Genomic DNA, 72,089 nt, shown 5'->3' on the forward strand with positions numbered 1-72,089 from the left:
TGCGGAAGGAGATGCATCAGTCCCATTCTGCACAAGGACACTGTGCGCTGGTGCAAAGCAGTGCAACAGGTTTACATCACGAGGTTCCTTTGTCTCACAGTGCTCCCCCAGCCACCCTACAAAGGCCAAGCAGAGCTCCCCAGGCCCGAAGCCAAGGAGGAGACAGGCCTGGCCCTCAGCAGTGCCTCTGGGGCTCGAGCTGCCTGCTTAGACTCCACCTCCCTGCTACAACACCCGGAGACAACGCCTGGTGTTGGAAGTAAAGGGAGTGCTCGTGGGTTTGAGAGCAACCATTGGCAGAAAGTGTTTTGTGCATTGCAGTATGGGCCACCACACAGAGGCTTTGCATCACTGACAGCGACAAAGCTGACAGGGACAAGGCTGGCTGAGCTGCATGGCTCTGAAGACATCCCACAAAAGCCCAAAGGAGCCAAGAGAACGGATAAGGCCGTCCTGCTGAGCACGCATCCACAGAGCTTGGATTCCCACACCAGACTTACGTGATTGAATAGAGGCAGGATCTTCTCAGCCAGCATCGGAGCAATGGAACTGGCCTCTCTCTTCACCAGATGTTTCACCATGTTTCTGAAGACATTCATCACCTCCACTGTGACATGTGTATTGCCAGTACTCATGGCCTTCATGATATTTGGCAGCAGGGCCCATATTTCTCTTGCCTGTCCAAAACACACAATTTCCTTATCATCAAAAGGGTACTGGCCTCCCTGGTTTAAAAGCTCAGGTTTCAGAGCACCTGCCACACGCCTTGCTTCCTGGCAGCAGCCACCGGAATGGCAGTAGCAGAATCCAAGCAGGTGATGGTCATGGGTGCACAGAGAGTGATGGGAAAGATAGGAGAATGATGGCAGGAGATCAAGGACTCTTTGTCCCCTGTACAGTTACCCCAGGTAACCCATCAGGAAAGCTCCAGGAAATCTCCCCAGGCCCCACCACCCCAACTCCTGAGTCTCAGGCAAGGCCACGGCACAACGATGCCCACCACCCCAGCACCACGCTGCCAACAGGGCTTCATTTGACTAGGTCCTGCTCACCGTCTCACGTCTCTCTGATAGCAGGAGAAGGCCTCTGAGCCCCAGCCACAGTATTGGCAGGCTTTCCATCTTCAGAATATTCTGGAGGAGTGCAGGCTTACATAAATCTCTGAGGGTCTTCTCGGTGGGAGGCATCACCTGAAACAAAGGCAGCGGTGAGAGCCGGACAGAGGCAGCAGGACTCCGTGCAGCCTGCATCTCCTGGCTCCTCTGGCAGCTCACTGGCAGGGCGCTGGGAGAACACAGCCTGGCCTGGGGCAGCAGTGTCCATGGAAATCGTGACGGTCCCCCTGTGCTCCAGGCCTAGCACTACACAGGCCTGCTTCTCCTGCCCTCTGACCAGTCACAGCTTTGCGGAGCATTTGGCCGGCAGAATCTACCACAGAAACGGCACCAGACTTGGGTGGCCAGGAGCACTTCCCCTCCCCGGCCCTTCAGCCTGCTCAGCCTGTGCAGATGCCATGGCTTCATCCCTGACCCTGCCATAGTCCTGACTGCCTCTGCCCAACCCTAGGTTTCCAGTCTGGGTGGGGTGGGCAAGGCAGGAGAATCTGGGTGCTGGGGCAGGAGAGCCCTGAAACAGAGCACAGTGCCTTGTCTGGTAACTCACAATTAGATGAAGAAGGCCCAGCTCCGCTGCGGTGATGTCAAAGATCTCCCAGAGCAGTGGGTCCTGGAGAACATTGTGTATTTCTTCCAAGATCCTCGCAGGAGTCTCAGGCAGGTGAAGCATCGACTTCCACATGTCCAGGGTAGTGCTGCAAAGCAAGAGCAATGCTATGTCAGCAGGGCTGCCTCAGCCACAGCACCATGGCTCCAGCATAACCCAGGCTGTGCTGCAGCCCTGGCCCTGCCACCCCACTGGCTCGCAGAGGCCTGGGGACCCGGCTGCTTGGGTGAGCAGGAGGGGCTGAGATGGCCTTCCCCGAGGGGCAGGGCAGGAGCCGGGTAGGAGGCTCTGGGCTGCCGTGGTCGGCGTTGGCTGCTGCAGCCCTGACTGGCCCACCAGCACTGAAAAGCACAGTGGGATGGAAGGCCTGCTCCTCAATGCTGTCCTGCAGCTTTCTTTGTCTCTGGCAGCCAGAGCATCCTTCAAGTCCTATTCTTCCCATGCAATCAATGTGTGGGACTGTCAGGGCTGGTACCTGTTATTCTGTGGAAGTCTCGTCAACACGCTCATCATCACGTTCGTAGGAAAGTGGTTGCTGAGCGCATCAAGCACCGAGAAAAGGATCTCCTGAAGCGATGTGCTGATGCTTCCCAGGTTGCTGTGGATGAACTCCACAATCGTTGGTACCTGGTTGGAAGAGACAGGGAGATCGCTGCTGCTGCTGGACTGCAGACATTTGCCCCATTGCCACTGATACTGCTGTCCATCCCACTGCTCTTTCCTGGCATAAAATGATTTTGGATGCTCACGAGCTGTGGAGGGCAGGGCAGGGCAGGGCTGGGCAGGACAGAGCGTAGGTTCATAGGTTCATAAGGTTGGAAAGGACCTACAAGATCATCTAGTCCAACCTTCCTCCTATCACTATCCCTACCCAACTACTAAATCAAATCCTTTAGCACCTCCTCTAAACACTTCTTGAACTGCATTAGGGATGGTGCCCCAACCACCTCCCTAGGCAGGCCAATCCAGTGCCTGACCACTCTTTCAGAAAAAAAATGGGCAGGGCAGGGCTGGGCAGGAATGAGCAGAGACAGTGCACTGCAGTACAGCCCCATACTGCTTACATCCATCAGCCAGATGCCAGGCTTTGTCAGAATCACATCCAGTATAATCTTGGCTCTGTTCTTCTCCTTAATCCTACTGTCTTTAATGGTGGTCTCAAGAGTCATGAGGACGAAATCAGTCCTCTGAGAAGGGAGAAGTCTTTCTGCAAGTAACTGTAGGAAGGAAAGAAGGAAGGGAGTAAAAACATGTCAAACTGAGAGAGAGTGAACATGGACTAGGGTGGAACGTTGGCCAAGGTGCAAGACTGGAGGAAAAGGAAAGGTGAAGACCCTCCTTTTAAGGAAGAAGCATGCTGAGGGCTCCCAACAGTAGCCAAGCTCATCTCGCAGTACCCCTGAGCTGTAGGCTGCTCTGGGATGCAGGGAGGGGGGAGACAGGCTGGCTGGAAAGGTCCTGGCTCCTTACCTTCCCCCAGTGACTGCTGGCCAGGAAACCACAAACCTTCCACATCCGCACCATTGCCCTGTCACGCACAACTTTGGTCTCCGAGCTGGTGAAAGGCAGCAGCACCTGTGAGGAGAAGAGCTTCTGGTTTGCCTGGGAGCTGCTGATGGCCACTCCAGCTGCTCCCAGTTCCATTCCCATGAAGAAGGCACAAATTATATCAAAGAGAGGTGTGGGGACAGAGCTCTGCAACAGACAGACCTCCAAGATGCCGTGCAGCTCCTTATTGACGCTGGGGGTGGGATAGTTCGCCACCAATATCTGCAGCATCTCATCCATAGCATGCAGGGTCTGCAAGGAGGATAGTAGGATATGGAAGTCTCTCAGAGGTCCCTCTCACCTCCAAAAGACTGCTGTGAACTCCTCTCACTATTGAGCAAAAACACCTGCAGATCTATGCACAGTCTGGGACAGGACCCAGGGCTGCAGAGCTGCAGTGTGCAGAGCCCGCTGCAAGCAGGGTGGGTTGCCTGGCCCACAGCAAACGTGAGAGAGAAGGGGTGAAGGGAAGCAAGATCCTGCCCCACAAGGATTGTCAGTAATCTCTGGACACAAGTAATCCAAGGGGGCAACCCAGAGACACCAGGTCTGCAGTTCACCCACTACGTACAGGGTTGTAGAGGCAAGTGTTCAAGTCCTCTTCTGGAGGAAGGTAGAAGATGACTTTGAAGCACATGTGTAGGAGATGTGATATTTCATCCTCTGTAATGGCCTTCATTTTGCTGCAAATAGAGAGACCTCGATGCTAGGAGCGGTGCCTCGATGCTGAGGCAGGGGTAGAAGAAGTCCTCCCCTGGGCAGGACTCCCTGGGAGAGATGGGTAGCCCTGCCAGGAGGTGCCTTCTCCTCCACGGGGCTGGAGTACGGGAGAGCTGAGGCCATCCCTGCCCAGATGGGGGATACCTCACTGATAGGGTCAGGGCCACCGGGATCATGGCCTGGGGATGTGCTGGCTACACCAGGGGCTGGGCAGGTACCTCAAGTCAGCAATGGCATTCATGCTCTGGTATGGCAGTGTTGTGCTCAGCGACCTTGTGGGCTCCTCGAGCAGTAGAACCTGCAAAGCACAACTGGGATGGCACCTGGCAGCCACCACGCCCAGCACCAGCAAGCCTAGCACTGCCTGGCAGGGCCTGAGAAGCTCCAGTGCCCCTTAACCAGCACTGGCACACACATGCTGTTGTACACCCCCACTGCTGGGTGTACTACACCCCACTCAGCTACACCTGGAATCCCGCCTGAGGAATCTTGGTGCCTGTGCATGATTTCCCTGCCTCCCCCTGCCCCAGCCCTGTCCTCCCAGGGTAGAGTTACACAGGGGCCATGTCCGCTCACCCTGATATTCTCTGCTATACTGTTTGTGGAGCAGAAGACATCCAGGCCCTGTGTCAAGCCCGTTCTGGCAGCAGTGCTGCAGAGTGTGCGGATGCTGTTCAGGAACTGCACCTTTTGTTCCAGATCCTGGTGGGCACACAGAGATGGAGTGTGAGTGGGGAGAGCTATGGCCGTAGGGACCAACCATCATGGGGTGCAAAGCAGTGCGGGATGCCTGGAGGGCAGCAGCTGTGCACAGCCAGCAGCCCTCCTGCAGCCTGGCAGCAGAGCCGGAGGGACAATCCGGAGATGCAGGCACAGCAGAGCTGGAGGCTCGTGCAGTTACCTTTTTCATGTGTACATCAGAAACGTAGGCCTTGATGAAAACTGCAGCCTCCTTTTCCCCTTCACACACAGGCACACAGTCAAAAGGGTACTGGCCTCCCTGGTTTAAAAGCTCAGGTTTCAGAGCACCTTCCACACGCCTTGCTTCCTGGCAGCAGCCACCGGAATGGCAGTAGCAGAATCAAAGCAGGTGATGGTCATGGGTGCACAGAGAGTGATGGGAAAGATAGGAGAATGATGGCAGGAGATCAAGGACTCTTTGTCCCCTGTACAGTTACCCCAGGTAACCCATCAGGAAAGCTCCAGGAAATCTCCCCAGGCCCCACCACCCCAACTCCTGAGTCTCAGGCAAGGCCACGGCACAACGATGCCCACCACCCCAGCACCACGCTGCCAACAGGGCTTCATTTGACTAGGTCCTGCTCACCGTCTCACGTCTCTCTGATAGCAGGAGAAGGCCTCTGAGCCCCAGCCACAGTATTGGCAGGCTTTCCATCTTCAGAATATTCTGGAGGAGTGCAGGCTTACATAAATCTCTGAGGGTCTTCTCGGTGGGAGGCATCACCTGAAACAAAGGCAGCGGTGAGAGCCGGACAGAGGCAGCAGGACTCCGTGCAGCCTGCATCTCCTGGCTCCTCTGGCAGCTCACTGGCAGGGCGCTGGGAGAACACAGCCTGGCCTGGGGCAGCAGTGTCCATGGAAATCGTGACGGTCCCCCTGTGCTCCAGGCCTAGCACTACACAGGCCTGCTTCTCCTGCCCTCTGACCAGTCACAGCTTTGCGGAGCATTTGGCCGGCAGAATCTACCACAGAAACGGCACCAGACTTGGGTGGCCAGGAGCACTTCCCCTCCCCGGCCCTTCAGCCTGCTCAGCCTGTGCAGATGCCATGGCTTCATCCCTGACCCTGCCATAGTCCTGACTGCCTCTGCCCAACCCTAGGTTTCCAGTCTGGGTGGGGTGGGCAAGGCAGGAGAATCTGGGTGCTGGGGCAGGAGAGCCCTGAAACAGAGCACAGTGCCTTGTCTGGTAACTCACAATTAGATGAAGAAGGCCCAGCTCCGCTGCGGTGATGTCAAAGATCTCCCAGAGCAGTGGGTCCTGGAGAACATTGTGTATTTCTTCCAAGATCCTCGCAGGAGTCTCAGGCAGGTGAAGCATCGACTTCCACATGTCCAGGGTAGTGCTGCAAAGCAAGAGCAATGCTATGTCAGCAGGGCTGCCTCAGCCACAGCACCATGGCTCCAGCATAACCCAGGCTGTGCTGCAGCCCTGGCCCTGCCACCCCACTGGCTCGCAGAGGCCTGGGGACCCGGCTGCTTGGGTGAGCAGGAGGGGCTGAGATGGCCTTCCCCGAGGGGCAGGGCAGGAGCCGGGTAGGAGGCTCTGGGCTGCCGTGGTCGGCGTTGGCTGCTGCAGCCCTGACTGGCCCACCAGCACTGAAAAGCACAGTGGGATGGAAGGCCTGCTCCTCAATGCTGTCCTGCAGCTTTCTTTGTCTCTGGCAGCCAGAGCATCCTTCAAGTCCTATTCTTCCCATGCAATCAATGTGTGGGACTGTCAGGGCTGGTACCTGTTATTCTGTGGAAGTCTCGTCAACACGCTCATCATCACGTTCGTAGGAAAGTGGTTGCTGAGCACATCAAGCACCGAGAAAAGGATCTCCTGAAGCGATGTGCTGATGCTTCCCAGGTTGCTGTGGATGAACTCCACAATCGTTGGTACCTGGTTGGAAGAGACAGGGAGATCGCTGCTGCTGCTGGACTGCAGACATTTGCCCCATTGCCACTGATACTGCTGTCCATCCCACTGCTCTTTCCTGGCATAAAATGATTTTGGATGCTCACGAGCTGTGGAGGGCAGGGCAGGGCAGGGCTGGGCAGGACAGAGCGTAGGTTCATAGGTTCATAAGGTTGGAAAGGACCTACAAGATCATCTAGTCCAACCTTCCTCCTATCACTATCCCTACCCAACTACTAAATCAAATCCTTTAGCACCTCCTCTAAACACTTCTTGAACTGCATTAGGGATGGTGCCCCAACCACCTCCCTAGGCAGGCCAATCCAGTGCCTGACCACTCTTTCAGAAAAAAAATGGGCAGGGCAGGGCTGGGCAGGAATGAGCAGAGACAGTGCACTGCAGTACAGCCCCATACTGCTTACATCCATCAGCCAGATGCCAGGCTTTGTCAGAATCACATCCAGTATAATCTTGGCTCTGTTCTTCTCCTTAATCCTACTGTCTTTAATGGTGGTCTCAAGAGTCATGAGGACGAAATCAGTCCTCTGAGAAGGGAGAAGTCTTTCTGCAAGTAACTGTAGGAAGGAAAGAAGGAAGGGAGTAAAAACATGTCAAACTGAGAGAGAGTGAACATGGACTAGGGTGGAACGTTGGCCAAGGTGCAAGACTGGAGGAAAAGGAAAGGTGAAGACCCTCCTTTTAAGGAAGAAGCATGCTGAGGGCTCCCAACAGTAGCCAAGCTCATCTCGCAGTACCCCTGAGCTGTAGGCTGCTCTGGGATGCAGGGAGGGGGGAGACAGGCTGGCTGGAAAGGTCCTGGCTCCTTACCTTCCCCCAGTGACTGCTGGCCAGGAAACCACAAACCTTCCACATCCGCACCATTGCCCTGTCACGCACAACTTTGGTCTCCGAGCTGGTGAAAGGCAGCAGCACCTGTGAGGAGAAGAGCTTCTGGTTTGCCTGGGAGCTGCTGATGGCCACTCCAGCTGCTCCCAGTTCCATTCCCATGAAGAAGGCACAAATTATATCAAAGAGAGGTGTGGGGACAGAGCTCTGCAACAGACAGACCTCCAAGATGCCGTGCAGCTCCTTATTGACGCTGGGGGTGGGATAGTTCACCACCAATATCTGCAGCATCTCATCCATAGCATGCAGGGTCTGCAAGGAGGATAGTAGGATATGGAAGTCTCTCAGAGGTCCCTCTCACCTCCAAAAGACTGCTGTGAACTCCTCTCACTATTGAGCAAAAACACCTGCAGATCTATGCACAGTCTGGGACAGGACCCAGGGCTGCAGAGCTGCAGTGTGCAGAGCCCGCTGCAAGCAGGGTGGGTTGCCTGGCCCACAGCAAACGTGAGAGAGAAGGGGTGAAGGGAAGCAAGATCCTGCCCCACAAGGATTGTCAGTAATCTCTGGACACAAGTAATCCAAGGGGGCAACCCAGAGACACCAGGTCTGCAGTTCACCCACTACGTACAGGGTTGTAGAGGCAAGTGTTCAAGTCCTCTTCTGGAGGAAGGTAGAAGATGACTTTGAAGCACATGTGTAGGAGATGTGATATTTCATCCTCTGTAATGGCCTTCATTTTGCTGCAAATAGAGAGACCTCGATGCTAGGAGCGGTGCCTCGATGCTGAGGCAGGGGTAGAAGAAGTCCTCCCCTGGGCAGGACTCCCTGGGAGAGATGGGTAGCCCTGCCAGGAGGTGCCTTCTCCTCCACGGGGCTGGAGTACGGGAGAGCTGAGGCCATCCCTGCCCAGATGGGGGATACCTCACTGATAGGGTCAGGGCCACCGGGATCATGGCCTGGGGATGTGCTGGCTACACCAGGGGCTGGGCAGGTACCTCAAGTCAGCAATGGCATTCATGCTCTGGTATGGCAGTGTTGTGCTCAGCGACCTTGTGGGCTCCTCGAGCAGTAGAACCTGCAAAGCACAACTGGGATGGCACCTGGCAGCCACCACGCCCAGCACCAGCAAGCCTAGCACTGCCTGGCAGGGCCTGAGAAGCTCCAGTGCCCCTTAACCAGCACTGGCACACACATGCTGTTGTACACCCCCACTGCTGGGTGTACTACACCCCACTCAGCTACACCTGGAATCCCGCCTGAGGAATCTTGGTGCCTGTGCATGATTTCCCTGCCTCCCCCTGCCCCAGCCCTGTCCTCACAGGGTAGAGTTACACAGGGGCCATGTCCGCTCACCCTGATATTCTCTGCTATACTGTTTGTGGAGCAGAAGACATCCAGGCCCTGTGTCAAGCCCGTTCTGGCAGCAGTGCTGCAGAGTGTGCGGATGCTGTTCAGGAACTGCACCTTTTGTTCCAGATCCTGGTGGGCACACAGAGATGGAGTGTGAGTGGGGAGAGCTATGGCCGTAGGGACCAACCATCATGGGGTGCAAAGCAGTGCGGGATGCCTGGAGGGCAGCAGCTGTGCACAGCCAGCAGCCCTCCTGCAGCCTGGCAGCAGAGCCGGAGGGACAATCCGGAGATGCAGGCACAGCAGAGCTGGAGGCTCGTGCAGTTACCTTTTTCATGTGTACATCAGAAACGTAGGCCTTGATGAAAACTGCAGCCTCCTTTTCCCCTTCACACACAGGCACACAGTCAAAAGGGTACTGGCCTCCCTGGTTTAAAAGCTCAGGTTTCAGAGCACCTTCCACACGCCTTGCTTCCTGGCAGCAGCCACCGGAATGGCAGTAGCAGAATCAAAGCAGGTGATGGTCATGGGTGCACAGAGAGTGATGGGAAAGATAGGAGAATGATGGCAGGAGATCAAGGACTCTTTGTCCCCTGTACAGTTACCCCAGGTAACCCATCAGGAAAGCTCCAGGAAATCTCCCCAGGCCCCACCACCCCAACTCCTGAGTCTCAGGCAAGGCCACGGCACAACGATGCCCACCACCCCAGCACCACGCTGCCAACAGGGCTTCATTTGACTAGGTCCTGCTCACCGTCTCACGTCTCTCTGATAGCAGGAGAAGGCCTCTGAGCCCCAGCCACAGTATTGGCAGGCTTTCCATCTTCAGAATATTCTGGAGGAGTGCAGGCTTACATAAATCTCTGAGGGTCTTCTCGGTGGGAGGCATCACCTGAAACAAAGGCAGCGGTGAGAGCCGGACAGAGGCAGCAGGACTCCGTGCAGCCTGCATCTCCTGGCTCCTCTGGCAGCTCACTGGCAGGGCGCTGGGAGAACACAGCCTGGCCTGGGGCAGCAGTGTCCATGGAAATCGTGACGGTCCCCCTGTGCTCCAGGCCTAGCACTACACAGGCCTGCTTCTCCTGCCCTCTGACCAGTCACAGCTTTGCGGAGCATTTGGCCGGCAGAATCTACCACAGAAACGGCACCAGACTTGGGTGGCCAGGAGCACTTCCCCTCCCCGGCCCTTCAGCCTGCTCAGCCTGTGCAGATGCCATGGCTTCATCCCTGACCCTGCCATAGTCCTGACTGCCTCTGCCCAACCCTAGGTTTCCAGTCTGGGTGGGGTGGGCAAGGCAGGAGAATCTGGGTGCTGGGGCAGGAGAGCCCTGAAACAGAGCACAGTGCCTTGTCTGGTAACTCACAATTAGATGAAGAAGGCCCAGCTCCGCTGCGGTGATGTCAAAGATCTCCCAGAGCAGTGGGTCCTGGAGAACATTGTGTATTTCTTCCAAGATCCTCGCAGGAGTCTCAGGCAGGTGAAGCATCGACTTCCACATGTTCAGGGTAGTGCTGCAAAGCAAGAGCAATGCTATGTCAGCAGGGCTGCCTCAGCCACAGCACCATGGCTCCAGCATAACCCAGGCTGTGCTGCAGCCCTGGCCCTGCCACCCCACTGGCTCGCAGAGGCCTGGGGACCCGGCTGCTTGGGTGAGCAGGAGGGGCTGAGATGGCCTTCCCCGAGGGGCAGGGCAGGAGCCGGGTAGGAGGCTCTGGGCTGCCGTGGTCGGCGTTGGCTGCTGCAGCCCTGACTGGCCCACCAGCACTGAAAAGCACAGTGGGATGGAAGGCCTGCTCCTCAATGCTGTCCTGCAGCTTTCTTTGTCTCTGGCAGCCAGAGCATCCTTCAAGTCCTATTCTTCCCATGCAATCAATGTGTGGGACTGTCAGGGCTGGTACCTGTTATTCTGTGGAAGTCTCGTCAACACGCTCATCATCACGTTCGTAGGAAAGTGGTTGCTGAGCACATCAAGCACCGAGAAAAGGATCTCCTGAAGCGATGTGCTGATGCTTCCCAGGTTGCTGTGGATGAACTCCACAATCGTTGGTACCTGGTTGGAAGAGACAGGGAGATCGCTGCTGCTGCTGGACTGCAGACATTTGCCCCATTGCCACTGATACTGCTGTCCATCCCACTGCTCTTTCCTGGCATAAAATGATTTTGGATGCTCACGAGCTGTGGAGGGCAGGGCAGGGCAGGGCTGGGCAGGACAGAGCGTAGGTTCATAGGTTCATAAGGTTGGAAAGGACCTACAAGATCATCTAGTCCAACCTTCCTCCTATCACTATCCCTACCCAACTACTAAATCAAATCCTTTAGCACCTCCTCTAAACACTTCTTGAACTGCATTAGGGATGGTGCCCCAACCACCTCCCTAGGCAGGCCAATCCAGTGCCTGACCACTCTTTCAGAAAAAAAATGGGCAGGGCAGGGCTGGGCAGGAATGAGCAGAGACAGTGCACTGCAGTACAGCCCCATACTGCTTACATCCATCAGCCAGATGCCAGGCTTTGTCAGAATCACATCCAGTATAATCTTGGCTCTGTTCTTCTCCTTAATCCTACTGTCTTTAATGGTGGTCTCAAGAGTCATGAGGACGAAATCAGTCCTCTGAGAAGGGAGAAGTCTTTCTGCAAGTAACTGTAGGAAGGAAAGAAGGAAGGGAGTAAAAACATGTCAAACTGAGAGAGAGTGAACATGGACTAGGGTGGAACGTTGGCCAAGGTGCAAGACTGGAGGAAAAGGAAAGGTGAAGACCCTCCTTTTAAGGAAGAAGCATGCTGAGGGCTCCCAACAGTAGCCAAGCTCATCTCGCAGTACCCCTGAGCTGTAGGCTGCTCTGGGATGCAGGGAGGGGGGAGACAGGCTGGCTGGAAAGGTCCTGGCTCCTTACCTTCCCCCAGTGACTGCTGGCCAGGAAACCACAAACCTTCCACATCCGCACCATTGCCCTGTCACGCACAACTTTGGTCTCCGAGCTGGTGAAAGGCAGCAGCACCTGTGAGGAGAAGAGCTTCTGGTTTGCCTGGGAGCTGCTGATGGCCACTCCAGCTGCTCCCAGTTCCATTCCCATGAAGAAGGCACAAATTATATCAAAGAGAGGTGTGGGGACAGAGCTCTGCAACAGACAGACCTCCAAGATGCCGTGCAGCTCCTTATTGACGCTGGGGGTGGGATAGTTCGCCACCAATATCTGCAGCATCTCATCCATAGCATGCAGGGTCTGCAAGGAGGATAGTAGGATATGGAAGTCTCTCAGAGGTCCCTCTCACCTCCAAAAGACTGCTGTGAACTCCTCTCACTATTGAGCAAAAACACCTGCAGATCTATGCACAGTCTGGGACAGGACCCAGGGCTGCAGAGCTGCAGTGTGCAGAGCCCGCTGCAAGCAGGGTGGGTTGCCTGGCCCACAGCAAACGTGAGAGAGAAGGGGTGAAGGGAAGCAAGATCCTGCCCCACAAGGATTGTCAGTAATCTCTGGACACAAGTAATCCAAGGGGGCAACCCAGAGACACCAGGTCTGCAGTTCACCCACTACGTACAGGGTTGTAGAGGCAAGTGTTCAAGTCCTCTTCTGGAGGAAGGTAGAAGATGACTTTGAAGCACATGTGTAGGAGATGTGATATTTCATCCTCTGTAATGGCCTTCATTTTGCTGCAAATAGAGAGACCTCGATGCTAGGAGCGGTGCCTCGATGCTGAGGCAGGGGTAGAAGAAGTCCTCCCCTGGGCAGGACTCCCTGGGAGAGATGGGTAGCCCTGCCAGGAGGTGCCTTCTCCTCCACGGGGCTGGAGTACGGGAGAGCTGAGGCCATCCCTGCCCAGATGGGGGATACCTCACTGATAGGGTCAGGGCCACCGGGATCATGGCCTGGGGATGTGCTGGCTACACCAGGGGCTGGGCAGGTACCTCAAGTCAGCAATGGCATTCATGCTCTGGTATGGCAGTGTTGTGCTCAGCGACCTTGTGGGCTCCTCGAGCAGTAGAACCTGCAAAGCACAACTGGGATGGCACCTGGCAGCCACCACGCCCAGCACCAGCAAGCCTAGCACTGCCTGGCAGGGCCTGAGAAGCTCCAGTGCCCCTTAACCAGCACTGGCACACACATGCTGTTGTACACCCCCACTGCTGGGTGTACTACACCCCACTCAGCTACACCTGGAATCCCGCCTGAGGAATCTTGGTGCCTGTGCATGATTTCCCTGCCTCCCCCTGCCCCAGCCCTGTCCTCACAGGGTAGAGTTACACAGGGGCCATGTCCGCTCACCCTGATATTCTCTGCTATACTGTTTGTGGAGCAGAAGACATCCAGGCCCTGTGTCAAGCCCGTTCTGGCAGCAGTGCTGCAGAGTGTGCGGATGCTGTTCAGGAACTGCACCTTTTGTTCCAGATCCTGGTGGGCACACAGAGATGGAGTGTGAGTGGGGAGAGCTATGGCCGTAGGGACCAACCATCATGGGGTGCAAAGCAGTGCGGGATGCCTGGAGGGCAGCAGCTGTGCACAGCCAGCAGCCCTCCTGCAGCCTGGCAGCAGAGCCGGAGGGACAATCCGGAGATGCAGGCACAGCAGAGCTGGAGGCTCGTGCAGTTACCTTTTTCATGTGTACATCAGAAACGTAGGCCTTGATGAAAACTGCAGCCTCCTTTTCCCCTTCACACACAGGCACACAGTCAGCATCTAAGCAGGGAGGAGAGTGAGCATTGCTATAGCCTGCAGAGGGGCCGAAGGCAGGCGCGAGCAGAGGAAGGAGCTCTGCCCTGTCCAGCCGTGTGCCCGCTCCCCTGGCACAGTGTGCCCGTGGCTGTGAGGATAAGGGGCCCTGGTGTCGAGCAGGGGGCACTCGCTGGCCCAGCCCTGCCCGCAGTGCTGGGTGGGGACCCTCACTCACCATTACTCAGCACCTGCACCTCAGTCTCCTCACAGGGCTCCGGTGGAGGTGTTCTCCTGTCAGAATCGCTTTTCCTCTCCCAGGCCACACTGGGGTTGCTTGGGGGTTTGTTCTCCATCCTGCTGGATGAGCACTGCTAGTGTGAGGGGGCAGCCACTGAGCTGCTGAGGCTGGAGGTGGGTTGCGCTCGGGGGCTCCTTGCCAGACGCGCACACTCCTGCCTTGTCCCCTCCCTGTCCTGCGTGACACTGAGTGGTCTCTGGTATCCATGGGTGTCTTGGGATGAGTCACAAAGGGCCCCGCTATGACACGCTACCCCGCCCGGGCGGGGCTGTTTCCGAGCCACAGCTTCAAATGGTTCAGAAGAAACTTCTCCAGGGGGAAGGATGTGTGTGCCTGCTTACCCACAAAGCTATGCAAGAGCTGTCAGACTGTCCAGGCCCTCGTGCTTCTGCTGTGAGGCCATAGACGGCCACAGCGGGACAGTGCAAGTATCACAGAATCACAGAATCATAGGGGTTGGAAGGGACCTCTAGAGATCGAGTCCAACCCCCCTGCCAAAGCAGGTTCCCTACACCAGGTCGCACAGGTAGGCGTCCAGGCGGGTCTTGAATATCTCCAGAGAAGGAGATTCCACAACTCCCCTGGGCAGCCTGTGCCAGTGCTCCGTCACCCTCACCGTAAAGAAGATCTTGCACGCATTCATGCGGAACCTCCTGTGCTGCAGTTTCTGGCCATTTCCCCTTGTCCTGTCTCCACACACTGCTGAAAAGTGTCTGGCCTACACACCTTGTCCCCCACACCTCAGCTATTTATAAACCTGGATCAGGTCCCCTCTCAGTCTTCTTTTCTCAAGGCTAAAGAGACCCAGTTCACTAAGCCTTTCTTCATAGGGGAGATCCTCCAGGCCCTTCACCATCTTTGTGGCCCTGCGCTGGACTCTTTCCAAGAGATTTGTGATTCTATGATTCTTATCTGTAGTGCAGGCTTGCAAGTCCTTACAAGTCTGAGATTACTGTCATCATCCTGGGAACTGTCTAAACTCCCTGAGTGCTGCCCCAGTTGTTTTTGTTTTTGTTTTTGTTTTTGTTTTGGCACTATGCCAAAAAACATATTTGTTTTCTCCCATAAAACTGTTCTTCAAGAGATTATATTTCATCATGTACCTATTTTTAATAGTGAGAATGTACTGGACCTTAATTAAGTCCACCATTATACTCTATGGAGCGGCACATTCAAGTAAGAAATTAAAAGCACTGGTGGAAACCCCTATTTCGTGCCTGCATACAGTGTTGTATGGTTTGAACATTTAATGTTACATGCCAGAGGAAGTCACTAGCTTTGCAGAACGTGTGATTTTTAATCCGGTTTCCAGCCTCTCCCTTCAATATCTTATACTTCTTTGAATGCTCAGTCCACCATCATATTGTCAATCTCCCTGAATGTATTCTGTAGGGTTGCGAGGCAGAGCCGCGGGTCTCCGGTGCTCGTGGTAGCCTCATGAAGGGCTCATGGGAGAGAGGGACTCGGGTGAGATCGGGTGTCACGGGACCTTGGGGCAGAGCAGGCGCTTCGAGTGTACGGGTATAAAAGGCTTTGTTGTGCAGCAATAAATTGGAACCCGGCGCTTGACACCGTGTGTCCAACCTGTTTCTCCATGGGCTGGGGATGTCCAGAACGGAGGGGCATTAAGCCTTGTGTTGCACCTTGTCTGGCCCACCAGTAGCAACATATTCCTCATCGTCATCTGTGTATACAGTGTTTTGAGGAGGCCTGCCCCAAAGCTGGAGAATACTGAGTGACAGGGAGTGTGGAGGGACATGGGAGAGACCTTAGAGAGACGGGCATTGCTGGTGTAATGAAACCCTACTCCTGAATGCTTGCAAGATCCTGTGAACCTAAGCAGATATTGGAGACAGGGATATTGTGGCTCTAGCAGATCTGAGGAGGCACAAATTATTTCAGTGCCGGCTTATGCCTACTGAGCCCTATTCAATACGGTCCTACAGAGGGAGAGAGTCTCCAAAATTGAGGGAGAGAGTCTCTGAGACAAAAGGAAGAGATTCCAGAAGGGAGTCAGAGATAAGAGGAAAAATTCATGCGTCCAGAGAGTATTCCTAGTCAAGGAGGAGAGTCTCCAAGTTGTGCAAGAGAGTTTCTGAACTGAGAAGGAAAGTCTCCAAGCCAAAAGGGAAAATGTCCAATTGAAAGAAAGAATCCTAATTCCAAGAGAAAGAATTTCCAATGCAAACGAGACCTCTTCCAAACTGAATGAGACATCTTCCAATCTGAATGAGACACCCTCCAATTCAAAGCGGACAGATTCTGTGTCAACCTAGAGAAAAAGAGGATTGAATGCGAGCAACCTGATCAAGTACAGGAGGCACCAGAATCGATGTCAGTTGCCTCTGTAAGAGGACAGAAATTTAAACAAGCATAGCCTTGTTTAAAGTGGAAGGAAAAGTACGAGGAGAAAGTAGAGGAAGAAGATGCAGGGGAGTGGCTCTCAACAAGTCCACTGTCACTGACATCAAGAGAGGTGACAACAAAACTAAAAGAGAGGAGGAGGAAGGAAAGGAAGAAAATCCAGGGAAAGGGCCTTCAACAGGGCCACTGTCACCGACACCAAGGAAGTTAAAAAAAAACCAAAAACTAACAGTGAAGAAGAAGAAGCTCAGGAAGGCATTGTCACCATTACTACTAGACTTCTGAAAGTGACTGAAATTTGAGGTTCAAGAAAGGTTTTTTCATGGCACTCAAATGAACCCACTGTCACTTGGTTACTTTGATTCTGAGATAGTGGGGCTAACTGTGTGTTGACAGATAGTAGAGAAGCTCAGCAACTGGCAAGTACTGCTAAGGACTCAGCCGTTGACAGAGGTATCAGTAGGTGTCACAGGAATGAGTGAGTCTACAGGTGCGTACAGATCTCCCCTAAACCATCAAGAACTTATTTTAATTGGTCTCGTGCACTAATTCTCCAATCTAATTTTGTGTTGTGGATTCTAAGGCAAATGTAAACAATGTGCATCATTCCTTATTTACAAAGTAAAGTTCTTTCATGTTCACTGATCACTTCTTCACGCACAGTAAACAAAATCCTTACCACTGCCTCCAAGCCTGACTTTGAGTTATTTCATGTCTAAGTACTTTCAGGATCATGGATCGAAAGTATAATAATCATTGCAAAATGTTATTAAGTCAGGTTTCTGCTTGTGATTAGATTATGTGGTATACTGAAACCTTCCGTGAGTGTTTCTGATTCTGTGCTGAAACTCTCCCTTCCTATCCTGGCTGCAGTGCATAAGGGAAGACTTTTTATACTACAGAAATTAATGGAAGTAATGTTCCCTGTCTTCCAGTTGAAGTATTACATTTAGTAACTGGAGACGGGGAAAAGAGAGAAAAGGCTTGGTATCAATACATAGGGTTGTCAGTATGGTTGAATCAACTTATACACAGAATTCATACCAACAGACTGTAGTTGTTCTTCACCTGTAACGGATGAAAGAAAGACCACTGAGACGGCTGTAGCACTACCAAAAATATGGCAATGTTTGTGTAGGAGGTACTAGTGAGACGATGGGAAACCCAAGGTGAACAGGTTTAGGGACCACAAGGATAATCCTCTTCAGTGAAATCAGGGCACTGCTTATCATAACAGTACCCATAGCCAGGAGAGCGTTGTGCAGTTTGCCAGGAGCGTCCCCGGGACCACTGCCATGGCTTGCAGTGACAAGCAGCAGTTGCTTCTGGTTCACAGGGATGCTTTGGCAATATGAGTCTGTCTATTCTCCATGTATCATCTCGGCTCACTTTGGTGCTGGCAGTACTATCAATTTGAGATGAGTTTCTAGGCAATTGTGTTTCATGAGGTTCTCTTGCTTCCCCTCCGCTGCTTCTGTGTGAGTAGCATGAAGACCCTTTGTACTAGGAGACTTCTGTACTCTCATCTGAGCGCATGGGTCACCTTTCAGGTGACACAGAGCCAGCAGGAGAGAGCAGCTGCAGTTAGCATCTCCTTTGGCAACTCCCGTGGAAAACCCTCAATCCTGCACCAGACCAGCTTTGTCCACAAAGACTCATCCTATGACTTTTTTTCCCCAGGAAGGCATAAGAAGCCAAATACACAAAGGAGTAAATTTAAAAACCAATCACCTTCTCCTTAATCTTGAGATGACAAAGCTGCCAGTTCTGCTGGGCCACTACTCCACTCTGTCAGCTATTTCCTTGCACTGTCATGTTCATGTTTAAGTTGCCAATAATGTCATGCAGCAAAAGCATGTTATAGAATTAGCAAATTATTTGAATAATAAAGCATCTTACAGTGCGCAGCTTACAATGTACAGGCACAGGAATGACACAACTGTGCAAGAACTGATCACATAACACAGGTCACAGTACACCTTCAGAATATGGTACTACCAGGAACACAAATACATTTCTACAAGGCTCTTTGCCACACCCGTTTTCTGCACTGTTGATATGTCATGTCGATAGTGTCATACTCACAAGGGTCTGACATAAGTTTCTAGTGTCAGAACTCCCAGGTAACCAATATGACACTGGCTGTGGTATGACTTTGGAAAATTGAGGGCAGGTTTTCATGATGTATGCTGCATGGCCTAAGAAACTCGGCTGAAGATTTGGTCTAGTTGACACTCCATACCATCTACTGAGCCACCTGGTGATGGTAAGAACATTAACTACTATCAGAAAGAACTCCTGAATAGCAAAAGCAAATAATTCACAGAATCATAGAATTGCAGTGGTTGTAAGGAACCTCAAGAGATCACCAAGTCCAAGCCCCTACTATAGCAGGTTCCTACAGTATGTCACAGGGGTAGGCATGTGGACTCTCTCTCTTACTTCCAGGATGTGGGATTCTGAGGGCTAGTCTTTGTAGTAAAGGCTGAAGCAAAGACGGAATTCAGAGTCTACCTTCTCTGTGTTCCTTGTTACCAAGTCACCCACCTCATTTGCTAGAAGACCCATGTTTTCCCTTGTCTTCCCTTCGCCACTGATATACTTAAAAAAACCCTTTCCTTGTTATTCTTTACCACCTTTGGAAGTTCCATTCCAGGAGGGCCTTAGCCTTCCTCATTGCATCCCTAAAGGCTCTGACAACTTTCCTACATTCTTCCCATGTGGACAGACCCTTCTTCCACATTTCATGGACCTGCTAGATAAACAGGGAAACAAAACACCTACACTTAATTTGTATTTTCATTTGTTATACAAGTGAGAGATAAGACTTAGAGAGGTTTGTGATATTTTAACACCCTTTATGAGCTTATCTAACATGAATTAGATGTAAAATAATATGTGTTTGGTACTTCAGTTGAAAGAAAAATGAATACAGGCTACATTATGTGCCCTATGTCTGTGCCATATGACTGTGTCTTGTTCCATAAGGCAGTATTTAAAGGCTATGGTGTTCTTTTTAGGAATGGAACCCACAGATGTTGGGAGCTAAGAAGCATCTCATGGTTGTTCATTAGCACCAGAATCCACCAGGGGATGCTTCTTGCCAGTGTTTGCCATGAACAGGAATTAATTGGAGCCCCCACACATTCAAACTTCAGTTTAAAATGGTATTTTGTTGTTTTTTCTTTTTAGCTTAACTTCATTTCCAGGAGCAGAGAAGCTCAAAGACTGCTTGAAATCTGTGGGAGCTATGTTGTGCAGAAGATACAGACATTCTCCTGAAGAATTATACTCTCCACTTCAGATGACTTATGTATTAGGTTAACTTATACAAGTATTCTATATACATTAAGTTACTATATTCACATTATGTTGTGGTTTTGTGTTTTGTTTTGTTTAATTATTAGCTAAAATTTCTTCAGGGCATAAGACTGAGTTTATGTCAGGCAGCACAGAGTTGCAGTTTCTGCTGGGAAAAATCAGATCAGTTTCTTCAGGACAGCAGTCATCTGCTGTGGGCTGTTGTGCTCCTGGCTGCTACTGATGACAGAGACACTAACAGCAGAGAGAAATATCACTCTCAAATAGAAACCAGCTCCATACCCTGATACTCACAGATAATTCATTGTATGTTGTCCAGTTTTGTGTTAATCAAACAATTTATTGTTATTTTTTCCTAAGATGAATTTATCCCCATGACTGATTTGATTATGGCAATGTCAATGGTTTACGGGCAGGTTCGGCCCGGTTCCGTGACGATTGGTGTAGGAGACGCATGGACCCACACCCCAGGAAAGGGAAAGGGGGAAAGGGAAAGTGGAGATGGGCCTAGAAACAAAACAGCAGCAATGATCTGAGGAGGAAAGCTAATTTACTAAATAGATATCGGAAAGCAAAATAACACAATATAATACAATATAATTGGAATTAAAGCTAATAAATCAAATACAATGAGCAAGAGAGAGTGTCTAAACCAAAGGCCTTACGCTAACGCTGAAGGCGAGATGGCAGTGAGCACCCACTGCTGAGTCAATCCCAAAGGAAAGAGTGTGTCCCATGACTGCAGACAGTTTTTATCTTTTCCTCTGAGCGTAAACTCGTAAGAACGCAAAGCATCGCAAAGTCCTCTGGGGAATGTAGTTCTTCTTCTCTTCTGAGACAGGTATACCTGGAATTATCGATGATCCACCGAGCTGGAATATTAACTCTTTAACTCCAAATGCACTACATGATGTTATGATGTGGAATACCAGTACCAAAAATCATAAAACCATGACATTCCACCCCTTATTCCACATCACTTCATCATGATACATATATATATATATAGAAGAACAATGATTAACATGCATTAAATACACACACACACACACACACGTACAACATATATATATGTATATACATGGATTTACTGACTGCACTCCCCCAACATCAAATTCCCTTGTGGTACACATTGAACATCCCCATTTTTTTGCATTACCCACCACGTGGATCCAGGTCCTTGAGCAAAGACAGTTCCACGGAGAAGTTTGCTCTTTCCGGAAGCCGGAAGGACCCAAACTGCTTTTCCCAACATGTTCTTTACATGTACTACAGGGACCTTATCTCCCTCTACAGTAGGTAGAGATCTGGATTGGGCAGGACCATCGCGATTGATGGATCCTCTGGTGTTGACCAACCAGGTGGCTTCTGCCAAATGCTTCTCCCAGTGCTTAAATGTTCCGCCACCCATTGCTTTCAACATGGTTTTTAACAACCCATTGTACCTTTCAATTTTAGCAGAAGCTGGTGCGTGATAGGGCATATGATAAATCCATTCAATGCCGTGATCTTTGGCCCAAGTATTTACAAGAGAATTTTTGAAATGAGTTCCATTATCAGACTCAATTCTCTCTGGAGTGCCGTGTCGCCATAGGACTTGTTTCTCAAGCCCTAAGATGGTGTTTCGGGCAGTAGCATGGGGTACTGCGTATGTTTCAAGCCACCCAGTGGTTGCTTCCACCATAGTGAGCACATAACGCTTACCACTGCGAGAACATGGCAAGGGGATATAATCAACCTGCCACGCCTCCCCATATTTATACTTTTCCCATCACCCTTCCCTCTAAAGAGGTTTCATCCTCTTGGCTTGTTTAATTGTGGCGCATGTATCACAGTCATGGATAACCTGTGCAATAGAATCCATAGCTAAGTCCACCTCTCGGTCTCTAGCCCATTTATATGTTGCATCTCTTCCTTGATGGCCCGAGGTCTCACGGGCCCATCGAGCTAAAAATAATTCACTCTTGTGTTGCCAGTCCAAGTCTGCTTGAGCCACCTTAACTTTGGCAGCTCGATCTACCTGATGGTTATTTTGTCGTACCTCAGTTGCCCGGCTCTTAGGAACATGAGCATTTACATGGTGCACCTTTACAACCATATGCTTTATGTGGGCAGCAATGTCTCTCCACAGTTCAGCAGCCCAAATAGGTTTACCCCTTCGTTGCCAACCATAGGTTCATAGGTTCATAGGTTCATAAGGTTGGAAAGGACCTACAAGATCATCTAGTCCAACCATCCTCCTATCACTATCCCTACCCAACTACTAAATTAAATCCCTTAGCACCTCATCTAAACGCTTCTTGAACAGCGCTAGGGATGGTGCCTCACCCACCTCCCTAGGCAGGCCATTCCAGTGCCTGACCACTCTTTCAGAGAAAAAATGTTTCCTCAGGTCTAATCTAAATCTTCCCCAGCGCAACTTGTGGCCATTCCCTCTCGTCCTGTCATTATTTATCAGGGAGAAGAGGCCCACCCCCTCCTCACCACAACCTCCCTTCGGGAACCTATGAACCTATGAGCTCAGCCCAGCTGTTCAGCCTAACCAAATCGCTCTGAAGGGCCTCTTTACCCTCAGGCAGTTTGACACATCCTCCCAGCTTGGTGTCATCTGCAAACTTACTGAGGGTACACTCAATTCCCTCGTCTAGGTCATCAATAAAGATATTAAACAAGATGGGCCCCAATACTGACCCTTGGGGGACACCACTCGTAACGGGACACCAGCTGGACTTAACTCCATTAACCACTACCCTCTGGGCATGGCCCTCCGGCCAGTTCTCCACCCAGAGAAGAGTGAACCTGTCCACACCACGGGCTGCCAGTTTCCTCAGGAGAATACTGTGGGAGACCGTGTCAAAGGCCTTGCTGAAGTCCAGGTAGACTACATCAACAGCCTTTCCCTCATCTACCTGTCTGGTCACCCAGTCATAGAAGGAGATGAGGTTGGACAAGCACGACCTGCCCTTGGTGAACACGTGCTGGTTGGGTCTGATCCCCTTGTTGCCATGCATGTGTCGTGTGATCTCCCTCAAGATCATCTGCTCCATAACTTTCCCTGATACTGAGGTCAGACTGACAGGTCTGTAGTTCCCCGGGTCTTCCTTACGGCTTTTCTTGTAGATGGGAGTCACATCAGCAAGCCTCCAATCTTGTGGGACCTCTCCAGATAACCAGGAATGCTGATAGATGGCAGAAAGTGGCTCGGCAATCACCTCTGCTAGCTCCCTCAGCACCTTTGGGTGGATCTCATCTGGCCCCATGGACTTGTGGCAGTTCACATGGAGGAGTAGATCTCTGACCATCTCTGCTTGGATCACAGGGGGTGCATTATGCGCCCTGTCCCGGACTTCCTGGTCAGGGCAAGTACCCTGTGGACAACTGCTCTGTCTATTAAAGACAGATGTGAAGAAGGCATTGAGAACCTCAGCCTTTTCCTTATCATCTGTGGTTATATTCCCTGCCTCGTCAAGTAAAGGAGAGAAATTTTCCTTAGTTTTTCTCTTGCTGTTCATGTATTTGTAAAAGGGTTTCCTGTTCTCCTTTACAGCTGTAGCCAGTCTAAGTTCAAGCTGGGCTTTAGCATTTCTAACTTTCTGCCTGCAAATCTTGGCCAGTTCTCTCTAGTCTCCCCAAGTAGCCTGTCCCATCTTCCAGAGGACATAGACTCTCTTTTTCTCTCGGAGTCTCAACAAAAGTTCCCAGTTCATCCACACTGGTCTTTTTCTCTTCCGACTCAACTTACAGGACTCCGGGACAGCCTGTTCCTGAGCCTTGAAGAATTTCATCTTGAGGAGCATCCAGGCTTCCTGGACTCCTTTACCCCTCAGGAGCAAGTCCCAAGGGACCCTTGCAACAAGTGTCCTGAACAGGTCAAAGTCTGCCCTCCGGAAGTCCAAGGTAGTAGTTTTGCTAGTCACCCTCTTGACATCACCAATAGCAAACTCCACCATTTCATGGTCACTCTGGCCAAGACAATCTCCAACCTTCACATCTCCTACTAGTCCTTCCCTGTTAGTGAAAAGTAGGTCTAGCAAGGCATCTCCCTTGGTAGGTTCTTGTACCAGCTGTGTCAGGAAGCAATCCTCCACACATTCTAGAAATCTAATGGACTGCTTCCTCTGCGCAGTATTATATTTAAAGCATATGTCAGGGAAGTTGAAGTCCCCCATGAGAACGAGTGCTGGCCATAGTGCAACAACTACGAGTTGTTTATAGAACACTTCGTCTATTTCTTCATCCTGACACAGACCCCCACCACGATGTCACTCCTAAAGACTATCCCCCTGATCCTTATCCATAGGGACTCTATCATTTCCAACCTCATTTTGTTTCCATTGCTGTAATCACCCCCCTAAAGCATTTGTCACCATCCATGTGTCAGTGTAAAGATAAAGCACTGAGCCCTATTCAATACGGTCCTAGAGAGGGAGAGAGTCTCCAAAACTGAGGGAGAGAGTCTCTGAGACAAAAGGAAGAGTTTCCAGGAGGGAGTCAGAGATAAGAGGAAAAATTCATGCATCCAGAAAGAGAGTATTTAGAGTATTTATTTCAAAGTCTGGTCTTGGGAATTCTCATGTTTTCAAAGTTCTTGCTAGCAACCTGGTCATGCTATTTAGGCTTGGGGATGATAAAACTTTGCCCTTCAATACAAGGTCGTTGTGGTTTGATGCCGGTATTGCACATCAGAACACCAAGCTGGGAGTTCAAGAGTTAATGCTGTGGCAGGGGGTGGAAAAGGGGTGGAGCTCTGGACCAGACACCAGCTTTTCTCTCTCCCTGTGCTCACTCAGCTGCAGTAAAGTATGTGTGCTTCTCCTGCAGTTTTTCTAAGGTAAGATCTAATATTGGGTATGCAAACATTTGTCTCTCAATTCTTCGATTTTGTTGATTTAGTAAAATTATGGTTCCTCCACGAATTTTATTTTCTATTTTTTTACTTTTTTTAATTTTTGTACTTTTTTTTTTCTTCTTTCATTTTTTTAAACATCCGTTGTCTCTGTAACTTTCGCCCAGCCCCTCCTCCAACCCCAGCCCCCAACAGTGCTAGCTGAACAGTTCCATGCTCTACTCCCTTACTGTTGCTGGATGCGTTGTACATTTCAGCATCAGGATTATCCTGGCTGTCAAAGTACAAACTGGCAGATGGCTATCATCTTCCAAAGGCTGAAGGGCTGCAACAGAGGGAAGCAGAGCAGAGATGAAACCCACTGACCTGCAGGGAGCTTCCACCATCCCGTCTGGCAAAAACCCCTAGTACAGCGGTTCCATCAAAAGCCTAGGGAAAACATACCATAGTGGTTATTATTACTATGAGATGCAGGAGCTGAAAGTGTAATAGTTAATGGGACAGAAATGTCCAAGATCTCTTCTATAACCCTACTCCCAGCCCTGAGGCAAAGATTAAATGCCACCATCCAATATAATAAAGAAAACGACTCTATTATAGACTGGTTGATGGCGGCAGGCCGACTAACTTGGCCTATAAAACAGACTTACTGCTTCTTACGGGTTTATGGTCCTCTATGGAGGACTTCCAAACGTACATTTGAGAACTGAGTATGAGGGAGGCCAAGTGTTCCGACACATTTGAAGGTCCAGACACGGAAAAATTCTCGGTAGGTATGAGAGACCTGATATTGCAGCAAGCCCCTTCTCATCTTTATGGGACATTGGTGTCCATACTAAATCTGTTAGTAGCTTTAGAAGCCACTGTCCAACAAGCAGCTCAACTGGTAGCAGACCTGGGGGAAACAGCGCGCATAAGAACTATGAGCAATGTTCGCATGGTGGAGGAAGCCGAGGCCTTCCCACTTAGAACCCAGAAGACTGCCCCACAGACACCCTGATCAGGCCCCATACAGGTGTCTCAGAAAACCATGTTCAATGATCTTATACGGGCCGGGGTTGCATTTGCCAAAATCGATGGACAGCCCAACCACATTTTATTCCAGTTATGGAAACAATTAAGAAACAATCAGAGTTTCAGAGTAGTCCCAGAAAACTTGTGTTGTGGTTTTGTGGTTTTGATGCCGGTATTCCACATCAGAGCATCATGCAGCAGTGAAGGAGTTAATGCTGGGGGAGCAGCAGAGGGGAGGGGCGGAGCTCCGCACGGGATGCGGGCGGCGCTCGGTCTGGGCGCGTTGCTCTGGGTTGCCGTGGAGGTTCAGCACGTGTGCTTCCCCTGCAGGTCCTCCTTAGCGTAAGCTCATAGCTTTTGGTTTGAAATTTCTTTCTCTCTCTTTCAATTGTTCAATTTTATTAGATTTAGTAAAGTTACCGTTCCTTCTCAAATCGTGCCGTTGTTTTCTTGTAGACCCATCCCTTCCCGCCGTTTCCCCCTCCCCCTCCCGGAGCGCGGCTCTGCTCGGGCGGCCGCGCGGCCACTGACGCAGTTTCTTTTTTTTCTCTCCCCTCTCCCTTCTCGGTTTTCCCTTGGGTCACTGTCACGGATAACACCGTGACAACTGGGAGTCCAAATACTACAAAAAGCACCTACTACAACCTGGAATTTAGCTGATTTTATAGTACCAAATAGGAAGAGAAATCCTCCACAGCTGTCTTGGGCTACAATGCCTGAGCCACCTGTGGTAAAAGTTCTCAATCTGTCAAAATTCATGGAGTGACAAGGGACACTGGTTCTCTTAGGGCCTCCAGATGGAACCAGAGGCCCTGTGTTGAACTGTCAGTATTCTGGTCAGAAATAGATGTTCAAAGAGTAATGGCTTCATTAAACACCGGTGTGAAAACATCAATTATGTATGGAGATCCATCTAAATGTAAGGGTAATAAAGTGATGATTGGTGGATTTAGGGGACAGACCATTCCGGTCATTCCAACATGGTTGAAAGTGGGGGTTAAGCATCTCCTACCATGGGAGTATAAAGTGTCCATGCCCGAGAGTTATTCAGGGATTGGGACAATGGATATTTCATGAAGTCTGACTCTCTGGACGTCTGTGAGAGAGTTCCGGCTTTGGCAACTTGGTACTTTAGATTACGTTTGGTATTGGAATATGATTATTTGGTACTTTAGATTACGTTTTGCATGGCCCCTCAATATTGTCTGTATTGCTCAAATACTATTTGTTTGCTGAAACCACACCAGTTTACTAATGTAAGACAGTATAGACTCCCTGGGGGACAAGAAGAAATATCAAGGATAGTACAGGAACTAGAAAAAGTAGGCATTATAAAACGTGCACACAGCCCATACAACCATCCTGCCACTCATACAATCTGGTTTGAAGAGGGGGATGGTCAGAGTATCCAGTGAGCAGAGTTGTGATGACAGATCACCATGCTTTAGGAAGACATTGTTTTCAAAGTCTGGTCTTGGGAATTCTCTTGTTTTCAAAGTTCTTGCGAGCAACCTGGTCATGCTATTTAGGCTTGGGGATGGTAAAACTTTGCCCTTCAATACAAGGTTGTTGTGGTTTGATGCCGGTATTGCACATCAGAACTTCAAGCTGGGTGTTCAAGAGTTAGAGCTTTGGCAGGGAGTGGCAGAGGGGTGGCGCTCCTGGCCAGACACCAGCCTCTCTCGCTCTCGGTGTTCCCTCTCGGCTTCCGTGAAGATAAAATATGTGTGCTTCTCCTGCATTTTTTCTAAGGTAAGATCTAAGAATAGGTTTGGAAACATTTGTTTCTCTCAATTCTTCGATTTTGTTAGATTTAGTAAAGTTAAAGTTCCTCCATATATTCTTTTTTTTAATTTTTTAATTTTTTGTTTGTTTGTTTGTAACCATTGTCTACGAATCCTTCGCCCACCCCCTCCCCCAACGCCCCCCCCTCCCTTTCTGAGCAGGTGGTTTCACAGTGCTAGCTGAATAGTGCCATGAGCCAGTCCCATACTGTTGCTGGACGCGTTTCATGTCTCATCATCAGGATTATCCCAGCTGCCAGAGAACGAACTGCCAGGTGGGCATCATCTTCCAAAGGCTGAAGGCCTGCAACAGAGGGAAGCAGAGCAGAGATGAAGCCCACTGATCTGCAGAGGCCTGCCACCATCCCCTCTGGGCTGTGCCAGCCCCACTCATTGCTTTTCCTGGCCTGGAGGCCAGCTGAGTTGGATACAAAATGTTTCTGCACTTCATCTATGACAACTGCTCACGTGTCCCCTGCCCCCAAGATCACTCCAATCCACCACAACAGACTGGTCCTTTAATTAGTCTCTTATGTGCTCATAGGAAGTGTTGAGCGGGCCAACAAAACCCCTGTCATGAGAGTATTGAAAGAACCGGTGTTGTCATTGGAGGTTAGTTAGCAACACTGACCTAGAGTCCTGAGAGGGGTGAAAGTCTCAGCAAAAAAGAGAGTGAGGAAAAACTCTTGAGACAATGCAAAGCTGGCTTGGTGTCCTGAGTACAAGTCACACAAGTTCCATCCTTTTCCTCTTTTAGGACAAGGAATAGAATGGAAAGTTGGAATGGGAGAGAAGAGTCAGAAGCTGAGGCTCACATGCGGAAAGTAAACTGACTGAGGTGAGAATGATTACCCATTTGAAGAATGTTCTTCATTAGATGAACCATTGATTTCTTGCTTTCTACCTATCAGGAGATTGGAAAAACCATGCCGGTTTATCAGTTTTCCACTGGAGCTTCAGGCTCAGCCGCTCTACAGTGGCTGTTGCTGAAAAGGAATTGCGGCCGATACCATACAGCCCATCTGTGATAGAACTTCTCTTCCTAGCAGGTCAATCAGAAGGGGTGCTATATAAGGTTGGAGAGAGCACGAAGAACCATCAGGCCCGATGCATTTCAGTGCTGCCGTGCTCTGTAGTGCTGTTAGCAAGCCCCCTACCCCAGTGAGGCTGCTATGGAATTAGTTAATGGCTGAACTTTAGGCCATTCCTGGGAACTTATAATGGTAACATCCACCCCTGTGCCAATCAGCAAAATACGCTTCCATTCCTTAGGTTGTACTTGTGGACAGGTAAACGGAATCGCAAAAGTATCAGAAGATGTCATAGCTTTTTTCTTCTTCATGTCTATTGCCCAGTAAATGTCCACAATTCCTGTTGATCCAAGGCCCTTCTCTCCCCTTTTTACATCAGTTGTATTGGCCCAACATCTCTTAAGGGCAACTTTGCAGCCTGCCAGTATATTTACTGATGTCCAAAACATTATTTGCATGAACCCGGTATAGCATGCATCAATAACACCAGGGAGGACCCATCGCGCTCACCGGCCTTCCTTCCCACAGGCAGGTGCCAGGACTGACCCATTAGCACAGTACTTTGAGCGACCATCAGGAGCGCTATACCCCTTCTTATGACGGCGCACAAATGCCTCCGCCCTTCCCCGGTTTTTTATACCGCCAGATGAAGGCTTTGATTGGCACTGTGCTTTGAAATGACCCGGCTTCCCACAACTGAAACATCTCTTGTCTTTGCCGGGACGTAAAGCAGTGGCAAGAGCCTCTGCTGGGACAGTCATTGAGAACTCTGTAGATCCCACCCTATTGCAAGTCTCTATCCTATCAACCAGGGTACCTTGTCTTGGTAATGACAGCAAAATCCTACGACAGTCCGTATTTGCATTCTCTACAGCCAGTTTCATGGTAATGGCACTTTCTGGTTCCTCTTCTGCCACCTCCTCATTAAGTGCATCATGTAACCTATTGACAAATTGCATGTAAGATCATACACTTTTTGCCCTCTTGTAGAGAAGGTATGTGCTCTCTTACGGAGAGAGCACAGAAGGAGTTTGCTAGTTGCTGCTGCTTCTGCAGGTGCACTCACCCCCATCCTGCCCCACTTGCTCATCTCTCTGGATGACTCTTACATCATGCAATGACTTTCCCTGTCTCTTTGGACAGTACCTCCCTGTCTCTGGTCCCGCCGGGACAGTACCTCCTCCAATTGGGGCTTCTCTTGCAGGGTCTTCCACACCCACCTCTGATCACGTTAGGGTCACCATTTGCGGGAGGAGATCGACGGACTCATAATATGAAGACACTTAATTCCAAACATCAACAGTATGTGTAGACAAACAACTTCGGATTGGGCAATGTTGGCCACGTGGCTACTTCTGATTTGTTGCTTTGCTCTTCCTTGTTCCTTCTCATTGGTCCTACTCCTCTTCACCTTTCCACAATCTGTGGTCCCATCTGCTGTATTGTCAAATGTCTCTTGACCTTCATCCTACTCCAGTGACACATCTTCCATTATAGTCCTACATCATCTTATAACTCTCCAGAGATGACCTCATGAGGAGCCTTCCAAGCCCTGGGTCTCTGTGATTCTCCGTATGCCTTTATTCACGTTTTTTCGCCTTCTCTTTTCTTGTTTCTGATTTGTTTTCTTATTAAAACTTAAATGGCAGGAAGAAAGATTAGGGGAATCATTCCTTTCCCGGTTTTGATACGCAAACTCAAAATGGAACATCTTTAAGTCGGGATTTCTGGCTCTCCAAGTTACAAGCTCATGCCCAGGTACAAAGCACTACTGAGCAAGCAGGAGCTTTGCTTCCTGGTACTTCACCTTCACAAAAAGTAAGAAGAATGATTAGTATATCGCCTTCTATCCATCAAAGGCCTAGCAAAATGAGCCAGTATGTTGCTCGGAGCATGGACAGAAGCACAGAGCTGTAAGCCAGTGCCATGCAGATGCCATGCAGATGCTGCCAGCTGTCTTTGCTGTCTCAGCATCTGAGTTGTCATGGCTGCCAGGGAACAAACTGCCACATTGACGTCATCTTCCAAAGGCTGAAGGGCTGCAACAGAGGGAAGCAGAGCAGAGATGAAACCCACTGACCCACGGAGACCCGCAACAATGCCAGCCCCACTCATTGCTTTTCCTGGCCAGGTGGCTCATGTGAGACCAAGGGATCAGCTGGAAGCCGTTGCTCAAGTGTGCCCCACCTGCCTCAGGAGTGTCCTCCTGCCCGTGCAGCATTTCCTTGCAGCCTGACAAGGCACGGCTGCATACTGCCCAGGCTCTGCCCCATCCCTAGTCCCAGAACACATAGCGCTGCCCTCACTCACCACTGCGGATTTCATTCATCAGTTCCTCACTTTCAATCCTGGAGTGCTCCACAGCCCGCCCTAGGTAGAGAGTTCCCATCAGACCCCCATTCAACAACACACTCCCAGGAGCACTGGCTGCAGCCCAGCCAGCCCAGCTGCTTCCCCTGCTGTGCCCAGGAAGGTACAGTGCATGAGCGGGGAACTGATCAAGGCGCCCATCAGGGCTACCAGCACATTCAGGCTGTATCTAGGGGGTGCAGGGCTAAGGGCAAGACCCAAAGAGGGAACTCAGGGGCTGCACTCACAAATGAGTTTAGCTGCCTCAATTTTCACAGAGGCCTGAGAATCCTTCAGGTATGGCAGGCTCTGCCGCAGGTAACCTTCCACTCTCTTCCGGTTTTCAAACAGCTGGAAAAGAGCACAAAGGCATGGGGCTTGCAGACACAACCCAGCTTCTGGTGTCACCCCTCCTGTCTGTATCCCCTTCCCACAAGCAGGGGGGCTGTGGCTGTGGGGTTGTCCTTACCAAGCACTTCCCAATCCACACTGTGTTCTGTTCCTGGGCCAGGCGCTTGAGCTTCTTCCACCTCAGGAACTTTGCACAAGTGACCAGGGTTTCCCCAGCAGCCTACAGAGATCAGACGCTGGGAGTTGGCACCACAGACACACATCCTAGGAGTCTGAATGCTTGCTAGCCTGGCCCTCAATTCCCAGTAAAGCCCTGAACTGAGCACAGCCTTGCCTGGTCAGGTCTGAAATGTGTACCTGTGCAACACACGGGCTCTCATCACTCATCCGAAAGAGCAGAGGAAGCAGGCCCCCATGCACGTTCTTCTTCATGTTTCCCTTCTGCCACCACACCACAGCCTCCATCAGATCTTTGAAGAGGCGGATGGAACTCTCTCGCACTTCACTTGACACCTGAGGGAGAAGGACGGGAGGACCTCAGCGCCACACTCTCGCTGCCCATGGTGAGCATGAGCAAAGGCGTGGCTGATGCGGAAGGAGATGCATCAGTCCCATTCTGCACAAGGACACTGTGCGCTGGTGCAAAGCAGTGCAACAGGTTTACATCACGAGGTTCCTTTGTCTCACAGTGCTCCCCCAGCCACCCTACAAAGGCCAAGCAGAGCTCCCCAGGCCCGAAGCCAAGGAGGAGACAGGCCTGGCCCTCAGCAGTGCCTCTGGGGCTCGAGCTGCCTGCTTAGACTCCACCTCCCTGCTACAACACCCGGAGACAACGCCTGGTGTTGGAAGTAAAGGGAGTGCTCGTGGGTTTGAGAGCAACCATTGGCAGAAAGTGTTTTGTGCATTGCAGTATGGGCCACCACACAGAGGCTTTGCATCACTGACAGCGACAAAGCTGACAGGGACAAGGCTGGCTGAGCTGCATGGCTCTGAAGACATCCCACAAAAGCCCAAAGGAGCCAAGAGAACGGATAAGGCCGTCCTGCTGAGCACGCATCCACAGAGCTTGGATTCCCACACCAGACTTACGTGATTGAATAGAGGCAGGATCTTCTCAGCCAGCATCGGAGCAATGGAACTGGCCTCTCTCTTCACCAGATGTTTCACCATGTTTCTGAAGACATTCATCACCTCCACTGTGACATGTGTATTGCCAGTACTCATGGCCTTCATGATATTTGGCAGCAGGGCCCATATTTCTCTTGCCTGTCCAAAACACACAATTTCCTTATCATCAAAAGGGTACTGGCCTCCCTGGTTTAAAAGCTCAGGTTTCAGAGCACCTGCCACATGCCTTGCTTCCTGGCAGCAGCCACCGGAATGGCAGTAGCAGAATCCAAGCAGGTGATGGTCATGGGTGCACAGAGAGTGATGGGAAAGATAGGAGAATGATGGCAGGAGATCAAGGACTCTTTGTCCCCTGTACAGTTACCCCAGGTAACCCATCAGGAAAGCTCCAGGAAATCTCCCCAGGCCCCACCACCCCAACTCCTGAGTCTCAGGCAAGGCCACGGCACAACGATGCCCACCACCCCAGCACCACGCTGCCAACAGGGCTTCATTTGACTAGGTCCTGCTCACCGTCTCACGTCTCTCTGATAGCAGGAGAAGGCCTCTGAGCCCCAGCCACAGTATTGGCAGGCTTTCCATCTTCAGAATATTCTGGAGGAGTGCAGGCTTACATAAATCTCTGAGGGTCTTCTCGGTGGGAGGCATCACCTGAAACAAAGGCAGCGGTGAGAGCCGGACAGAGGCAGCAGGACTCCGTGCAGCCTGCATCTCCTGGCTCCTCTGGCAGCTCACTGGCAGGGCGCTGGGAGAACACAGCCTGGCCTGGGGCAGCAGTGTCCATGGAAATCGTGACGGTCCCCCTGTGCTCCAGGCCTAGCACTACACAGGCCTGCTTCTCCTGCCCTCTGACCAGTCACAGCTTTGCGGAGCATTTGGCCGGCAGAATCTACCACAGAAACGGCACCAGACTTGGGTGGCCAGGAGCACTTCCCCTCCCCGGCCCTTCAGCCTGCTCAGCCTGTGCAGATGCCATGGCTTCATCCCTGACCCTGCCATAGTCCTGACTGCCTCTGCCCAACCCTAGGTTTCCAGTCTGGGTGGGGTGGGCAAGGCAGGAGAATCTGGGTGCTGGGGCAGGAGAGCCCTGAAACAGAGCACAGTGCCTTGTCTGGTAACTCACAATTAGATGAAGAAGGCCCAGCTCCGCTGCGGTGATGTCAAAGATCTCCCAGAGCAGTGGGTCCTGGAGAACATTGTGTATTTCTTCCAAGATCCTCGCAGGAGTCTCAGGCAGGTGAAGCATCGACTTCCACATGTCCAGGGTAGTGCTGCAAAGCAAGAGCAATGCTATGTCAGCAGGGCTGCCTCAGCCACAGCACCATGGCTCCAGCATAACCCAGGCTGTGCTGCAGCCCTGGCCCTGCCACCCCACTGGCTCGCAGAGGCCTGGGGACCCGGCTGCTTGGGTGAGCAGGAGGGGCTGAGATGGCCTTCCCCGAGGGGCAGGGCAGGAGCCGGGTAGGAGGCTCTGGGCTGCCGTGGTCGGCGTTGGCTGCTGCAGCCCTGACTGGCCCACCAGCACTGAAAAGCACAGTGGGATGGAAGGCCTGCTCCTCAATGCTGTCCTGCAGCTTTCTTTGTCTCTGGCAGCCAGAGCATCCTTCAAGTCCTATTCTTCCCATGCAATCAATGTGTGGGACTGTCAGGGCTGGTACCTGTTATTCTGTGGAAGTCTCGTCAACACGCTCATCATCACGTTCGTAGGAAAGTGGTTGCTGAGCGCATCAAGCACCGAGAAAAGGATCTCCTGAAGCGATGTGCTGATGCTTCCCAGGTTGCTGTGGATGAACTCCACAATCGTTGGTACCTGGTTGGAAGAGACAGGGAGATCGCTGCTGCTGCTGGACTGCAGACATTTGCCCCATTGCCACTGATACTGCTGTCCATCCCACTGCTCTTTCCTGGCATAAAATGATTTTGGATGCTCACGAGCTGTGGAGGGCAGGGCAGGGCAGGGCTGGGCAGGACAGAGCGTAGGTTCATAGGTTCATAAGGTTGGAAAGGACCTACAAGATCATCTAGTCCAACCTTCCTCCTATCACTATCCCTACCCAACTACTAAATCAAATCCTTTAGCACCTCCTCTAAACACTTCTTGAACTGCATTAGGGATGGTGCCCCAACCACCTCCCTAGGCAGGCCAATCCAGTGCCTGACCACTCTTTCAGAAAAAAAATGGGCAGGGCAGGGCTGGGCAGGAATGAGCAGAGACAGTGCACTGCAGTACAGCCCCATACTGCTTACATCCATCAGCCAGATGCCAGGCTTTGTCAGAATCACATCCAGTATAATCTTGGCTCTGTTCTTCTCCTTAATCCTACTGTCTTTAATGGTGGTCTCAAGAGTCATGAGGACGAAATCAGTCCTCTGAGAAGGGAGAAGTCTTTCTGCAAGTAACTGTAGGAAGGAAAGAAGGAAGGGAGTAAAAACATGTCAAACTGAGAGAGAGTGAACATGGACTAGGGTGGAACGTTGGCCAAGGTGCAAGACTGGAGGAAAAGGAAAGGTGAAGACCCTCCTTTTAAGGAAGAAGCATGCTGAGGGCTCCCAACAGTAGCCAAGCTCATCTCGCAGTACCCCTGAGCTGTAGGCTGCTCTGGGATGCAGGGAGGGGGGAGACAGGCTGGCTGGAAAGGTCCTGGCTCCTTACCTTCCCCCAGTGACTGCTGGCCAGGAAACCACAAACCTTCCACATCCGCACCATTGCCCTGTCACGCACAACTTTGGTCTCCGAGCTGGTGAAAGGCAGCAGCACCTGTGAGGAGAAGAGCTTCTGGTTTGCCTGGGAGCTGCTGATGGCCACTCCAGCTGCTCCCAGTTCCATTCCCATGAAGAAGGCACAAATTATATCAAAGAGAGGTGTGGGGACAGAGCTCTGCAACAGACAGACCTCCAAGATGCCGTGCAGCTCCTTATTGACGCTGGGGGTGGGATAGTTCGCCACCAATATCTGCAGCATCTCATCCATAGCATGCAGGGTCTGCAAGGAGGATAGTAGGATATGGAAGTCTCTCAGAGGTCCCTCTCACCTCCAAAAGACTGCTGTGAACTCCTCTCACTATTGAGCAAAAACACCTGCAGATCTATGCACAGTCTGGGACAGGACCCAGGGCTGCAGAGCTGCAGTGTGCAGAGCCCGCTGCAAGCAGGGTGGGTTGCCTGGCCCACAGCAAACGTGAGAGAGAAGGGGTGAAGGGAAGCAAGATCCTGCCCCACAAGGATTGTCAGTAATCTCTGGACACAAGTAATCCAAGGGGGCAACCCAGAGACACCAGGTCTGCAGTTCACCCACTACGTACAGGGTTGTAGAGGCAAGTGTTCAAGTCCTCTTCTGGAGGAAGGTAGAAGATGACTTTGAAGCACATGTGTAGGAGATGTGATATTTCATCCTCTGTAATGGCCTTCATTTTGCTGCAAATAGAGAGACCTCGATGCTAGGAGCGGTGCCTCGATGCTGAGGCAGGGGTAGAAGAAGTCCTCCCCTGGGCAGGACTCCCTGGGAGAGATGGGTAGCCCTGCCAGGAGGTGCCTTCTCCTCCACGGGGCTGGAGTACGGGAGAGCTGAGGCCATCCCTGCCCAGATGGGGGATACCTCACTGATAGGGTCAGGGCCACCGGGATCATGGCCTGGGGATGTGCTGGCTACACCAGGGGCTGGGCAGGTACCTCAAGTCAGCAATGGCATTCATGCTCTGGTATGGCAGTGTTGTGCTCAGCGACCTTGTGGGCTCCTCGAGCAGTAGAACCTGCAAAGCACAACTGGGATGGCACCTGGCAGCCACCACGCCCAGCACCAGCAAGCCTAGCACTGCCTGGCAGGGCCTGAGAAGCTCCAGTGCCCCTTAACCAGCACTGGCACACACATGCTGTTGTACACCCCCACTGCTGGGTGTACTACACCCCACTCAGCTACACCTGGAATCCCGCCTGAGGAATCTTGGTGCCTGTGCATGATTTCCCTGCCTCCCCCTGCCCCAGCCCTGTCCTCACAGGGTAGAGTTACACAGGGGCCATGTCCGCTCACCCTGATATTCTCTGCTATACTGTTTGTGGAGCAGAAGACATCCAGGCCCTGTGTCAAGCCCGTTCTGGCAGCAGTGCTGCAGAGTGTGCGGATGCTGTTCAGGAACTGCACCTTTTGTTCCAGATCCTGGTGGGCACACAGAGATGGAGTGTGAGTGGGGAGAGCTATGGCCGTAGGGACCAACCATCATGGGGTGCAAAGCAGTGCGGGATGCCTGGAGGGCAGCAGCTGTGCACAGCCAGCAGCCCTCCTGCAGCCTGGCAGCAGAGCCGGAGGGACAATCCGGAGATGCAGGCACAGCAGAGCTGGAGGCTCGTGCAGTTACCTTTTTCATGTGTACATCAGAAACGTAGGCCTTGATGAAAACTGCAGCCTCCTTTTCCCCTTCACACACAGGCACACAGTCAAAAGGGTACTGGCCTCCCTGGTTTAAAAGCTCAGGTTTCAGAGCACCTTCCACACGCCTTGCTTCCTGGCAGCAGCCACCGGAATGGCAGTAGCAGAATCCAAGCAGGTGATGGTCATGGGTGCACAGAGAGTGATGGGAAAGATAGGAGAATGATGGCAGGAGATCAAGGACTCTTTGTCCCCTGTACAGTTACCCCAGGTAACCCATCAGGAAAGCTCCAGGAAATCTCCCCAGGCCCCACCACCCCAACTCCTGAGTCTCAGGCAAGGCCACGGCACAACGATGCCCACCACCCCAGCACCACGCTGCCAACAGGGCTTCATTTGACTAGGTCCTGCTCACCGTCTCACGTCTCTCTGATAGCAGGAGAAGGCCTCTGAGCCCCAGCCACAGTATTGGCAGGCTTTCCATCTTCAGAATATTCTGGAGGAGTGCAGGCTTACATAAATCTCTGAGGGTCTTCTCGGTGGGAGGCATCACCTGAAACAAAGGCAGCGGTGAGAGCCGGACAGAGGCAGCAGGACTCCGTGCAGCCTGCATCTCCTGGCTCCTCTGGCAGCTCACTGGCAGGGCGCTGGGAGAACACAGCCTGGCCTGGGGCAGCAGTGTCCATGGAAATCGTGACGGTCCCCCTGTGCTCCAGGCCTAGCACTACACAGGCCTGCTTCTCCTGCCCTCTGACCAGTCACAGCTTTGCGGAGCATTTGGCCGGCAGAATCTACCACAGAAACGGCACCAGACTTGGGTGGCCAGGAGCACTTCCCCTCCCCGGCCCTTCAGCCTGCTCAGCCTGTGCAGATGCCATGGCTTCATCCCTGACCCTGCCATAGTCCTGACTGCCTCTGCCCAACCCTAGGTTTCCAGTCTGGGTGGGGTGGGCAAGGCAGGAGAATCTGGGTGCTGGGGCAGGAGAGCCCTGAAACAGAGCACAGTGCCTTGTCTGGTAACTCACAATTAGATGAAGAAGGCCCAGCTCCGCTGCGGTGATGTCAAAGATCTCCCAGAGCAGTGGGTCCTGGAGAACATTGTGTATTTCTTCCAAGATCCTCGCAGGAGTCTCAGGCAGGTGAAGCATCGACTTCCACATGTCCAGGGTAGTGCTGCAAAGCAAGAGCAATGCTATGTCAGCAGGGCTGCCTCAGCCACAGCACCATGGCTCCAGCATAACCCAGGCTGTGCTGCAGCCCTGGCCCTGCCACCCCACTGGCTCGCAGAGGCCTGGGGACCCGGCTGCTTGGGTGAGCAGGAGGGGCTGAGATGGCCTTCCCCGAGGGGCAGGGCAGGAGCCGGGTAGGAGGCTCTAAGCTGCCGTGGTCGGCGTTGGCTGCTGCAGCCCTGACTGGCCCACCAGCACTGAAAAGCACAGTGGGATGGAAGGCCTGCTCCTCAATGCTGTCCTGCAGCTTTCTTTGTCTCTGGCAGCCAGAGCATCCTTCAAGTCCTATTCTTCCCATGCAATCAATGTGTGGGACTGTCAGGGCTGGTACCTGTTATTCTGTGGAAGTCTCGTCAACACGCTCATCATCACGTTCGTAGGAAAGTGGTTGCTGAGCGCATCAAGCACCGAGAAAAGGATCTCCTGAAGCGATGTGCTGATGCTTCCCAGGTTGCTGTGGATGAACTCCACAATCGTTGGTACCTGGTTGGAAGAGACAGGGAGATCGCTGCTGCTGCTGGACTGCAGACATTTGCCCCATTGCCACTGATACTGCTGTCCATCCCACTGCTCTTTCCTGGCATAAAATGATTTTGGATGCTCACGAGCTGTGGAGGGCAGGGCAGGGCAGGGCTGGGCAGGACAGAGCGTAGGTTCATAGGTTCATAAGGTTGGAAAGGACCTACAAGATCATCTAGTCCAACCTTCCTCCTATCACTATCCCTACCCAACTACTAAATCAAATCCTTTAGCACCTCCTCTAAACACTTCTTGAACTGCATTAGGGATGGTGCCCCAACCACCTCCCTAGGCAGGCCAATCCAGTGCCTGACCACTCTTTCAGAAAAAAAATGGGCAGGGCAGGGCTGGGCAGGAATGAGCAGAGACAGTGCACTGCAGTACAGCCCCATACTGCTTACATCCATCAGCCAGATGCCAGGCTTTGTCAGAATCACATCCAGTATAATCTTGGCTCTGTTCTTCTCCTTAATCCTACTGTCTTTAATGGTGGTCTCAAGAGTCATGAGGACGAAATCAGTCCTCTGAGAAGGGAGAAGTCTTTCTGCAAGTAACTGTAGGAAGGAAAGAAGGAAGGGAGTAAAAACATGTCAAACTGAGAGAGAGTGAACATGGACTAGGGTGGAACGTTGGCCAAGGTGCAAGACTGGAGGAAAAGGAAAGGTGAAGACCCTCCTTTTAAGGAAGAAGCATGCTGAGGGCTCCCAACAGTAGCCAAGCTCATCTCGCAGTACCCCTGAGCTGTAGGCTGCTCTGGGATGCAGGGAGGGGGGAGACAGGCTGGCTGGAAAGGTCCTGGCTCCTTACCTTCCCCCAGTGACTGCTGGCCAGGAAACCACAAACCTTCCACATCCGCACCATTGCCCTGTCACGCACAACTTTGGTCTCCGAGCTGGTGAAAGGCAGCAGCACCTGTGAGGAGAAGAGCTTCTGGTTTGCCTGGGAGCTGCTGATGGCCACTCCAGCTGCTCCCAGTTCCATTCCCATGAAGAAGGCACAAATTATATCAAAGAGAGGTGTGGGGACAGAGCTCTGCAACAGACAGACCTCCAAGATGCCGTGCAGCTCCTTATTGACGCTGGGGGTGGGATAGTTCACCACCAATATCTGCAGCATCTCATCCATAGCATGCAGGGTCTGCAAGGAGGATAGTAGGATATGGAAGTCTCTCAGAGGTCCCTCTCACCTCCAAAAGACTGCTGTGAACTCCTCTCACTATTGAGCAAAAACACCTGCAGATCTATGCACAGTCTGGGACAGGACCCAGGGCTGCAGAGCTGCAGTGTGCAGAGCCCGCTGCAAGCAGGGTGGGTTGCCTGGCCCACAGCAAACGTGAGAGAGAAGGGGTGAAGGGAAGCAAGATCCTGCCCCACAAGGATTGTCAGTAATCTCTGGACACAAGTAATCCAAGGGGGCAACCCAGAGACACCAGGTCTGCAGTTCACCCACTACGTACATGGTTGTAGAGGCAAGTGTTCAAGTCCTCTTCTGGAGGAAGGTAGAAGATGACTTTGAAGCACATGTGTAGGAGATGTGATATTTCATCCTCTGTAATGGCCTTCATTTTGCTGCAAATAGAGAGACCTCGATGCTAGGAGCGGTGCCTCGATGCTGAGGCAGGGGTAGAAGAAGTCCTCCCCTGGGCAGGACTCCCTGGGAGAGATGGGTAGCCCTGCCAGGAGGTGCCTTCTCCTCCACGGGGCTGGAGTACGGGAGAGCTGAGGCCATCCCTGCCCAGATGGGGGATACCTCACTGATAGGGTCAGGGCCACCGGGATCATGGCCTGGGGATGTGCTGGCTACACCAGGGGCTGGGCAGGTACCTCAAGTCAGCAATGGCATTCATGCTCTGGTATGGCAGTGTTGTGCTCAGCGACCTTGTGGGCTCCTCGAGCAGTAGAACCTGCAAAGCACAACTGGGATGGCACCTGGCAGCCACCACGCCCAGCACCAGCAAGCCTAGCACTGCCTGGCAGGGCCTGAGAAGCTCCAGTGCCCCTTAACCAGCACTGGCACACACATGCTGTTGTACACCCCCACTGCTGGGTGTACTACACCCCACTCAGCTACACCTGGAATCCCGCCTGAGGAATCTTGGTGCCTGTGCATGATTTCCCTGCCTCCCCCTGCCCCAGCCCTGTCCTCACAGGGTAGAGTTACACAGGGGCCATGTCCGCTCACCCTGATATTCTCTGCTATACTGTTTGTGGAGCAGAAGACATCCAGGCCCTGTGTCAAGCCCGTTCTGGCAGCAGTGCTGCAGAGTGTGCGGATGCTGTTCAGGAACTGCACCTTTTGTTCCAGATCCTGGTGGGCACACAGAGATGGAGTGTGAGTGGGGAGAGCTATGGCCGTAGGGACCAACCATCATGGGGTGCAAAGCAGTGCGGGATGCCTGGAGGGCAGCAGCTGTGCACAGCCAGCAGCCCTCCTGCAGCCTGGCAGCAGAGCCGGAGGGACAATCCGGAGATGCAGGCACAGCAGAGCTGGAGGCTCGTGCAGTTACCTTTTTCATGTGTACATCAGAAACGTAGGCCTTGATGAAAACTGCAGCCTCCTTTTCCCCTTCACACACAGGCACACAGTCAAAAGGGTACTGGCCTCCCTGGTTTAAAAGCTCAGGTTTCAGAGCACCTGCCACACGCCTTGCTTCCTGGCAGCAGCCACCGGAATGGCAGTAGCAGAATCAAAGCAGGTGATGGTCATGGGTGCACAGAGAGTGATGGGAAAGATAGGAGAATGATGGCAGGAGATCAAGGACTCTTTGTCCCCTGTACAGTTACCCCAGGTAACCCATCAGGAAAGCTCCAGGAAATCTCCCCAGGCCCCACCACCCCAACTCCTGAGTCTCAGGCAAGGCCACGGCACAACGATGCCCACCACCCCAGCACCACGCTGCCAACAGGGCTTCATTTGACTAGGTCCTGCTCACCGTCTCACGTCTCTCTGATAGCAGGAGAAGGCCTCTGAGCCCCAGCCACAGTATTGGCAGGCTTTCCATCTTCAGAATATTCTGGAGGAGTGCAGGCTTACATAAATCTCTGAGGGTCTTCTCGGTGGGAGGCATCACCTGAAACAAAGGCAGCGGTGAGAGCCGGACAGAGGCAGCAGGACTCCGTGCAGCCTGCATCTCCTGGCTCCTCTGGCAGCTCACTGGCAGGGCGCTGGGAGAACACAGCCTGGCCTGGGGCAGCAGTGTCCATGGAAATCGTGACGGTCCCCCTGTGCTCCAGGCCTAGCACTACACAGGCCTGCTTCTCCTGCCCTCTGACCAGTCACAGCTTTGCGGAGCATTTGGCCGGCAGAATCTACCACAGAAACGGCACCAGACTTGGGTGGCCAGGAGCACTTCCCCTCCCCGGCCCTTCAGCCTGCTCAGCCTGTGCAGATGCCATGGCTTCATCCCTGACCCTGCCATAGTCCTGACTGCCTCTGCCCAACCCTAGGTTTCCAGTCTGGGTGGGGTGGGCAAGGCAGGAGAATCTGGGTGCTGGGGCAGGAGAGCCCTGAAACAGAGCACAGTGCCTTGTCTGGTAACTCACAATTAGATGAAGAAGGCCCAGCTCCGCTGCGGTGATGTCAAAGATCTCCCAGAGCAGTTGGTCCTGGAGAACATTGTGTATTTCTTCCAAGATCCTCGCAGGAGTCTCAGGCAGGTGAAGCATCGACTTCCACATGTCCAGGGTAGTGCTGCAAAGCAAGAGCAATGCTATGTCAGCAGGGCTGCCTCAGCCACAGCACCATGGCTCCAGCATAACCCAGGCTGTGCTGCAGCCCTGGCCCTGCCACCCCACTGGCTCGCAGAGGCCTGGGGACCCGGCTGCTTGGGTGAGCAGGAGGGGCTGAGATGGCCTTCCCCGAGGGGCAGGGCAGGAGCCGGGTAGGAGGCTCTGGGCTGCCGTGGTCGGCGTTGGCTGCTGCAGCCCTGACTGGCCCACCAGCACTGAAAAGCACAGTGGGATGGAAGGCCTGCTCCTCAATGCTGTCCTGCAGCTTTCTTTGTCTCTGGCAGCCAGAGCATCCTTCAAGTCCTATTCTTCCCATGCAATCAATGTGTGGGACTGTCAGGGCTGGTACCTGTTATTCTGTGGAAGTCTCGTCAACACGCTCATCATCACGTTCGTAGGAAAGTGGTTGCTGAGCGCATCAAGCACCGAGAAAAGGATCTCCTGAAGCGATGTGCTGATGCTTCCCAGGTTGCTGTGGATGAACTCCACAATCGTTGGTACCTGGTTGGAAGAGACAGGGAGATCGCTGCTGCTGCTGGACTGCAGACATTTGCCCCATTGCCACTGATACTGCTGTCCATCCCACTGCTCTTTCCTGGCATAAAATGATTTTGGATGCTCACGAGCTGTGGAGGGCAGGGCAGGGCAGGGCTGGGCAGGACAGAGCGTAGGTTCATAGGTTCATAAGGTTGGAAAGGACCTACAAGATCATCTAGTCCTACCTTCCTCCTATCACTATCCCTACCCAACTACTAAATCAAATCCTTTAGCACCTCCTCTAAACACTTCTTGAACTGCATTAGGGATGGTGCCCCAACCACCTCCCTAGGCAGGCCAATCCAGTGCCTGACCACTCTTTCAGAAAAAAAATGGGCAGAGCAGGGCTGGGCAGGAATGAGCAGAGACAGTGCACTGCAGTACAGCCCCATACTGCTTACATCCATCAGCCAGATGCCAGGCTTTGTCAGAATCACATCCAGTATAATCTTGGCTCTGTTCTTCTCCTTAATCCTACTGTCTTTAATGGTGGTCTCAAGAGTCATGAGGACGAAATCAGTCCTCTGAGAAGGGAGAAGTCTTTCTGCAAGTAACTGTAGGAAGGAAAGAAGGAAGGGAGTAAAAACATGTCAAACTGAGAGAGAGTGAACATGGACTAGGGTGGAACGTTGGCCAAGGTGCAAGACTGGAGGAAAAGGAAAGGTGAAGACCCTCCTTTTAAGGAAGAAGCATGCTGAGGGCTCCCAACAGTAGCCAAGCTCATCTCGCAGTACCCCTGAGCTGTAGGCTGCTCTGGGATGCAGGGAGGGGGGAGACAGGCTGGCTGGAAAGGTCCTGGCTCCTTACCTTCCCCCAGTGACTGCTGGCCAGGAAACCACAAACCTTCCACATCCGCACCATTGCCCTGTCACGCACAACTTTGGTCTCCGAGCTGGTGAAAGGCAGCAGCACCTGTGAGGAGAAGAGCTTCTGGTTTGCCTGGGAGCTGCTGATGGCCACTCCAGCTGCTCCCAGTTCCATTCCCATGAAGAAGGCACAAATTATATCAAAGAGAGGTGTGGGGACAGAGCTCTGCAACAGACAGACCTCCAAGATGCCGTGCAGCTCCTTATTGACGCTGGGGGTGGGATAGTTCGCCACCAATATCTGCAGCATCTCATCCATAGCATGCAGGGTCTGCAAGGAGGATAGTAGGATATGGAAGTCTCTCAGAGGTCCCTCTCACCTCCAAAAGACTGCTGTGAACTCCTCTCACTATTGAGCAAAAACACCTGCAGATCTATGCACAGTCTGGGACAGGACCCAGGGCTGCAGAGCTGCAGTGTGCAGAGCCCGCTGCAAGCAGGGTGGGTTGCCTGGCCCACAGCAAACGTGAGAGAGAAGGGGTGAAGGGAAGCAAGATCCTGCCCCACAAGGATTGTCAGTAATCTCTGGACACAAGTAATCCAAGGGGGCAACCCAGAGACACCAGGTCTGCAGTTCACCCACTACGTACAGGGTTGTAGAGGCAAGTGTTCAAGTCCTCTTCTGGAGGAAGGTAGAAGATGACTTTGAAGCACATGTGTAGGAGATGTGATATTTCATCCTCTGTAATGGCCTTCATTTCTGCAAATAGAGAGACCTCGATGCTAGGAGCGGTGCCTCGATGCTGAGGCAGGGGTAGAAGAAGTCCTCCCCTGGGCAGGACTCCCTGGGAGAGATGGGTAGCCCTGCCAGGAGGTGCCTTCTCCTCCACGGGGCTGGAGTACGGGAGAGCTGAGGCCATCCCTGCCCAGATGGGGGATACCTCACTGATAGGGTCAGGGCCACCGGGATCATGGCCTGGGGATGTGCTGGCTACACCAGGGGCTGGGCAGGTACCTCAAGTCAGCAATGGCATTCATGCTCTGGTATGGCAGTGTTGTGCTCAGCCGCTTTGTGGGCTCCTCAAGCAGTAGAACCTGCAAAGCACAACTGGGATGGCACCTGGCAGCCACCACGCCCAGCACCAGCAAGCCTAGCACTGCCTGGCAGGGCCTGAGAAGCTCCAGTGCCCCTTAACCAGCACTGGCACACACATGCTGTTGTACACCCCCACTGCTGGGTGTACTACACCCCACTCAGCTACACCTGGAATCCCGCCTGAGGAATCTTGGTGCCTGTGCATGATTTCCCTGCCTCCCCCTGCCCCAGCCCTGTCCTCCCAGGGTAGAGATACACAGGGGCCATGTCCGCTCACCCTGATATTCTCTGCTATACTGTTTGTGGAGCAGAAGACATCCAGGCCCTGTGTCAAGCCCGTTCTGGCAGCAGTGCTGCAGAGTGTGCGGATGCTGTTCAGGAACTGCACCTTTTGTTCCAGATCCTGGTGGGCACACAGAGATGGAGTGTGAGTGGGGAGAGCTATGGCCGTAGGGACCAACCATCATGGGGTGCAAAGCAGTGCGGGATGCCTGGAGGGCAGCAGCTGTGCACAGCCAGCAGCCCTCCTGCAGCCTGGCAGCAGAGCCGGAGGGACAATCCGGAGATGCAGGCACAGCAGAGCTGGAGGCTCGTGCAGTTACCTTTTTCATGTGTACATCAGAAACGTAGGCCTTGATGAAAACTACAGCCTCCTTTTCCTCTTCATACACAGGCAGACAGTCAGCATCTAAGCAGGGAGGAGAGTGAGCAGCGCTGCAGAGGGGCCGAAGGCAGGCGCGAGCAGAGGAAGGAGCTCTGCCCTGTCCAGCCGTGTGCCCGCTCCCCTGGCACAGTGTGCCCGTGGCTGTGAGGATAAGGGGCCCTGGTGTCGAGCAGGGGGCACTCGCTGGCCCAGCCCTGCCCGCAGTGCTGGGTGGGGACCCTCACTCACCATTACTCAGCACCTGCACCTCAGTCTCCTCACAGGGCTCCGGTGGAGGTGTTCTCCTGTCAGAATCGCTTTTCTTCTCCCAGGCCACACTGGGGTTGCTTGGGGGTTTCTTCTCCATCCTGCTGGATGAGCACTGATAGTGTGAGGGGGCAGCTGTTGAGCTGTCGGGGCTAGACGTGCGCTGTGCTTGCGGGCTCCTTGCCAGATGCGCACACTCCTGCCTTGTCCCCTTGCTGTCCTGATGGACACTGAGTGGTCTCTGGTCGGCACCAGCTATCCATGGGTGTCTTGGGATGAGTCACAAAGGGCCCCGCTATGACACGCTACTCCACCCGGGCGGGGCTTGTTCTGAGTCCTGCTTAATATTGCTCAGAACAAACTTGTCCAGCGATAGGGATTTGTGCACCTGCTTACACACAGAGCTGTGCAAGAGCAGTCAGACTGCCCAGGCCTTCGTGCTTCTGCTGTGAGGCCAGAGACAGCCAAAGCAGGACAGTGGAAGTATCACAGAATCACAGAATAACAGAATTATACAATCATAGGGGTTGGAAGGGACCTCTAGAGATCATCGAGTCCAAACTCCCTGCCAAAGCAGGTTCCCTGCACTAGGTCACACAGGTAGGCATCCAGGTGGGTCTTGAATATCTCCAGAGAAGGAGATTCCACAACTCCTCTGGGCAGCCTGTGCCAGTGCTCCGTCACTCTCACCATAAAGAATATCATGCACACATTCATGTGGAACTTCCTGTGCTGCAGTTTCTGGCCATTTCCCCTTGTCCTGTCTCCACACACTTCTGAAAAGAGTCTGGCCTTACCACTTTGTCCCCCACACCTCAGATATTTATAAACCTGTATCAGGTCCCCTCTCAGTTTTCTTTTCTCAAGGCTAAAGAGACCCGGTTCACTTAGCCTTTCTTCATAGGGGAGATACTCCAGTCCCTTCACCATCTTTGTGGCCCCACGCTGGACTCTTTCCAAGAGATCCCTGTCTTTTTTATAGGGGGGAGCCCAGAACTGGACACAGTACTCCAGGTGAGGCCTCAGCAGGGCAGAGTAGAGGGGGAGGATCACCTCCCTTGACCTGCTGGCCAGGCTCTTTTTAATGATCACCAAGATGACATTGATCTTCTTGGCCACAAGGTCACACTGCTGGCTCACGGTCGACGTGTCGTCCACCAGGACACCCAGGTCCCTCTCTACAGAGCTCCTCTACAGCAAGTCATCCCCCAGCCTGTACTGGTGCATGCAATTATTCCTCCCTAGGTGCAAGACTCTACACTTGCTTTTGTTAAATTTCATCCGGTTTCTGACTGCCCAGCTCTCCAGACTGTCCAGGTGTTGGTGAATGGCAGCACAGCCTTCAGGCGTGTCAGTCAATCCTCCCAACTTCGTATCATCAGCAAACTTGCTGAGAGTGGCCACTGTACCCTCATCAAGGTCATTGATGAAGATGTTGAACAAGAATGGACCCAGCACGGGCCCCCAGGGAACACTGCTGGTTACAGGCCTCCAACCGGACTCTGCACCGCCAACGACAATAGTCTGTGCTCTGCCAGTCAGCCAGATCTCAACCCACTTCACTGTGCACTCATCTATCCCACACTTGCTCAGCTTTGTTATAAGGATGTCATGGGGGACAGTATCAAATGCCTTGCTGAAATCAAAATAAACTACATCCACCGCCCTCCAGGCATCTACCCAGCCAGTGACAACATCATAGAAGGCCACCAGGTTGGTCGAGCATGACCTCCCCTTGGTGAACCCATGCTGGCTACTCCTGATAACCTCCTTTTCTTCCAATTGTCTGGAGATGGCATCCAGCACAAGCTCTTCCATCACCTTTCCTGGGACAGAGGTGAGGCTGACTGGCCTATAATTACCCGCATCTTCCTTCTTCAACTTTTCGAAGGCTGGAGTGACCCTTGCTCTCCTCCAGTCATCAGGCACATCCCCCATTCTCCAAGACCTCTCAAAGTTGATAGAGAGCAGTTCAGCAATCACCTCCACCAGCTTCCTCAGCACCCATGGATGCACCCCATCGGGTCCCATGGATTTAGGAACATTAGCATTGCCTAGGTGCTCACAGACCACCTCTTCCCTGACTAAAGGAAGGTCTCAAATTCCCCAGAACCTCTCACTAACCTCCAGAGTCTGGGATTCCTGTGGAAGAGCTTTTTAACTGAAGACAGAAGCAAAGAAGTTCAGTATTTCGGCCCTCAGCATACCCCATTACCAGAACATTCCCTTCACCTAGTAGGGAGCCCATCTTCTCCCTAGTCTTCCTTTTACTGTTAACATACCTCAAAAAGCCTTTTTTATTATCCTTTATCCCTTTTGCCAGATTCAATTCCCGGCGGTCTTTATCCTTCCTCGTTGCATCCCTGCATGACCTGACAACCTTTCTATATTCTTCCCAAGTGGTCAGACCCCTTTTCCACATTTCATGGACCTTCTTCTTCTCTTTGTTTGGCGCGTGATCTCCTTGCTCATCCACGGGGGTTTCCTGCCACCCTTTCCCCATTTCTTACTCAAAAAAATGCACTGATCCTGAGCTTGGAAGAAGAGCTGTTTAAATGCTGACCAGTTCTCACAGCCCCCCTTACCTTCTAACACCCTAGCCCACCACATAGCTCCAAGTAGGTCCCACAAGAGATCAAAGTTTGCTCTCCTAAAGTCCAGGATAGCAGTCCTACTTTTTGCTTTGCTCCTGCCTCTCAGGATCTTGAACTCCACCATCTTGTGATCACTGCAACCCAAGTTGTCCCCAGCCATTACTTCCTTAACAAGTCCTTCCTTGTTAGTGAGAATAAGGTCCAGTAACACCCCTCCCTGCATCGGTTCCTCCACCACCTGCAGCAGAGAGTTGTCTTCAACACATTGCATGCTCTGTCTGGACCATGCGTGCTTGGCCATGTTGCTCATCCAGCAAATATCTGGATAACTGAAGTCCCGCATAAGCACCAGTGCCTGGGAACGTGACACTACTTCTAATTGCTTATGAAAGGTCTCGTCAACCTCCTCTTCCTGATCAGCAGGACTGTAGTACAAACCCACAGCAGCATCACCCTTACCAGTCTGCCCCTTGATGCTCCCCCACAAAGTCTCCACTGCTACGTCACTCTCCTCCAACTGGAGTTCAATACATTCTAACTGCTTTCTCACATGAAGAGCAACTCTACCACCTCTCCTTGCCAGCCGATCTTTCCTAAAAAGCACACAGCCCTCCATGGCAATATTGCAGTCGTGACAGCTGTCCCACCATGTCTCTGTGATCACAGTGAGATCATGGCCTTGCGACCGCACGCAGATCTCCAACTCTTCCTGTTTATTTCCCATGCTGCGCACATGGGTGTACAGACACTTCAGAGAAGCAGTATCCCCCTGCCTCTCTCCATGCCTATGAATTCCACCCTCTTCACCCATCAAGCTCTGTTTTGAGCCTTGAACTACCCCCTCGGCCCCAGCGGTCCTCATTTTGTCCCCTCCCCCTTTCATATCTAGTTTAAAGACCTGTCAATAAGTCCCGCCAGTTCCTTGGCTAGAATCCTCCTACCCCTCAGAAACAGGCAGCCTCCCCTGCTGCCATCATGCCAGGTGCCGAGTAAAAAAAGTTGACGTACAAGAACGTCTGGCATCCAAATATTGGTCACTGCTTAGCATGCTGCATGAGGCATTCAAAACACTAATTAACTCATTCACTAAATTTTAGATAATCCAAGTGATATGTTTTCACTTTTATTAGATTTTTCATGCTTTCTTAAGTCCTGCCTTAACTCTACTGAAAGATCAATAATGAGCCACTGGTGGTGCTGGTAACGTTTCTGAAAACTGCTCCTTCAACTTGCCTCTTCATCCCACCTTCATATGTAACTCAGTCATTACCATTAAATATTTACCAAATTGGACAAAATTCTAAATAATATCACAACTCTGGTGGGTAGGATTAGGTATACAGTGATATCTGCCCTGGATATATTTTTTTGTCCAATCTTCTCTGTGCCTTCAACACACTATGACCTTTGCTATTTTGTTTTTTGAGGAGCTGCAAACTCAGATTGTAAATGTAAACAGTTTAATAAGAAACAAATGATTAATTACATAACACTGAAAACTTGTCTTCAATGTAGTGCTCTTTCCAGGGCTTGCAGCATAAAACTGGAGAGTCTCACCTGTAACAACATCAGAAAAGCCTACAAAAGCAAGGAAGTAAATGAAAAAGTCTGTACCCAGCTGGTAAAAGTTGTTTAAAGACAAACTCGGGCAACCACTTGGACTACTAAGTGGCATTCTTTTTTTTTCAGAACCAGAAGTTAAATATTCAAGCCCCAGATTCTGAATAGTTGTTTCCGCCTAGAACGGGTGACAAAGCAGTGCAGCCTGAGGCATTAAGCTTCTCCTAGGGAAGCATTATAAACAACTGAGATTGGGTTGACTGGGCTTATAGCATACCACAATTGGCAACCACACTTTCACAACAGACCACAGAGTCAGGAAGAAATGTTGAGGTCTTTTTCTGACAAACAGAAGACGCCTCATGTGCACAGGGCTCCTATTTATATACAAGACTACATACAAAACAAGGGCTCCTATTTATATACAAGACTATACACAAAACTCCTATTTATATACAAGACTTGAGTCACTGTAAAGTTTCATGCAATCCAGGAGATGGTAGAGTTCAGCATCCTGAGAGGAGAGAGCTGGCCAAAAAGTAGGACTTAGGCTCAGCTCAGCAGAGGCGATCAGGTTAGGGAATATTTAAGCAAACTGAACAGACAAAAAATCATAGGGCATGGCAGAATGCAAACACAAGAGTATTTTGAGGCAACTCTCCATCATTTTTAATTGATTATGATGACCAGTGAGGTTACTGAGTACTGCAAGATAGCAAATACCACACCTATTACAAGGAAGGGCAAGCAGGAAAAGAAGCAAGAAACTGAACAGCTGAGCTTAGAGGATTGTCATCAGTGGCACAAAGTCCGTTTAGTACTTGCTAAGGCTATACCTGTCTACTCCATACAGTTCTGGGCTCCACAGCACAAGGGTTACGTGAAGCTCTCTCCAATAGAGACATCCCAGCTAAGGGCTACAAAAATGATTAAGTACCTGGAGCTCATCTCCTATGACAAGAGGTTAAGTGAACTGGGACTGCTCAGACTGGAGAAGAGAAGACTCAGTGATATCTGAACTGTCTATCTGACGGAAACCAGTAATGAAGACAGAACTAGACTCCCCTCAGTGGTGCCCAGAAGAGCACAAAATGAGACACATGAAATCCCTTTAAAAAATAAGGCACATTTCTACTGTGAGTTTTCAGATGCTGGAACAAATTAACCAGAGAAGCTGTGTAGTCTCTATTCTTGGAGATACTTAAAGCTTTTCTGGATATATTCCATAGCAGCATGCTGCAGGTGACCCTGCTTCTAGCAGGGATGTGGACTTGATATTCAGCAAATTACTCTGTGGTTCTGTAAATATAGAGTACTGTGTTCTGAATTTAAGTATTAAAACAAAATTTCTTGGAATTCTTCAGAATGTGTAAATAATCCTTTTGTTCTTGTAGATATAGTCTTTCTTAGCTGGAGTGACTTAGCACCTATTTACATCAAAGGGATAACTTCTGTTTATTTAAAAGGTAGTGTAAGCAGACCTTCCAGGATGTATAATAAAAACTTCTGAACTTTAGCAAGTCACTTAGTTTGCTTTAAAAGTATTCAAATTACCAATTGCTTTTTATCTTCAATAATTTCCAGCATTTGAAGTAACTTGAACAGTTATTGTTTGTACATATTTACGCATTGATTTTCTAGCTAATATTAATAATGTCAGAATATACTAGTTATCAGTGTAAAGCCTGACATTTGTGCAAAAGACACATTTATCTCTGTAAACCTGTTCATACTGTTGACTGCTTTACAGAGCTCTGCTGTGCACAGCTGAAAGCTGAAAATATGTCTTGGTCAGTTCTTTATTTGTATGCAATGAGTGAGACTTTACACTTGATGCCAAGATTTCCAGGTACAGATTTACATTATTCCAGAATCTTTTTTCTCTTAAGCAAAAAAGAGTGTTTGGTTCTGTCCTTGTGCTCTGAAAAAGGAAAGGGGAGCACTTCCTCTGTTCCCTGAAAATCACCGTTCTCACAGAGAACCCATTTAGAATCTTTCTTCCAAGTCTGTCCATGGAAGAAAGGAGAATGAGAATGAGAAGCGAGCAGCATGCCTTCCAGGAACATTTTTAAGAACAATTAAAATAGGATTTAGCTCCTCTGCGGAGCTCCTGGAGGAGCACTACTGTAGATACTTGAATTGCAGCGCGGGCTGCAATGAAGGGACAGGAACCCAGCTTGATGCAAGCTAATGTAATGTAATTAAGCAACAACTCAAAGCTTATATACACAGAAAGGCAGCGTGCGTTAAGATCTGATCAGGCGACGGTTACATTCTGTCACGGTGTTTTCCATGACAGTGACCCAAGGGAAAAACCGAGAAGGGAGAGAGGAGAGGAAAAGAAACTGCGTCAGTGGCCGCGCGGCCGCCCAAGCAGAGCCGCGCTCCGGGGGGGAGGGGGAAACAGCAGGAAGAGATGGGTCTACAAGAAGACAACGGCACGATCTGAGAAGGAACGGTAACTTTACTAAATATAATAAAATTGAACCACCACAGCCTCCATCAGATCTTTGAAGAGGCGGATGGAACTCTCTCGCACTTCACTTGACACCTGAGGGAGAAGGACGGGAGGACCTCAGGCCACACTCTCGCTGCCCATGGTGAGCATGAGCAAAGGCGTGGCTGATGCGGAAGGAGATGCATCAGTCCCATTCTGCACAAGGACACTGCGGTGGTGCAAAGCAGTGCAACAGGTTTACAGCACGGGGTGCCTGTGCCTCATAGTGCTCCCCCAGCCACCCCACCAAGACAAAGAAGCAGAGCTCCCCAGGCTCGAAGCCAAGGAGGAGAGGAGACAGGCCTGGCCCCCAGCAGTGCCTCTGGGGCACGAGCTGCCTGCTTAGCCTCCACCTCCCTGCTACAACACCCGGAGACAACGCCTGGTGTTGGAAGTAAAGGGAGTGCTCGTGGGTTTGAGAGCAACCGTTGGCAGAAGGTGCTTTGCGCAGGACTCAGTATGGGCCACAACACAGAGGCTTTGCATCACTGACAGCGACAAAGCTGACAGGGACAAGGCTGGCTGACCTGCATGGCTCTGAAGACATCCCACAGAAGCCCAAAGGAGACAGGAGAATGAAAAGGCCCTCCTGCTGAGCACGCACCCACAGAGCTTGGATTCCCACACCAGACTTACGTGATTGAATAGAGGCAGGATCTTCTCAGCCAGCATCGGAGCAATGGAACTGGCCTCTCTCTTCACCAGATGGTTCACCATGTTTCTGAAGATATTCATCACCTCCACTGTGACATGCGCATTGCCAGTACTCATGGTCTCCATGATATTTGGCAGCAGGGCCCGTATTTCTCTTGCCTGTCCAAAACACACAATTTCCTTATCATCAAAAGGGTACTGGCCTCCCTGGTTTAAAAGCTCAGGTTTCAGAGCACCTGCCACACGCCTTGCTTCCTGGCGACTGTTTCAAGAAATTGGAGCCCCAGTAGGGCACCTTAAGTACCGAAAAAACAGGACTAAATGCCCCAACGAGGCAAATACGTAGATTTCAGTTGAGGACACTCAGGTCCCTGAGGTAACGGACCTGGATTCCTCAGAGGACAAGGTCTCTAAATCAGATCTCAAAGCTCCATCTATGATGGATCCCTTTGAGATCTGCCCAATTATAACTCAGAAAACAAAGAAAGTACAAGATAGACCGGCAGGGTTGCCTTCTGACCAACAGCCTCCTGCTGAAACATGTTTTCATTTAACAGCTCGCCCCTAGTACAGTGGTTCCATCAAAAGCCTAGGGAAAGAATACCATCGTGGTTATTATGACTATGGGATGCAGGAGCTGAAAGTGTATTAGTTAATGGGACAGAAAGTCCAAGATCGCTTCTATAACCCTACACCCAGCCCTGAGGCTAAGATTACATGCCACCATCCAATATAATAAAGAAAACGACTCTATTATAGACTGGTTGATGGCGGCAGGCCGACTAACTTGGCCAATAAAACAGACTTACTACTTCTTACGGGTTTATGGTCCTCTATGGAGGACTTCCAAACGTACATTTGAGAACTGGGTATGAGGGAGGCCATGTGTTCCGACACATTTGAAGGCCCAGACACAGAAAAATTCTCGGTAGGTGTGAGAGACCTGATATTGCAGCAAGCCCCTTCTCATCTTTATGGGACATTGGTGTCCATACTAAATCTGTTAGTAGCTTTAGAAGCCATTGTCCAACAAGCAACTCAACTGGTAGCAGACCTGGGGGAAACAGCGCGCATAAGGACTAGGCGCAATGTCCGCATGGTGGAGGAAGCCGAGGCCTTCCCACTTAGAACCCAGAAGACTGCCCCACGGACACCCTGATCAGGCCCCATACAGGCGTCTCAGAAAACCATGTTCAATGATCTTATACGGGCCAAGGTTGCATTTGCCAAAATCGATGGACAGCCCAACCATATTTTATTCCAGTTATGGAAACAACTAAGAAACAATCAAGAGTTTCCGAGTAGTCCCAGAAAATTGGGAGTCCAAATACTACAAGAAGCACCTACTACAACCTGGAATTTAGCTGATTTTATAGTACCAAAAAGGAAGAGAAATCCTCCACAGCTGTCTTGGGCTACAATGCCTGAGCCACCTGTGGTAAAAGTTCTCAATCTGTCAAAATTCATGGAGTGACAAGGGACACTGGTTCTCTTAGGGCCTCCAGATGGGACCAGAGGCCCTGTGTTGAACTGTCAGTATTCTGGTCAGAAATAGATGTTCAAAGAGTAATGGCTTCATTAAACACCGGTGTGGAAACATCGATTATGTATGGAGATCCATCTAGATTTAAGGGTAATAAAGTGATGATTAGTGAGTTTAGGGGACAGACCATTCCGGTCATTCCAACATGGTTGAAACTGGGGGTTGGGCATCTCCTACCATGGGAGTATAAAGTGTCCATGCCCGAGAGTTATTCAGGGATTGGGGCAATCGACATTTCATGAGGTCTGACTCTCTGGACGTCTGTGAGAGAGTTCCGGCTTTGGCAAAAATACTTTAGATTACGTTTTGCATGGCCCCTCAATACTGTCTGTATTGCACAAATACTATTTGATTGATGAAACCACACCAGTTTACTAATGTAAGACAGTATTGACTCCCGGGGAGACAAGATGAAATATCAAGGATGGTACAGGAACTAGAAAAAGTAGTCATTATAAAACGTGCACACAGCCCATACAACCATCCTGCCACTCATACAATCCGGTTTGAAGAGGGGGATGGTCAGAGTATCCAGTGAGCAGAGTTGTGAAGACAGATCACCATGCGTTAGGAAGACATTGTTTTCAAAGTCTGGTCTTGGGAATTCTCTTGTTTTCAAAGTTCTTGCGAGCAACCTGGTCATGCTGTTTAGGCTTGGGGATGATAAAACTTTGCCCTTCAATACAAGGTTGTTATGGTTTGATGCCAGTATTGCACATCAGAACACCAACTGGGAGTTCAAGAGTTAATGCTGTGGCAGGGAGTGGCAGAGGGGTGGTGCTCCTGAGCAGACACCAGCCTCTCTCGCTCTCAGTGTTCCCTCTCGGCTTCCGTGGAGATAAAATATGTGTGCTTCTCCTGCATTTTTTCTAAGGAAAGATCTAAGAATGGGTTTGGAAACATTTGTTTCTCTCAATTCTTTGATTGTGTTAGATTTAGTAAATTTACGGTTCCTCTACATATCCTTTTTTAAATTTTTATTTATTTATTTATTTTTTAAACCATTGTCTACGAATCCTTCGCCCACCCCCTCTCCCAACTCCCCCTTCCAGAGCAGGTGGTTTCACAGTGCTAGCTGAATAGTGCCATGAGCCAGTCCCATACTGTTGCTGGACGCGTTTCATGTCTCATCATCAGGATTATCCCAGCTGCCAGAGAACGAACTGCCAGGTGGGCATCATCTTCCAAAGGCTGAAGGCCTGCAACAGAGGGAAGCAGAGCAGAGATGAAGCCCACTGATCTGGGGGTGCAGCATTTCCTTGCAGCCTGACAAGGCACGGCTGCATACTGCCCAGGCTCTGCCCCATCCCTAGTCCCAGAACACATAGCGCTGCCCTCACTCACCACTGCGGATTTCATTCATCAGTTCCTCACTTTCAATCCTGGAGTGCTCCACAGCCCGCCCTAGGTAGAGAGTTCCCATCAGACCCCCATTCAACAACACACTCCCAGGAGCACTGGCTGCAGCCCAGCCAGCCCAGCTGCTTCCCCTGCTGTGCCCAGGAAGGTACAGTGCATGAGCGGGGAACTGATCAAGGCGCCCATCAGGGCTACCAGCACATTCAGGCTGTATCTAGGGGGTGCAGGGCTAAGGGCAAGACCCAAAGAGGGAACTCAGGGGCTGCACTCACAAATGAGTTTAGCTGCCTCAATTTTCACAGAGGCCTGAGAATCCTTCAGGTATGGCAGGCTCTGCCGCAGGTAACCTTCCACTCTCTTCCGGTTTTCAAACAGCTGGAAAAGAGCACAAAGGCATGGGGCTTGCAGACACAACCCAGCTTCTGGTGTCACCCCTCCTGTCTGTATCCCCTTCCCACAAGCAGGGGGGCTGTGGCTGTGGGGTTGTCCTTACCAAGCACTTCCCAATCCACACTGTGTTCTGTTCCTGGGCCAGGCGCTTGAGCTTCTTCCACCTCAGGAACTTTGCACAAGTGACCAGGGTTTCCCCAGCAGCCTACAGAGATCAGACGCTGGGAGTTGGCACCACAGACACACATCCTAGGAGTCTGAATGCTTGCTAGCCTGGCCCTCAATTCCCAGTAAAGCCCTGAACTGAGCACAGCCTTGCCTGGTCAGGTCTGAAATGTGTACCTGTGCAACACACGGGCTCTCATCACTCATCCGAAAGAGCAGAGGAAGCAGGCCCCCATGCACGTTCTTCTTCATGTTTCCCTTCTGCCACCACACCACAGCCTCCATCAGATCTTTGAAGAGGCGGATGGAACTCTCTCGCACTTCACTTGACACCTGAGGGAGAAGGACGGGAGGACCTCAGCGCCACACTCTCGCTGCCCATGGTGAGCATGAGCAAAGGCGTGGCTGATGCGGAAGGAGATGCATCAGTCCCATTCTGCACAAGGACACTGTGCGCTGGTGCAAAGCAGTGCAACAGGTTTACATCACGAGGTTCCTTTGTCTCACAGTGCTCCCCCAGCCACCCTACAAAGGCCAAGCAGAGCTCCCCAGGCCCGAAGCCAAGGAGGAGACAGGCCTGGCCCTCAGCAGTGCCTCTGGGGCTCGAGCTGCCTGCTTAGACTCCACCTCCCTGCTACAACACCCGGAGACAACGCCTGGTGTTGGAAGTAAAGGGAGTGCTCGTGGGTTTGAGAGCAACCATTGGCAGAAAGTGTTTTGTGCATTGCAGTATGGGCCACCACACAGAGGCTTTGCATCACTGACAGCGACAAAGCTGACAGGGACAAGGCTGGCTGAGCTGCATGGCTCTGAAGACATCCCACAAAAGCCCAAAGGAGCCAAGAGAACGGATAAGGCCGTCCTGCTGAGCACGCATCCACAGAGCTTGGATTCCCACACCAGACTTACGTGATTGAATAGAGGCAGGATCTTCTCAGCCAGCATCGGAGCAATGGAACTGGCCTCTCTCTTCACCAGATGTTTCACCATGTTTCTGAAGACATTCATCACCTCCACTGTGACATGTGTATTGCCAGTACTCATGGCCTTCATGATATTTGGCAGCAGGGCCCATATTTCTCTTGCCTGTCCAAAACACACAATTTCCTTATCATCAAAAGGGTACTGGCCTCCCTGGTTTAAAAGCTCAGGTTTCAGAGCACCTGCCACACGCCTTGCTTCCTGGCAGCAGCCACCGGAATGGCAGTAGCAGAATCAAAGCAGGTGATGGTCATGGGTGCACAGAGAGTGATGGGAAAGATAGGAGAATGATGGCAGGAGATCAAGGACTCTTTGTCCCCTGTACAGTTACCCCAGGTAACCCATCAGGAAAGCTCCAGGAAATCTCCCCAGGCCCCACCACCCCAACTCCTGAGTCTCAGGCAAGGCCACGGCACAACGATGCCCACCACCCCAGCACCACGCTGCCAACAGGGCTTCATTTGACTAGGTCCTGCTCACCGTCTCACGTCTCTCTGATAGCAGGAGAAGGCCTCTGAGCCCCAGCCACAGTATTGGCAGGCTTTCCATCTTCAGAATATTCTGGAGGAGTGCAGGCTTACATAAATCTCTGAGGGTCTTCTCGGTGGGAGGCATCACCTGAAACAAAGGCAGCGGTGAGAGCCGGACAGAGGCAGCAGGACTCCGTGCAGCCTGCATCTCCTGGCTCCTCTGGCAGCTCACTGGCAGGGCGCTGGGAGAACACAGCCTGGCCTGGGGCAGCAGTGTCCATGGAAATCGTGACGGTCCCCCTGTGCTCCAGGCCTAGCACTACACAGGCCTGCTTCTCCTGCCCTCTGACCAGTCACAGCTTTGCGGAGCATTTGGCCGGCAGAATCTACCACAGAAACGGCACCAGACTTGGGTGGCCAGGAGCACTTCCCCTCCCCGGCCCTTCAGCCTGCTCAGCCTGTGCAGATGCCATGGCTTCATCCCTGACCCTGCCATAGTCCTGACTGCCTCTGCCCAACCCTAGGTTTCCAGTCTGGGTGGGGTGGGCAAGGCAGGAGAATCTGGGTGCTGGGGCAGGAGAGCCCTGAAACAGAGCACAGTGCCTTGTCTGGTAACTCACAATTAGATGAAGAAGGCCCAGCTCCGCTGCGGTGATGTCAAAGATCTCCCAGAGCAGTGGGTCCTGGAGAACATTGTGTATTTCTTCCAAGATCCTCGCAGGAGTCTCAGGCAGGTGAAGCATCGACTTCCACATGTCCAGGGTAGTGCTGCAAAGCAAGAGCAATGCTATGTCAGCAGGGCTGCCTCAGCCACAGCACCATGGCTCCAGCATAACCCAGGCTGTGCTGCAGCCCTGGCCCTGCCACCCCACTGGCTCGCAGAGGCCTGGGGACCCGGCTGCTTGGGTGAGCAGGAGGGGCTGAGATGGCCTTCCCCGAGGGGCAGGGCAGGAGCCGGGTAGGAGGCTCTAAGCTGCCGTGGTCGGCGTTGGCTGCTGCAGCCCTGACTGGCCCACCAGCACTGAAAAGCACAGTGGGATGGAAGGCCTGCTCCTCAATGCTGTCCTGCAGCTTTCTTTGTCTCTGGCAGCCAGAGCATCCTTCAAGTCCTATTCTTCCCATGCAATCAATGTGTGGGACTGTCAGGGCTGGTACCTGTTATTCTGTGGAAGTCTCGTCAACACGCTCATCATCACGTTCGTAGGAAAGTGGTTGCTGAGCGCATCAAGCACCGAGAAAAGGATCTCCTGAAGCGATGTGCTGATGCTTCCCAGGTTGCTGTGGATGAACTCCACAATCGTTGGTACCTGGTTGGAAGAGACAGGGAGATCGCTGCTGCTGCTGGACTGCAGACATTTGCCCCATTGCCACTGATACTGCTGTCCATCCCACTGCTCTTTCCTGGCATAAAATGATTTTGGATGCTCACGAGCTGTGGAGGGCAGGGCAGGGCAGAGCTGGGCAGGACAGAGCGTAGGTTCATAGGTTCATAAGGTTGGAAAGGACCTACAAGATCATCTAGTCCAACCTTCCTCCTATCACTATCCCTACCCAACTACTAAATCAAATCCTTTAGCACCTCCTCTAAACACTTCTTGAACTGCATTAGGGATGGTGCCCCAACCACCTCCCTAGGCAGGCCAATCCAGTGCCTGACCACTCTTTCAGAAAAAAAATGGGCAGGGCAGGGCTGGGCAGGAATGAGCAGAGACAGTGCACTGCAGTACAGCCCCATACTGCTTACATCCATCAGCCAGATGCCAGGCTTTGTCAGAATCACATCCAGTATAATCTTGGCTCTGTTCTTCTCCTTAATCCTACTGTCTTTAATGGTGGTCTCAAGAGTCATGAGGACGAAATCAGTCCTCTGAGAAGGGAGAAGTCTTTCTGCAAGTAACTGTAGGAAGGAAAGAAGGAAGGGAGTAAAAACATGTCAAACTGAGAGAGAGTGAACATGGACTAGGGTGGAACGTTGGCCAAGGTGCAAGACTGGAGGAAAAGGAAAGGTGAAGACCCTCCTTTTAAGGAAGAAGCATGCTGAGGGCTCCCAACAGTAGCCAAGCTCATCTCGCAGTACCCCTGAGCTGTAGGCTGCTCTGGGATGCAGGGAGGGGGGAGACAGGCTGGCTGGAAAGGTCCTGGCTCCTTACCTTCCCCCAGTGACTGCTGGCCAGGAAACCACAAACCTTCCACATCCGCACCATTGCCCTGTCACGCACAACTTTGGTCTCCGAGCTGGTGAAAGGCAGCAGCACCTGTGAGGAGAAGAGCTTCTGGTTTGCCTGGGAGCTGCTGATGGCCACTCCAGCTGCTCCCAGTTCCATTCCCATGAAGAAGGCACAAATTATATCAAAGAGAGGTGTGGGGACAGAGCTCTGCAACAGACAGACCTCCAAGATGCCGTGCAGCTCCTTATTGACGCTGGGGGTGGGATAGTTCACCACCAATATCTGCAGCATCTCATCCATAGCATGCAGGGTCTGCAAGGAGGATAGTAGGATATGGAAGTCTCTCAGAGGTCCCTCTCACCTCCAAAAGACTGCTGTGAACTCCTCTCACTATTGAGCAAAAACACCTGCAGATCTATGCACAGTCTGGGACAGGACCCAGGGCTGCAGAGCTGCAGTGTGCAGAGCCCGCTGCAAGCAGGGTGGGTTGCCTGGCCCACAGCAAACGTGAGAGAGAAGGGGTGAAGGGAAGCAAGATCCTGCCCCACAAGGATTGTCAGTAATCTCTGGACACAAGTAATCCAAGGGGGCAACCCAGAGACACCAGGTCTGCAGTTCACCCACTACGTACATGGTTGTAGAGGCAAGTGTTCAAGTCCTCTTCTGGAGGAAGGTAGAAGATGACTTTGAAGCACATGTGTAGGAGATGTGATATTTCATCCTCTGTAATGGCCTTCATTTTGCTGCAAATAGAGAGACCTCGATGCTAGGAGCGGTGCCTCGATGCTGAGGCAGGGGTAGAAGAAGTCCTCCCCTGGGCAGGACTCCCTGGGAGAGATGGGTAGCCCTGCCAGGAGGTGCCTTCTCCTCCACGGGGCTGGAGTACGGGAGAGCTGAGGCCATCCCTGCCCAGATGGGGGATACCTCACTGATAGGGTCAGGGCCACCGGGATCATGGCCTGGGGATGTGCTGGCTACACCAGGGGCTGGGCAGGTACCTCAAGTCAGCAATGGCATTCATGCTCTGGTATGGCAGTGTTGTGCTCAGCGACCTTGTGGGCTCCTCGAGCAGTAGAACCTGCAAAGCACAACTGGGATGGCACCTGGCAGCCACCACGCCCAGCACCAGCAAGCCTAGCACTGCCTGGCAGGGCCTGAGAAGCTCCAGTGCCCCTTAACCAGCACTGGCACACACATGCTGTTGTACACCCCCACTGCTGGGTGTACTACACCCCACTCAGCTACACCTGGAATCCCGCCTGAGGAATCTTGGTGCCTGTGCATGATTTCCCTGCCTCCCCCTGCCCCAGCCCTGTCCTCACAGGGTAGAGTTACACAGGGGCCATGTCCGCTCACCCTGATATTCTCTGCTATACTGTTTGTGGAGCAGAAGACATCCAGGCCCTGTGTCAAGCCCGTTCTGGCAGCAGTGCTGCAGAGTGTGCGGATGCTGTTCAGGAACTGCACCTTTTGTTCCAGATCCTGGTGGGCACACAGAGATGGAGTGTGAGTGGGGAGAGCTATGGCCGTAGGGACCAACCATCATGGGGTGCAAAGCAGTGCGGGATGCCTGGAGGGCAGCAGCTGTGCACAGCCAGCAGCCCTCCTGCAGCCTGGCAGCAGAGCCGGAGGGACAATCCGGAGATGCAGGCACAGCAGAGCTGGAGGCTCGTGCAGTTACCTTTTTCATGTGTACATCAGAAACGTAGGCCTTGATGAAAACTGCAGCCTCCTTTTCCCCTTCACACACAGGCACACAGTCAAAAGGGTACTGGCCTCCCTGGTTTAAAAGCTCAGGTTTCAGAGCACCTTCCACACGCCTTGCTTCCTGGCAGCAGCCACCGGAATGGCAGTAGCAGAATCAAAGCAGGTGATGGTCATGGGTGCACAGAGAGTGATGGGAAAGATAGGAGAATGATGGCAGGAGATCAAGGACTCTTTGTCCCCTGTACAGTTACCCCAGGTAACCCATCAGGAAAGCTCCAGGAAATCTCCCCAGGCCCCACCACCCCAACTCCTGAGTCTCAGGCAAGGCCACGGCACAACGATGCCCACCACCCCAGCACCACGCTGCCAACAGGGCTTCATTTGACTAGGTCCTGCTCACCGTCTCACGTCTCTCTGATAGCAGGAGAAGGCCTCTGAGCCCCAGCCACAGTATTGGCAGGCTTTCCATCTTCAGAATATTCTGGAGGAGTGCAGGCTTACATAAATCTCTGAGGGTCTTCTCGGTGGGAGGCATCACCTGAAACAAAGGCAGCGGTGAGAGCCGGACAGAGGCAGCAGGACTCCGTGCAGCCTGCATCTCCTGGCTCCTCTGGCAGCTCACTGGCAGGGCGCTGGGAGAACACAGCCTGGCCTGGGGCAGCAGTGTCCATGGAAATCGTGACGGTCCCCCTGTGCTCCAGGCCTAGCACTACACAGGCCTGCTTCTCCTGCCCTCTGACCAGTCACAGCTTTGCGGAGCATTTGGCCGGCAGAATCTACCACAGAAACGGCACCAGACTTGGGTGGCCAGGAGCACTTCCCCTCCCCGGCCCTTCAGCCTGCTCAGCCTGTGCAGATGCCATGGCTTCATCCCTGACCCTGCCATAGTCCTGACTGCCTCTGCCCAACCCTAGGTTTCCAGTCTGGGTGGGGTGGGCAAGGCAGGAGAATCTGGGTGCTGGGGCAGGAGAGCCCTGAAACAGAGCACAGTGCCTTGTCTGGTAACTCACAATTAGATGAAGAAGGCCCAGCTCCGCTGCGGTGATGTCAAAGATCTCCCAGAGCAGTGGGTCCTGGAGAACATTGTGTATTTCTTCCAAGATCCTCGCAGGAGTCTCAGGCAGGTGAAGCATCGACTTCCACATGTTCAGGGTAGTGCTGCAAAGCAAGAGCAATGCTATGTCAGCAGGGCTGCCTCAGCCACAGCACCATGGCTCCAGCATAACCCAGGCTGTGCTGCAGCCCTGGCCCTGCCACCCCACTGGCTCGCAGAGGCCTGGGGACCCGGCTGCTTGGGTGAGCAGGAGGGGCTGAGATGGCCTTCCCCGAGGGGCAGGGCAGGAGCCGGGTAGGAGGCTCTGGGCTGCCGTGGTCGGCGTTGGCTGCTGCAGCCCTGACTGGCCCACCAGCACTGAAAAGCACAGTGGGATGGAAGGCCTGCTCCTCAATGCTGTCCTGCAGCTTTCTTTGTCTCTGGCAGCCAGAGCATCCTTCAAGTCCTATTCTTCCCATGCAATCAATGTGTGGGACTGTCAGGGCTGGTACCTGTTATTCTGTGGAAGTCTCGTCAACACGCTCATCATCACGTTCGTAGGAAAGTGGTTGCTGAGCACATCAAGCACCGAGAAAAGGATCTCCTGAAGCGATGTGCTGATGCTTCCCAGGTTGCTGTGGATGAACTCCACAATCGTTGGTACCTGGTTGGAAGAGACAGGGAGATCGCTGCTGCTGCTGGACTGCAGACATTTGCCCCATTGCCACTGATACTGCTGTCCATCCCACTGCTCTTTCCTGGCATAAAATGATTTTGGATGCTCACGAGCTGTGGAGGGCAGGGCAGGGCAGGGCTGGGCAGGACAGAGCGTAGGTTCATAGGTTCATAAGGTTGGAAAGGACCTACAAGATCATCTAGTCCAACCTTCCTCCTATCACTATCCCTACCCAACTACTAAATCAAATCCTTTAGCACCTCCTCTAAACACTTCTTGAACTGCATTAGGGATGGTGCCCCAACCACCTCCCTAGGCAGGCCAATCCAGTGCCTGACCACTCTTTCAGAAAAAAAATGGGCAGGGCAGGGCTGGGCAGGAATGAGCAGAGACAGTGCACTGCAGTACAGCCCCATACTGCTTACATCCATCAGCCAGATGCCAGGCTTTGTCAGAATCACATCCAGTATAATCTTGGCTCTGTTCTTCTCCTTAATCCTACTGTCTTTAATGGTGGTCTCAAGAGTCATGAGGACGAAATCAGTCCTCTGAGAAGGGAGAAGTCTTTCTGCAAGTAACTGTAGGAAGGAAAGAAGGAAGGGAGTAAAAACATGTCAAACTGAGAGAGAGTGAACATGGACTAGGGTGGAACGTTGGCCAAGGTGCAAGACTGGAGGAAAAGGAAAGGTGAAGACCCTCCTTTTAAGGAAGAAGCATGCTGAGGGCTCCCAACAGTAGCCAAGCTCATCTCGCAGTACCCCTGAGCTGTAGGCTGCTCTGGGATGCAGGGAGGGGGGAGACAGGCTGGCTGGAAAGGTCCTGGCTCCTTACCTTCCCCCAGTGACTGCTGGCCAGGAAACCACAAACCTTCCACATCCGCACCATTGCCCTGTCACGCACAACTTTGGTCTCCGAGCTGGTGAAAGGCAGCAGCACCTGTGAGGAGAAGAGCTTCTGGTTTGCCTGGGAGCTGCTGATGGCCACTCCAGCTGCTCCCAGTTCCATTCCCATGAAGAAGGCACAAATTATATCAAAGAGAGGTGTGGGGACAGAGCTCTGCAACAGACAGACCTCCAAGATGCCGTGCAGCTCCTTAGTGACGCTGGGGGTGGGATAGTTCGCCACCAATATCTGCAGCATCTCATCCATAGCATGCAGGGTCTGCAAGGAGGATAGTAGGATATGGAAGTCTCTCAGAGGTCCCTCTCACCTCCAAAAGACTGCTGTGAACTCCTCTCACTATTGAGCAAAAACACCTGCAGATCTATGCACAGTCTGGGACAGGACCCAGGGCTGCAGAGCTGCAGTGTGCAGAGCCCGCTGCAAGCAGGGTGGGTTGCCTGGCCCACAGCAAACGTGAGAGAGAAGGGGTGAAGGGAAGCAAGATCCTGCCCCACAAGGATTGTCAGTAATCTCTGGACACAAGTAATCCAAGGGGGCAACCCAGAGACACCAGGTCTGCAGTTCACCCACTACGTACAGGGTTGTAGAGGCAAGTGTTCAAGTCCTCTTCTGGAGGAAGGTAGAAGATGACTTTGAAGCACATGTGTAGGAGATGTGATATTTCATCCTCTGTAATGGCCTTCATTTTGCTGCAAATAGAGAGACCTCGATGCTAGGAGCGGTGCCTCGATGCTGAGGCAGGGGTAGAAGAAGTCCTCCCCTGGGCAGGACTCCCTGGGAGAGATGGGTAGCCCTGCCAGGAGGTGCCTTCTCCTCCACGGGGCTGGAGTACGGGAGAGCTGAGGCCATCCCTGCCCAGATGGGGGATACCTCACTGATAGGGTCAGGGCCACCGGGATCATGGCCTGGGGATGTGCTGGCTACACCAGGGGCTGGGCAGGTACCTCAAGTCAGCAATGGCATTCATGCTCTGGTATGGCAGTGTTGTGCTCAGCGACCTTGTGGGCTCCTCGAGCAGTAGAACCTGCAAAGCACAACTGGGATGGCACCTGGCAGCCACCACGCCCAGCACCAGCAAGCCTAGCACTGCCTGGCAGGGCCTGAGAAGCTCCAGTGCCCCTTAACCAGCACTGGCACACACATGCTGTTGTACACCCCCACTGCTGGGTGTACTACACCCCACTCAGCTACACCTGGAATCCCGCCTGAGGAATCTTGGTGCCTGTGCATGATTTCCCTGCCTCCCCCTGCCCCAGCCCTGTCCTCACAGGGTAGAGTTACACAGGGGCCATGTCCGCTCACCCTGATATTCTCTGCTATACTGTTTGTGGAGCAGAAGACATCCAGGCCCTGTGTCAAGCCCGTTCTGGCAGCAGTGCTGCAGAGTGTGCGGATGCTGTTCAGGAACTGCACCTTTTGTTCCAGATCCTGGTGGGCACACAGAGATGGAGTGTGAGTGGGGAGAGCTATGGCCGTAGGGACCAACCATCATGGGGTGCAAAGCAGTGCGGGATGCCTGGAGGGCAGCAGCTGTGCACAGCCAGCAGCCCTCCTGCAGCCTGGCAGCAGAGCCGGAGGGACAATCCGGAGATGCAGGCACAGCAGAGCTGGAGGCTCGTGCAGTTACCTTTTTCATGTGTACATCAGAAACGTAGGCCTTGATGAAAACTGCAGCCTCCTTTTCCCCTTCACACACAGGCACACAGTCAGCATCTAAGCAGGGAGGAGAGTGAGCATTGCTATAGCCTGCAGAGGGGCCGAAGGCAGGCGCGAGCAGAGGAAGGAGCTCTGCCCTGTCCAGCCGTGTGCCCGCTCCCCTGGCACAGTGTGCCCGTGGCTGTGAGGATAAGGGGCCCTGGTGTCGAGCAGGGGGCACTCGCTGGCCCAGCCCTGCCCGCAGTGCTGGGTGGGGACCCTCACTCACCATTACTCAGCACCTGCACCTCAGTCTCCTCACAGGGCTCCGGTGGAGGTGTTCTCCTGTCAGAATCGCTTTTCCTCTCCCAGGCCACACTGGGGTTGCTTGGGGGTTTGTTCTCCATCCTGCTGGATGAGCACTGCTAGTGTGAGGGGGCAGCCACTGAGCTGCTGAGGCTGGAGGTGGGTTGCGCTCGGGGGCTCCTTGCCAGACGCGCACACTCCTGCCTTGTCCCCTCCCTGTCCTGCGTGACACTGAGTGGTCTCTGGTATCCATGGGTGTCTTGGGATGAGTCACAAAGGGCCCCGCTATGACACGCTACCCCGCCCGGGCGGGGCTGTTTCCGAGCCACAGCTTCAAATGGTTCAGAAGAAACTTCTCCAGGGGGAAGGATGTGTGTGCCTGCTTACCCACAAAGCTATGCAAGAGCTGTCAGACTGTCCAGGCCCTCGTGCTTCTGCTGTGAGGCCATAGACGGCCACAGCGGGACAGTGCAAGTATCACAGAATCACAGAATCATAGGGGTTGGAAGGGACCTCTAGAGATCGAGTCCAACCCCCCTGCCAAAGCAGGTTCCCTACACCAGGTCGCACAGGTAGGCGTCCAGGCGGGTCTTGAATATCTCCAGAGAAGGAGATTCCACAACTCCCCTGGGCAGCCTGTGCCAGTGCTCCGTCACCCTCACCGTAAAGAAGATCTTGCACGCATTCATGCGGAACCTCCTGTGCTGCAGTTTCTGGCCATTTCCCCTTGTCCTGTCTCCACACACTGCTGAAAAGTGTCTGGCCTACACACCTTGTCCCCCACACCTCAGCTATTTATAAACCTGGATCAGGTCCCCTCTCAGTCTTCTTTTCTCAAGGCTAAAGAGACCCAGTTCACTAAGCCTTTCTTCATAGGGGAGATCCTCCAGGCCCTTCACCATCTTTGTGGCCCTGCGCTGGACTCTTTCCAAGAGATTTGTGATTCTATGATTCTTATCTGTAGTGCAGGCTTGCAAGTCCTTACAAGTCTGAGATTACTGTCATCATCCTGGGAACTGTCTAAACTCCCTGAGTGCTGCCCCAGTTGTTTTTGTTTTTGTTTTTGTTTTTGTTTTGGCACCATGCCAAAAAACATATTTGTTTTCTCCCATAAAACTGTTCTTCAAGAGATTATATTTCATCATGTACCTATTTTTAATAGTGAGAATGTACTGGACCTTAATTAAGTCCACCATTATACTCTATGGAGCGGCACATTCAAGTAAGAAATTAAAAGCACTGGTGGAAACCCCTATTTCGTGCCTGCATACAGTGTTGTATGGTTTGAACATTTAATGTTACATGCCAGAGGAAGTCACTAGCTTTGCAGAACGTGTGATTTTTAATCCGGTTTCCAGCCTCTCCCTTCAATATCTTATACTTCTTTGAATGCTCAGTCCACCATCATATTGTCAATCTCCCTGAATGTATTCTGTAGGGTTGCGAGGCAGAGCCGCGGGTCTCCGGTGCTCGTGGTAGCCTCATGAAGGGCTCATGGGAGAGAGGGACTCGGGTGAGATCGGGTGTCACGGGACCTTGGGGCAGAGCAGGCGCTTCGAGTGTACGGGTATAAAAGGCTTTGTTGTGCAGCAATAAACTGGAACCCGGCGCTTGACACCGTGTGTCCAACCTGTTTCTCCATGGGCTGGGGATGTCCAGAACGGAGGGGCATTAAGCCTTGTGTTGCACCTTGTCTGGCCCACCAGTAGCAACATATTCCTCATCGTCATCTGTGTATACAGTGTTTTGAGGAGGCCTGCCCCAAAGCTGGAGAATACTGAGTGACAGGGAGTGTGGAGGGACATGGGAGAGACCTTAGAGAGACGGGCATTGCTGGTGTAATGAAACCCTACTCCTGAATGCTTGCAAGATCCTGTGAACCTAAGCAGATATTGGAGACAGGGATATTGTGGCTCTAGCAGATCTGAGGAGGCACAAATTATTTCAGTGCCGGCTTATGCCTACTGAGCCCTATTCAATACGGTCCTACAGAGGGAGAGAGTCTCCAAAATTGAGGGAGAGAGTCTCTGAGACAAAAGGAAGAGATTCCAGAAGGGAGTCAGAGATAAGAGGAAAAATTCATGCGTCCAGAGAGTATTCCTAGTCAAGGAGGAGAGTCTCCAAGTTGTGCAAGAGAGTTTCTGAACTGAGAAGGAAAGTCTCCAAGCCAAAAGGGAAAATGTCCAATTGAAAGAAAGAATCCTAATTCCAAGAGAAAGAATTTCCAATGCAAACGAGACCTCTTCCAAACTGAATGAGACATCTTCCAATCTGAATGAGACACCCTCCAATTCAAAGCGGACAGATTCTGTGTCAACCTAGAGAAAAAGAGGATTGAATGCGAGCAACCTGATCAAGTACAGGAGGCACCAGAATCGATGTCAGTTGCCTCTGTAAGAGGACAGAAATTTAAACAAGCATAGCCTTGTTTAAAGTGGAAGGAAAAGTACGAGGAGAAAGTAGAGGAAGAAGATGCAGGGGAGTGGCTCTCAACAAGTCCACTGTCACTGACATCAAGAGAGGTGACAACAAAACTAAAAGAGAGGAGGAGGAAGGAAAGGAAGAAAATCCAGGGAAAGGGCCTTCAACAGGGCCACTGTCACCGACACCAAGGAAGTTAAAAAAAAACCAAAAACTAACAGTGAAGAAGAAGAAGCTCAGGAAGGCATTGTCACCATTACTACTAGACTTCTGAAAGTGACTGAAATTTGAGGTTCAAGAAAGGTTTTTTCATGGCACTCAAATGAACCCACTGTCACTTGGTTACTTTGATTCTGAGATAGTGGGGCTAACTGTGTGTTGACAGATAGTAGAGAAGCTCAGCAACTGGCAAGTACTGCTAAGGACTCAGCCGTTGACAGAGGTATCAGTAGGTGTCACAGGAATGAGTGAGTCTACAGGTGCGTACAGATCTCCCCTAAACCATCAAGAACTTATTTTAATTGGTCTCGTGCACTAATTCTCCAATCTAATTTTGTGTTGTGGATTCTAAGGCAAATGTAAACAATGTGCATCATTCCTTATTTACAAAGTAAAGTTCTTTCATGTTCACTGATCACTTCTTCACGCACAGTAAACAAAATCCTTACCACTGCCTCCAAGCCTGACTTTGAGTTATTTCATGTCTAAGTACTTTCAGGATCATGGATCGAAAGTATAATAATCATTGCAAAATGTTATTAAGTCAGGTTTCTGCTTGTGATTAGATTATGTGGTATACTGAAACCTTCCGTGAGTGTTTCTGATTCTGTGCTGAAACTCTCCCTTCCTATCCTGGCTGCAGTGCATAAGGGAAGACTTTTTATACTACAGAAATTAATGGAAGTAATGTTCCCTGTCTTCCAGTTGAAGTATTACATTTAGTAACTGGAGACGGGGAAAAGAGAGAAAAGGCTTGGTATCAATACATAGGGTTGTCAGTATGGTTGAATCAACTTATACACAGAATTCATACCAACAGACTGTAGTTGTTCTTCACCTGTAACGGATGAAAGAAAGACCACTGAGACGGCTGTAGCACTACCAAAAATATGGCAATGTTTGTGTAGGAGGTACTAGTGAGACGATGGGAAACCCAAGGTGAACAGGTTTAGGGACCACAAGGATAATCCTCTTCAGTGAAATCAGGGCACTGCTTATCATAACAGTACCCATAGCCAGGAGAGCGTTGTGCAGTTTGCCAGGAGCGTCCCCGGGACCACTGCCATGGCTTGCAGTGACAAGCAGCAGTTGCTTCTGGTTCACAGGGATGCTTTGGCAATATGAGTCTGTCTATTCTCCATGTATCATCTCGGCTCACTTTGGTGCTGGCAGTACTATCAATTTGAGATGAGTTTCTAGGCAATTGTGTTTCATGAGGTTCTCTTGCTTCCCCTCCGCTGCTTCTGTGTGAGTAGCATGAAGACCCTTTGTACTAGGAGACTTCTGTACTCTCATCTGAGCGCATGGGTCACCTTTCAGGTGACACAGAGCCAGCAGGAGAGAGCAGCTGCAGTTAGCATCTCCTTTGGCAACTCCCGTGGAAAACCCTCAATCCTGCACCAGACCAGCTTTGTCCACAAAGACTCATCCTATGACTTTTTTTCCCCAGGAAGGCATAAGAAGCCAAATACACAAAGGAGTAAATTTAAAAACCAATCACCTTCTCCTTAATCTTGAGATGACAAAGCTGCCAGTTCTGCTGGGCCACTACTCCACTCTGTCAGCTATTTCCTTGCACTGTCATGTTCATGTTTAAGTTGCCAATAATGTCATGCAGCAAAAGCATGTTATAGAATTAGCAAATTATTTGAATAATAAAGCATCTTACAGTGCGCAGCTTACAATGTACAGGCACAGGAATGACACAACTGTGCAAGAACTGATCACATAACACAGGTCACAGTACACCTTCAGAATATGGTACTACCAGGAACACAAATACATTTCTACAAGGCTCTTTGCCACACCCGTTTTCTGCACTGTTGATATGTCATGTCGATAGTGTCATACTCACAAGGGTCTGACATAAGTTTCTAGTGTCAGAACTCCCAGGTAACCAATATGACACTGGCTGTGGTATGACTTTGGAAAATTGAGGGCAGGTTTTCATGATGTATGCTGCATGGCCTAAGAAACTCGGCTGAAGATTTGGTCTAGTTGACACTCCATACCATCTACTGAGCCACCTGGTGATGGTAAGAACATTAACTACTATCAGAAAGAACTCCTGAATAGCAAAAGCAAATAATTCACAGAATCATAGAATTGCAGTGGTTGTAAGGAACCTCAAGAGATCACCAAGTCCAAGCCCCTACTATAGCAGGTTCCTACAGTATGTCACAGGGGTAGGCATGTGGACTCTCTCTCTTACTTCCAGGATGTGGGATTCTGAGGGCTAGTCTTTGTAGTAAAGGCTGAAGCAAAGACGGAATTCAGAGTCTACCTTCTCTGTGTTCCTTGTTACCAAGTCACCCACCTCATTTGCTAGAAGACCCATGTTTTCCCTTGTCTTCCCTTCGCCACTGATATACTTAAAAAAACCCTTTCCTTGTTATTCTTTACCACCTTTGGAAGTTCCATTCCAGGAGGGCCTTAGCCTTCCTCATTGCATCCCTAAAGGCTCTGACAACTTTCCTACATTCTTCCCATGTGGACAGACCCTTCTTCCACATTTCATGGACCTGCTAGATAAACAGGGAAACAAAACACCTACACTTAATTTGTATTTTCATTTGTTATACAAGTGAGAGATAAGACTTAGAGAGGTTTGTGATATTTTAACACCCTTTATGAGCTTATCTAACATGAATTAGATGTAAAATAATATGTGTTTGGTACTTCAGTTGAAAGAAAAATGAATACAGGCTACATTATGTGCCCTATGTCTGTGCCATATGACTGTGTCTTGTTCCATAAGGCAGTATTTAAAGGCTATGGTGTTCTTTTTAGGAATGGAACCCACAGATGTTGGGAGCTAAGAAGCATCTCATGGTTGTTCATTAGCACCAGAATCCACCAGGGGATGCTTCTTGCCAGTGTTTGCCATGAACAGGAATTAATTGGAGCCCCCACACATTCAAACTTCAGTTTAAAATGGTATTTTGTTGTTTTTTCTTTTTAGCTTAACTTCATTTCCAGGAGCAGAGAAGCTCAAAGACTGCTTGAAATCTGTGGGAGCTATGTTGTGCAGAAGATACAGACATTCTCCTGAAGAATTATACTCTCCACTTCAGATGACTTATGTATTAGGTTAACTTATACAAGTATTCTATATACATTAAGTTACTATATTCACATTATGTTGTGGTTTTGTGTTTTGTTTTGTTTAATTATTAGCTAAAATTTCTTCAGGGCATAAGACTGAGTTTATGTCAGGCAGCACAGAGTTGCAGTTTCTGCTGGGAAAAATCAGATCAGTTTCTTCAGGACAGCAGTCATCTGCTGTGGGCTGTTGTGCTCCTGGCTGCTACTGATGACAGAGACACTAACAGCAGAGAGAAATATCACTCTCAAATAGAAACCAGCTCCATACCCTGATACTCACAGATAATTCATTGTATGTTGTCCAGTTTTGTGTTAATCAAACAATTTATTGTTATTTTTTCCTAAGATGAATTTATCCCCATGACTGATTTGATTATGGCAATGTCAATGGTTTACGGGCAGGTTCGGCCCGGTTCCGTGACGATTGGTGTAGGAGACGCATGGACCCACACCCCAGGAAAGGGAAAGGGGGAAAGGGAAAGTGGAGATGGGCCTAGAAACAAAACAGCAGCAATGATCTGAGGAGGAAAGCTAATTTACTAAATA

Source organism: Cyrtonyx montezumae, unplaced genomic scaffold, assembly GCF_038088225.1.
Source record: "Cyrtonyx montezumae isolate F1298 unplaced genomic scaffold, pur_monq_1.0 scaffold_34, whole genome shotgun sequence".
NCBI classification, from domain to species: domain Eukaryota; kingdom Metazoa; phylum Chordata; class Aves; order Galliformes; family Odontophoridae; genus Cyrtonyx; species Cyrtonyx montezumae.